Source organism: Acomys minous (assembly GCF_964271855.1).
Source record: "Acomys minous genome assembly, chromosome: 9".
Lineage (NCBI taxonomy): Eukaryota > Metazoa > Chordata > Mammalia > Rodentia > Muridae > Acomys > Acomys minous.
The window spans coordinates 50,522,279-50,583,226 of record NC_140490.1 but is presented as its reverse complement, the minus strand read 5'-3'; the positions used below and the strand labels follow the sequence as shown (position 1 = coordinate 50,583,226).

General features: G+C 46.0%; 1 protein-coding gene across 2 annotated transcripts; it reads left to right on the top strand.

Annotated features, from left to right (window-relative positions):
- The first annotated feature begins 203 nt into the window (after window positions 1–203).
- Window positions 204–21,797, top strand: CD83 (CD83 molecule). 2 transcript variants are annotated; one of them, XM_084795094.1, is made up of 5 exons: window positions 231–508; window positions 599–720; window positions 15,768–15,963; window positions 17,502–17,608; window positions 19,189–21,797. In XM_084795094.1, the coding sequence occupies exons 1-5, from the start codon at window positions 472–474 to the stop codon at window positions 19,315–19,317; spliced, it is 591 nt and encodes a 196-aa protein (XP_084651220.1). In that variant the 5' UTR covers window positions 231–471; the 3' UTR covers window positions 19,318–21,797. The 2 variants fall into 2 exon arrangements, with proteins under 2 accessions (XP_084651221.1, XP_084651220.1); XM_084795095.1 differs by lacking the exon at window positions 19,189–21,797 and having other exon boundaries at window positions 204–508; window positions 15,768–15,956; window positions 17,502–17,602.
- Window positions 21,798–60,948: the final 39,151 nt, after the last annotated feature.

The following is a 60,948-nucleotide window of genomic DNA, read 5'->3' as shown; positions in this document are numbered from 1 at the left end:
CAATGTAAACAACGCCGAAAGATACCCGAAAGAAGGCAGAGAGCCAAGGACTGCAGGCGTTTGCCACTTCTCTGGAAGTCTAGGATGTCTGTCTCTTATCACAAAATCTGGAGAGGAACAGCGTAGCTATAGCCCTGGGCTTCTTCAGAGGAAGCTGTCCACCCTCTCTGAATCTGCATGACGGGCTCCATGGCCTGGGTTAAACGGTCATCGAGCCGGTGTCGGGCGTGCCATCTCGGCTTCCGATGCCGCAGGTCGCGGGGGGCCGTTCCGCGGAGCTGCTTGTCGCCGCTGGCCAGCCGCAGCAGCGACGCGGACTTGGGGACGCACGCGCAGGGCGGGGACCAGGCCACCCGCCTCCTCCGGCTGGGGAGTCCCCGGGGCCGGCGCTCGGGGAAGTCCCAAGCGCGGGTACAAGAGCGCGGCGCGCGCCCAGGAGGGCGGCCAGTACAGTGGCGCAGCGCTCCAACCATGTCGCAAGGCCTCCAGCTCCTGCTCCTAGGCTGTGGTACGGCCCCGAGCCCATCGCCCCGCGCTGCCCGCGACCCCGCCTCGTTGGCCTTGATCACGACAGTCTGTCTCCCCCTCTTTCTTGCAGCCTGCAGCCTGGCACCCGCGATGGCGATGCGGGAGGTGACGGTGGCTTGCTCCGAGACGGCGGACCTGCCGTGCACAGCGCCGTGGGACCCGCAGCTCTCCTATGCGGTGTCCTGGGCCAAGGTAAGCGTGGCCGGTGTCTGCGCCGCCCCTTGTGGGGAGAGTGGAAGCAGACACCCGAGGGAGGGATGGGGTCTCTCGGGGCTCCGGATTGGGCAATCTAGCTATTCTGACACCCCACCTTCTCTCACCACCCTTCATCTGCATCCAGGGCCCAAGCCCCTTGAGTTCCCTGCAGATCATGATCAAAGGCGTCTTGGCGTGATTGAGCCCACCAGAGGATTTCAAGGGATTGGATCCAAGCATCAGGGCACCTGTGGGTGCAGTCAGGGTGCTGCAGAGAAAGCAACGTGGGCATAGATTTGGGCATGGGACAGGAAGCATGCCCCCAGACTCCTGATTTCTTGTACCTTGTAACCATGACACCCTCAAAACCCAGGAGATGGAAGGGCATCTGAGAGGGAGGTTTCAAAGAGGTCTCAAGTGCTTAAGGCTGCCCACCCGAGGTAGTTAGGAGAAGTCATGTCTTTTCAGTCAAGGCATGTCATTGGCTTGTTGCCGCCACCCTCTCCCCTAACCTTGCTTCTGCTTGGCAGCCTCTCAGGGGTCTGTCAGGCTACGAATGAGGGCCTCCACAGGAAGTCAGGTTGGAGCCTGAGGCCCAAACAGGACAGAACCCAACATCTCTGGCCCTGTGGTGGGAAATTGAGTTGCACAAGGCAAGGCATTTGAAAGGTTTCCTTTCAACTAGATTGTCTCAGACTCCAAAATTGTAATTCCTGTGGTATTTTATAGCCCAGCTGCCGTAATTTAATAGAGGCAACTTTTGCACCCCTTCTTTAAGTGAGGTTCTGAGACAGGCCACCTCCATTTTAAGGCAAATGAATTAAATCCCCAGGGTTGGCTTTCTGATTTCCTGACTTACCTCCAAGGAGGAAGCCTCTGTCGGTTCTCAGTTTTCACAAAACACAGGGCTGCCATCTTCCCACTAAGAAAGGTTTAAAGGAGAGCTTGTGTATGTGCGAGTGTCTAAACATGCAAGGCAACATAAGAGGTGTGTGCGTGCCTGGTGTGGTGAGTTTACCCACTTTAGCCAATTATCTGGGCTGTGGATGGGTGGGTGGCAGCTAAGTGGTACAGTGCTTGCCCAGCACACAAAAGTCCCAGGTTCAAAACCCCATGCATCAAAGCAAAAACCAAACAAGTCAAACAACTGGATTGTTCATTACCAAAAGATAACGATACACCAGCACTTTCTGCACTCTGCACAGCATCAGTGTCTACCCTGTACTAAATCTGAGCTGGCACCACAAGGGAAAAGGCACCATGAAGACCTGAGGACACTGCTGTGGAGAATGTTATAGGACAGTGTGTGTGTGTGTGTGTGTGTGTGTGTGTGTGTGTGTTCCTATTGTTTCTTTGTTTCTCCTTTCTTACTGTGAGCTCAGGGAACAGGAGTCCAAAAATTGTTCAAATAGTCAAAACAATAGCACTTTTAAAATAATTGTAAAAACAATATTTGAGTGCTTACCATATGCCAGACTGTGGGAATAAATATTTACATATATTATCTACCTCTGTCTTCCAGAACTGTGTGGGCTTAAGAGGCCAGAACTATGCTTGTTACTACTTTTCAGGTGAAGAGGCAGAGCCCAGAGGAGCAGAATAAGTGGGCTTTGAACCAAGCTGTCAGATTCCAGATATCTTGATTTTTCTATCTTAATTACTTTGGGTAAAGAAAAGTAAAGTGTCCCTGAGCCAGCCAGCCAGTAAACTAAACCATCTCAGGGAGGGAGCAAAACATAAAACCACCATCCCTCCCAGACTGTAATTAAAAAAAAAAAAAAAGGAAGCATCATTAATATCCTCAGGGGAGTAATTAAAAAGTACTCATGAAACAAGGAGATGAAATTTCAGACTGCGACGTTCAAACAGTTGTCAAGTTAAATCTTCTCGCACAGGGTCATTTAGAATGGTTCAGTAAATCATAGCAATTAGCCTTTGACCTTGCCTTGGATGTCGGCAGATGATGCAACTCTGTAATGTATGTGCTTGTTTATTGGACACAGTTCTTGCAAGGTCTGGCCTGACGGTCTCTTAAAAATTCTTCCTAGGGAAAAAAAAAGAGGGGTGTGATAGAGTTGCTTGCCTACTATGAATGAAGCTCTGATGATAAAAGGAAAAGGCATCTTGTGCCCTCTCCATGGGCTGGCTGCCTAGAGGAGATGTAGGGTGCCTACCGCTACCTGAATACCTTGAAATCCATAAGTATTATTTCTTCCAGGACTTTTGGACAAGTCCTATCATATTTTTTTTTCATGCCCGGTAATTCATACATTTGCATTGTTATTGCTTGGATAGCAAAAATGGGTAGAAACTTCTAGAAATAAGGCCAGAGGTGAGGTACTGAAAGGCCTCACTTTATGGATGAAGCGTCTTGGATTTGTTTTTTGTTTTTTATTTTGTTTGTTTTTATTTTGCATGGTTCTAGGGGAGCTGTGAGGACCAAAGGCCAGCCTAGCTCTTCTCACGTCCCTTTCTTGTCTCTGTCCAGGCATTGTAAAACTTGTTTCCTGTTGTGGGGTCAGTGCAGGCAGAGCAGAGCCCCTATGGAGTGAGGCTTCACTGTCTACCACACTGCATCGCATCCTTGCAGGCCGTCTGCCCATCACAACGATAGTTACGCTGCGTCCTTGGGGCCCATAGCACACCCTGTCACTAGCCAGCTGGCACTAATGGCTTGTGCAAGCCATACCTTAAAATTTTCATTGCCTTTTACCAACAACTCCATGCAGACGGAGTCCAGTTAGTGTCTATTCAAACACTGTGTCAGGGACAGTGACCACATATTTCTTTGTTTTTAAGCTGTGTGATGGGGAAACTAGAAGGATTCAGTAGAGACAAGCACAGGAAATCAAAGGCAAAGCCAAGCACAGCTGGCCTCAGCCCAGTTCCCGCCAGCACAGCTCTTCTTTCTGTGGTCCAGTGCCTTCCTAACTGGAATCCCCGAAGGTTCCCTCTCCCCCTACTTTTTAAAGCAGAATGGATGATGGTAAAGAAATAGACAAATCAATAAGTTATAATCCATTGGGGCTATAACTCAATTTGTTTGTAAAGTTATGATAGATTGCAGCTCGGGCGGGAGGAGGTAGTTTGAGAGCACAGGCAAATATGCTTTGATCCATCACTCTTTTGCTGTTGACTATGGCATTTGTTTACGTTGTGGTCTCAGAGGACAGAGCCTAGTAATGTATGTGCTGAATATAAGGCTGTGCAGGAGCAGCTGTGTCTGTCCATTACGGAGCATTGCTGTGTCTGTGTTTGCTTCCACAAAGCTGCAGTAGGTCAGAAGAGAGAGCAGGGCTCCTGAAGGACAGCGTTGGCCATGGTTGGTGTCCTCCGCTAACAAAGAGGAGTCACGTACTCATCAGATACAGTGCAGTCCTGGATCATGTTAGGAGCCCTGACAACCTACAGTGAGGCAAAGTGAAAGGGGATATCTGATGTGGCCTCTGGGTGATACCGCGTGGGATGGGGACAGGCATGCGTCACAAGACATGCTCTTTTTAGATGATTGTCAAGGAAGGGAGAAAGAGGAAGTAAGACGGTGATTTCAGAGAACCAGTCACATGACTTTAGCAGTTAGAAAATCCCTGGCTAGGGTAGATCATGGGTGGTCTGGTCTAGGGCAGTGTTTTACTTCTGATGCTCATGCTGAGGGTACCGGTGGTAAGGAGGGATGTTTGAAATCAGGTTAATGGTTTGCATGAGGCCATCTGATCACTCAAGGCTAGTCACCGCACCATCTTGCTTGGCCTTGACTGTCATCTCCCTAGATGCTAGTCACTTTTACTGAATAGAGCTATATTTCTTGTCACCACCAGTGTGTGAGGCTCAGCTCCAAGCGCAGGGTCTCTGGAAAAGAGCAGCATGCTTCATGAGGGGTTAAAGTTGATGACATCCCTCAGGGGCCTACCCATGAGCTAACAGGTATCACTTGTTGAGTTTCAGAGGCAATCTAAGAATATGTTTTGGGGAAAAAGGAAATATTTCCATATTAAAAAGAGCTGAAAATCTGAAATGTGAAAGCCAAATGTACATTAGGATTTTACACACACACACACACACACACACACACACACACACACACACACACACACACACATTCTACTGTCCCCATTGGCATGTGTCCTCTGTGCTTTGGAGAAATCAGTTTTAGCTCAAACTATAAGAGACATAAAGTTGGTTTCTGGATATCCTTCATATTTATACTGTGTTATGGTAAGTCACAAGTATGCCAAGTCCTGGGCCTTGTGATAGCTAGCTCAAAAATCAACATGGAGAAAATGGCTCAGTCAGTAAAGCTCCTGCTGTGTAAGCATGAGGGCCTGACACCAGTGTGTATGGCCGGAGATGGGCTGATCCCTGAAGCCCATTGGTCAGGCAACCTAGTCAAGTGCAGATGGCCAAAGATAAGTGGATCCTTGAAGCCTGTTAGCCAGGCAACCTAGTCAAGTGCAGATGGCCAAAGATGAGTGGATCCTTGAAGCCTGTTAACCAGGCAACCTAGTCAAGTGCAGATGGCCAGAGATAGGTGGCTCCCTGAAGCTCATTGGTCAAGCAACCTAGTTAAATCCACGAGCTCCAGGTTCTTTCAGAGACACTATCTTGACAGACAAGGTGGAGGCGATAGAGGAAGACATCTGATGTCTATACACATGAACACAGAGGTATATACACACACCCAGGTCCACACTCAGGGACCAAGCAAACATTTCCAGAGTGACACCTGTCCAAGGGCATAGACATGTACCACAGACACTTTTGGTACAAGTGAGGTGATTAGTGATGTAGAAAGAAAAATGATACCAAAGGCAAGCTTAAGGATGATGCTAGGACACAGAATAGAAAGGAGTTGAGTGTCAAATGCAAATGAGTCTAAGGCACACAATCTTCAGCAGTAGGAAACCACTGAAGGAGTTTCAGCCCAGAGAATGACATCATGCAAATCAAAGGATGAGCACATTTCTCACAGTGATGGGAAGACTGTAATTCATCCGAGAAGACAAACCTTTGGGAGCCTACGTTTTATGCATTGAGAGTTCCCTCAGGGTAGCTCGCCGAAGGCTACAGCTCGTCTCCACTTCCTTGGATTTTCTCCATCACTGTTTCTGTCTGCATGATCAAGGAAACATAAGTCTAACTCAGGGAGGAAGCCTCAACCTGACTAGAATGGTGGCTCATTGAGGCTTCGGACATGACTGAACAGTAGCTTTGCTTGTGTCTTTTGTAGGGTTGGAATAGGGTGGCTGAGAATTGAAGAGAAACATAAACAAACAAACAAACCACATGCTTTCCACAGATGCAAAGGGGAAGCTGAATCACATGAGGACTGGGTTCCTTTAATTTATTCTTGGTTATGTTGGAAAAAAGGAGAAGTTTGCAGGAAGTCTCAGTGACGTAGGCATTTTATGCCAAATAGGATTGAAGTCAAATTCATTACCCCAAAAATGGTTTCTCTGTCTAAAACGGCTTCCGTAACCTCTTTCTGGCCACTTCTGCAATAATTCTAAATGTGTGTGTGTGTGTGTGTGTGTGTGTGTGTGTGTGTGTGTGTGTGTGTTCACACACACATGCCTGCATCCATGTATGCTTGCATAAGAGCAGGGAGTTCTTTGTGCATCGATATGGAGACTAGAGACTTACCTTGGGCGTCTTCCTCAGTCTCCATCATATACTTTAGATAGGGTCCTTTACTGAGCTTGAAACCAGAAAGCCCCAGGGACCCTCCTGTACCACCTTCCCCAGGACTGAGATTACAGACATCCACCCTCTCCCCCAGCTTCTTTGTTTGTTTGTTTGTTTGTTTTTAGCATAGATGCTGGGGATGTAACATGGATGCTCAGGTTGGTACTTGAACTGACTGAGGTCTCCCTGGCTTTCCTAAATTTTGCACCATTATTCCTGGGCACAAATCAAAGCAGGACCAACATTCCGTACCTGATAACACTCCTCCACACTCTTCAGGATGCTTTTGGATTCTTGAGGGTTTTGCTCTTTATTTATTTTTTGTTGTTGTTGTTATTTTTTGCATGGAGACACACTGGGTAAAATTCCTGTGTGTGCCAAGTGAAACTAGTAGTGACTTGGAAGCCCAGGTTGTAGTAGCATCATGTGACAGTCTCTAGGAGTGCTCTTGAGTCTCCTATATTTTTTAATTTGAGTCCTCCAAAGAAGATAGATCCAAGAAATGCTGGTGGCTGGTGAGGGTCATAGGTTCAGATAGAGAAGAACCCTTGGAAAGGAGAGATATTAGTTGACCCACACTGTCTGCAGTCACCTTGGACCAGTCTTTCTGGGTCAGCTCTGGAGTGCCATTCTTTGAGGAGAGGAGAAAAGAAATAGGAATGATCCAGAAACTTGGGTCATATCACCTGAATTCCCTATATACCACTTTTATGTAGTGATCTGTGTATGTGTGTGCCCCTATCAGTTAAGACTTTCTGTTACAAGGAATTGTAGTTTTATCTTAAAGAAAAGGAACTATGTTTGCTTATTCATGCTGTATTATATTTCTCATTTCCTCCTACATTCCCATCATATGAAGCCTAGATAGTTCCCTTTCTTTAGGAAAAGCTGGCCTTAGAGCTTTGTGAATATCCCCCAGGCTTGGGCTTGGGCTTGGTGACATTCCATTTCTCCTCTCTCTCTCTCTCTCTCTCTCTCTCTCTCTCTCTCTCTCTCTCTCTGCTTTTATATTTTTTAGGTTTATTTATTTATTATGTATACAGTGTTCTGTCTGCACGTGCACCTGCACACTAGAAGAGGACTCATTATAGATGGTTGTGAGCCACCATGTGGTTGCTGGGAATTGAACTCCAGACCTTTGGAAGAGCAGCCAGTGCTCTTAACTTCTGAGACATCTCTCCAGGCCCCAACATTCCATTTTCCATCTTTCCCAACCTTTATATTGGTTTTGTTGCTAGCTTCTTTAGCTGGTAAACACATGTGCATATTTTCCCCCAAACATTATTTTTCTGATTAGGTTTTTCTTCTAATAGGACAAGTATCTGTTTCTTCTTCTTCTTCTTCTTCTTCTTCTTCTTCTTCTTCTTCTTCTTCTTCTTCTTCTTCTTCTTCTTCTTTTGTCTGGCTATTCTTAAGTGGCTATGATTGCATTGTATGCCCATCACAACTGGTCTCTGAGGCCCTGGGATGTCAGGCCAGAGACAAATGGGCCTCCTGTAAACTCAAGTGGTTCTGCATGGTTCCTTGAAGGGCATGAACTCAGGGTCCTGCAGGCACTGCAAGATAACAGCTTCAGTATGGTTGATGTGAGTAATGAAAGATCCAACAACGCCATCCATGCCTCAACTTCGAGAAAGTTTTCCATGTTATTATGATGGTACTTGAGAGAATCAGAATTCTATGCTGTTTTGGAGACAGTATGAGCAGCTAATACATTTTTTTGTGTAAGGCTGGAAAGATGCTGTAGTCAGTGAAGTGCTTGCTATGGGAGCATGAGGGAGTCTGATCTCCAGAACTAGTGAGAAAAAGAAGGCAAGATGTGCTGGTGTAGCTCCCTGGGGCTTACTAGCTAGCAAGCCTAGTCAATCAAAAGAGCCCTAGGTCGGTGAGAGACACTCTCAAAAGACAAACAGAAAATAGAGTGAATGATACCGAAAGAAGAAGGGCAACCAAGGCTGTTTTCTAGTCTTCACATGCATGTGTACCCACATAAACACACACACACACACACACACACACACACACACACACACACACACACACACAAAGACAGAGATAGACAGAGACAAAGACAGACAGACAGACACACATACACACAAGATTTCTCCCTACAGACAGACAGATACACACACACACACAAGATTTCGACAGACAGACAGACAGACAGACACACACACACAGAGACAGAGAGAGACAGAGAGACAGAGATAGAGACAGACAGACAGACAGACAGACACACACACACACACACACACAAGATTTCTCCCTACACACACACACACACACACACACACACACACACACACGAGATTTTCCCCTAGAGCAATGGATGGAGACTTCCAGGGTAAATTTACCAGAAGGAAGCCAAGAAGGATGCACCAGAATGAATGATAGATTATTTCTGAGTGAAAAACAAACAGCTACAGCAGCCGCCTCTAGCTCCATCTCTCTCAACTCGACAATGCCATGTGTGTTTCCCACTTGACTTTTATAATATATTCCTTCTAGACACAGAGATGAAGTGACTGACTGAAAACGATCCAGTTAGCTAATGCCGAAGCTTGAACTTGGTTGGCTTCAGGCTTTCTGATTTAGAAGCCAACATGCTTGTCACGTTCTCATTATTTCACAGATTCATTCATTTATTCAGAGTGTATATTCTGAATCCTTCCTGTTTGCAATGAACTGTTTAGTATGCTGAATGCAACCTTGGCTATGTATTTAAAAAATATTATCTTTAGGGCTTTGTGTTTGATGGCTTATATACTAGGGTGCGTATGCAATATGGTAAATGTCTTTTTTTTTTAAATTGTGAGCCTAACCTTTAATGGCTGAGCCATCTCTCCAGCCCAATATCTTAATGTGGTCACTCTAGGGTCCTAGGGGTACAAATTAACCCTGAGCTGCTCAGCCTGTTGGCCAAGCACAGAAGGGCCAGTGGCAGGGCTGGGGTATCTCCCTCTCCACCCAACTCCAAAGCCAGTGTTCTCAATTAGGCCGCCTCCGCCATACTTTATAACTCTTGTTAAGAGCCATAAATCTGACTTCGTCTACTAGACGCAGCACATTTCAAAGTAGAAAATAATTTTTCTAATAAAACTACACTCAGAAAAAAAACCTTGACATTAATGCTCATACATTTTATCCTCATTATGACATCAACCTTGGAGCCTAACTATTTTGCACATTATAAAGAGCTATTTTTATGATGAATGGGTATTATATTAGCACTTTAATTGAGTTAGAAACCAAAGTACATGAATGTTAGTGTACAAGGAGTGCAATTAACAGAAAGCTGCTCCAGTATGCTGGGGATGCATCGGATTACCGTAACGGCACCTTTGAACACTTGAAGTCTCCCTCTTTACATATGGTTTATCAAATTGGTAAGTGAAATGCTTAAATTCTGTGTTATTTTTTCCTCTCAAAAGAAGCATTTCTCCTTGCCAAGCTTTGATAGCATTGTTAGCAGATCTAACTAACATCTGATGAGCTCAGACTTCAAGTTCGTGGTCAAAACTCCTTGTTTGCTATAGGAGTAGAAATGTTGCCTTAACAATCAAATTTGGTCATTTCTAGGAAGTTTACATGGTGTGTTTGTGAGTGTGTGTGTGTATGTATGAGTGTGTGTGTGTGTGTGTGTGTGTGTGTGTGTGTGTGTGTGCACTCATGCATCTATGCCTGTGCTTGTGGACCTAGTGGCTGAGCTTAGGATGCCTTCCTCAGTTATTCTGGGCCTTATTTTCTTGTGACAGAGTTTCTTTTGTTTGTTTGTTTGTTTTTGTCTTTAAATTCAGGGTTTCTCTGTGTAGCCTTGGCTGTCCTGAACTCACTTTGTAGACCAGGCTGGCCTCCAACTCACAGAGATCTTCCTGCCTCTGCCTCCCGAGTGCTGGGATTAAAGGTGTACACCACCACGCCCAGCTGTGACAGGGTTTCTTTATTGAATTTGGAGCTCATCACTTCAGCTAGTTCTGTTGGCCAGTGAGTCCCTGGGTGTCATTTGCCTCTGCGGTCTCAGACCTGGAGTTACAGGCATGCCTGGCTTTTATATAAGGGTTGGGGATCTGAGCTTATCACCCCATGCTTACACACAAACACTTTGTCCATTGTGTCATTTCTCCATCCCCTCAGGGCCTTTTCCTACTTTTTATATTTTGAGACAGAGTCTCTCTAAGTGTCCTTGAACTTGAAATCCTTCTGTCTCAGCCTTCTAAGTAGCTGGGATCACAGGCTGTCCTACAAGACCTGATTGGCTGTCATATATTTGAATAAAATTACATAAATTTCTTTTTAAAAACATTTGACAAAATAATTCTTAGTTGAAATATGGGTTCCATTCCAGTATTATTTATTTAGTTTGTACTCATTTCAGATTTGTCCATCATTAAGAAATCTATTTAATTCACATGGCTTTAAAATTAGCACTTGTGTTTGCTTGATGTTGTGTTCAGTAAATTAAAGAGGAAGCTCAGTTTAATTTAGGTCTTGTAGTTTCCTTAAGGTCAAATCTCTGTCTCTGAGAAAGAATATGATATTTAAGTCATTTATTCAAATTGGAGGCCTTGAAACAAACCAAAGTCCCTAGGCTTTCAGAAAATGGGGTGCCTCATTTTTTTCTCCTAATTCAATAGAAAAAAGTTCAGTTGTCAGCATAAAAGTTAATCCACAGAATGTGAGTATTTAAGACAGCATTGGAATGAGCATTTTGAGAGATTAATTTGCCCAAATTATGTTGTGCTTTTTGCATGCTGTACAGCAGTATTAGCTCCACGGAGTGTGCATTAAACAGTTGCCGTCAATTACACTCGGCTGTGAATGAATCCGAGGGCTCCTTTTGTTATAAATTACTATTTCCTAAAATGCTTTTGCAGAGAAGCAATGAAACACTTTTAGACTTGGAATATTTAAAAAGCTGCTCTTGCCAGTGGCTGGTTTTGAGCCAGCTCCAAATGCTCATAAGAACTCAAAGCACAGCAAAGAGTGGGCGGGTCCACCTGCCGTTCTACCTGTTTCCTCTCTCTGGAAAATCTCCTTCAGTCCTCAGTGTTGCTTCAGCCAAAGCTGGTTCATTTGACATGGCAAGGTGACGCGCGCCTGGCCACTGGCCTTTTGAGAATCATTTGAAGTTTTGCATGAGGGGTTTCCTGGGTGCCCATAGTGTTACACTCTGGTTTTGAGCATGTGACACAAATGTAAAAATGGTTGCTACTCTTACATTAGTGGGGAGATCCTGTACTTCCAGGTGGAGCCACATCAAAACATCTATCTTTTTCCGCCTCTGGCTAGCTATGTCTTAAAATGACAACTGGACAGGCAGTGGACAGGACACTGACCATTCTCAAATATGGAACTAGGAGAAGGCACTGGGGTCTTTTCAGTCATACACTGCACGACTTTGTCCACTGTGTTCTTGGGTCATCCCTCTTATCCATGACGTCACCTTTCCCCATCTTAATGGCCTGTTGCTAGCCATAGTCTAAAAAAAATCTTAAATGAAAATTTCAGAAATAAACAATTCCCAAGTTTTACGTTGTTTGCTGTCCTGAGTGACATGATTGAAACCTCACACTTGTCTTGTCCACGCAGGATTCTTAGTAGCCTTTGTGGTTGTCACATACACTCAGGATCAGGCTGCTTGTATCCAAGTCTCCCGTATTTCACTTAATACTGGGCCCAATGCACAAGAAAAGTGATGCTAGCTGTTTGGTTATGCCAGAGAGAAACTATAAAGTGCTTTTACAAGGGGGATAGATGAGTTGCTGAGGGAAGAAAGGGTAAGAGGAATCCAAGGTCCTCATGCTGAGATGGCCAAGGACCGTGGTAAGAATGAATCTTTTATTCTGATATTTTGGAGAAGGGAAGAAATGCCTACTTGTCTGGTTGTCATGCCTCCATCTGTAAAAGCCAGGGTCACACACACAGTGCGTGGCAAACGCTTCGGTGAGATAGAAAGGCTGTTAATTTTATGTGAGCAGAAACCCTACTCCTGGCGTAGAAACTAAACTGTCCTCAGTGGGCACGCGCTGGAGAAAACCGCTGTGCCTCTCCACACAGACAGGCTCAGCTCTACCTGTGATTTCAGATACCCAATGAGCAACGTGAGCAGCTTGGCGTGGGCAAGACGGGTCGCCACTGTGGTTCACTATCAAGCTGAGTGCTGTCAGTCATTTGGCAAGAGCTCTTGAGTTACTCGAGCTTTCTGGCACTGGCTCTCTGCTGTGGCACTGGGAAGAAAGGGTCTTTGGAGGAGACCCCTGAGAGCTGAGGTACTTGGCTGGGATTCCACAGATGGCTGTGACGATTCACAGTGGCGGAGCTTGCCAGGCGATTGCGCCAACAACCTTGCTCTGTATCTCCCTGCATTTCTTCCTTCTGTCCTTACCACTGCACCTGGCTTGTGTGTTGCTACTCACAAACAACTGGGATGAAACAGCTAGACTTGTTCCAGAAGCCCATAGGGATCTGACCACAAAGTGAACTCCTTGCCATTCGAGCTGCCTCGTTTCAAAATGAACCCCTCTGCAGGCAGAGAGAAGGCCACTGCCAGTCAGCTCTGATCTCCAGCAGCAGCCTGCTTCTCACATCCTGGCTGCTAGCTTTATGAAAATGGCATCTTATACACCAGCTCCAGGGAGGACTATAGGTTTGACTTTCTCATGGGCTTTCTGATCTGGGCGCTGGAGGTTGGGGTCTTGGGGGGCCGGGGGGAGGAAAGCAGAGGCAGGCCATCTCTAAGTGCCAGTTGCAGCTGTATTTGCCATTGAGGACTGAGGGGGGTCGGGAGATGGAGCATTGGTCAGGGCTATGCAGAGACTGATGAGGGACACTCAGCTCAAACTCATCATATGTGGCGGTAGCTGACATAGGTTGGCTCTGCTGGACAGTCAGGGATGGGGAAAGTTACAAGCCACAAGGAGCCAGCTCTATCTGTTCTAGAATCACTTGGATGTTCTCTGTTTCTCTGAAGGATCTTCAGTCACCTCCTCTCATTACTTTCTGTGTAAGCATGCTCCTGTGTGTGTGTGTGTGTGTGTGTGTGTGTGTGTGTGTGTGCTCATGCACATGTGTGTGCAAACTCCTGTGCATGTGTGTACACGTGCGAATATGTATACATGAGTGTGGTGGCCAGAAGTCATTGTCAGGTGTCACTCAATCATTCCCTACCTTATTTTTTGAGACAGGCTCTTTCATTGAACCTGGAGCTTCCGGTTTGACTAAACTGACTGGCCTGCAAGCCCCAGGGATTCTCCTGTCTTTATGAGTGCAGCAAGGGGATGACAGGCCTGTGCCACCACACCAACCTATTTTCATGTCAGGGCTGAGGATTGAACGCAGCTCTTCACGCCTGTACAGCAAGCCTTTTGCTGACTGAAGTGAGCCTTCAGCAGAGTGTTGCTGTATCTCTGACCCTCCCCCACCCCCAGAAGCCACAGTCTTTTAGCTTCCTCTCAGAGATCCTTGATCATTTAGTAAGGAAGGTTTAAGAATGGGAAGGTATGGCAAGAAGCAGGATTTATGTTCCCAGGCAGCCTGAGAAGAGCTGTTCTTTTCAGCCTGGTTCTGGGAGTGAGCATAAATCTGCCAGCAGATGTCTCTGTAGCACAGCGATGCCAGCACACTGAAAGCTGGCCTCAAAACTGGGTGGCCTTGTTGTGCAATGCTTGGCTTCCTAAGTTAAACAAACTTGACCCAGAGTGTGTGTGTTTGTGTTTGTGCACACACACATAAGTGAGCTTGTGTACTTTTTTCACAGAGTGACCCCCAACCCCTGAGTTATTTAGTCTCCTGCCAGAGCCCCCTCCGAACGCTGAAGAATTGCAGCGCGCACCCCATTCACTATTCTCTATGGCACAGGGAAGTCTGGTGATCGATCTGTCCCTTTCCCTGCAGTGGCTTTTGGTGGTGAGGGATGCCATTTGTCCCAAGGCTTCCTACTGGTCCCAGCCAAGTCTAAGGGCAGTTCCAGGCTGTTGAGGAATGCTGACTACCTGCCAGTGCTGAAAGGCACATCCTGCTTTACTGTTCGTGAAAATCTATTTTAGAAGCTTTTAAATTAAAGTGTGCCCAACCTGTTGCCTGAAGGACACACGTGGCTCCATATAGTACTCAATGTGGCCCAACACAAAGTTGTACGTTTACTTAATATTGTGAGATATTTTGGGTGTTGCTTAAGTTGATTGGCTATGTCTTGAATGTGAATCTTGTCTAAGGTTGGATGTGCCCAAAGCCATTTAGGCGGAGGGATCAGCTGGGGAGTATAGATTAGAAACACGTTCAGGCTTTGCAAGCATGAGGAACTGAGTTTGATCCACAAGAACCCGCCAGAGGTGGCAGTGTGTGGGTGTACTCTCAACGCGACAGTCAGGTCTGGGGCTCACTGGACAGACAGCCAAGGATTCGTGGAAAGCTTCAGGCCGGTGGGAGACCAGGCCTCAAAAAACAAAGTGGGTCTCACCTGAGGAATGCAGCTGAGGTCGTCCCCAGGCGCACACTGACACACAGACCCACACATACACACACGCATATCCATGCATCTGCACACCCCCGTACACATACATGCATGCATGTACAAACACATACACACTAAGATAACGGTGGGAAAGAGAGTGGATGTTGAATGTGGAGTATGTCACGGCTTTGAGTAGGAGATGCTGAAACCAGCCCACAACTCAATCTCCAAGATAGCTCAGGGAAAGAACCAATTCGATTGCACGGGCACCTAGTCCGTGAGGATGGCCTGTCACTGTCCTTCCGTACGATTTGATACGACTCGTAAAACCTCTTCATGCTGTTCTCCTCAAACACTGAAGGTGCTCGCTAACAGGAGCCATTATTCATCTGTCTCTTGGGTTTAGTTGAGTTGTCTGGCAGTGGGTTGGTGGTACTTAAAAAAAAAACAACAAAAAACAACAACAACAAAACCAAAACAGATTTAGGAAGTTTTCCAAGGAAAAGGCTGGCATCCAAAATGAAGAATCAGCTAGTGGGTGAGTTAGCACCTGAAGAAAACAAAAAAAACATTTAAAGGAGAACAAAACCCAACCCAGAGTGATGCTCACTGTGCCCTTGTCCCCTGGCAGTGCCTCTCTCATCTCTGCAGGATGGAGGTTAAGTTACTGGTGTTCTGACCAGAGTGCGCCGTCTCTCTCATCTTGTTTCAAAGCAAGCATGGCCTTAGCGAGTTTTTGTAGATTCTCTTCTTCTCCCCTGGAATTCACACATACAGGGTGGGGAGGTGGGGGGGGGGAAGTACCCTATCTTGTTTTAAAAACATACATTTTTGATGGTTTTGTGAAAACAAGTTGTAAAACCTTCCCCCAGTCTGTCAGGAAGTGTGACTCATTGTTGCTTTTTCACAGCTCTCAGAGAATGGCGGCGAGAAGCTGGAGCTACCCCAGAGCAGGCAGAACGGCTCCACCGAGGCCCCCAGGAAGAGGTCTTACTCCTTGACAATCCAGAACACTACAGTCTGCAGCTCTGGCACCTATAGGTGTGCCCTGCAGGAGCTTGGAGGGCAGCGCAACTTCAGTGGCACAGTGGTTCTGAAAGTGACAGGTGAGCTCTCTTGCTCCTTTTTTTTTCCCCTCTCACAGACTGGGGTGCACTTTCTGCAGATCCCTGAAGCCTCTCCTCTTCCAGAATCTGACCCTGCAGCTTAGGAAAGCATCTGTGGCTGGAAGCAAATTCCTCTGAAGAACGTGATCATGTTTTCTTTACGTGGCTTAATCTATGTGCTGACTTTTGCCCAACATTTGCTAGGGACTAAGACCAGAAATGACAAACATATTGTCTATATGGCCCTGGCTTTGCACACACAGACAGCATTTGCACTTTTCTCACTGATGTGTGAACACACACACACACACACACACACTACCACCACCACCACCACCGAAGGGGAGAGAGGGGAAATGAACAGAGCACAGCTGACTGCCTTCCATCCTTTCTTCAACACAGTCATGATTCCAAGTTAATGGCCAGACTGGAATAAGTGCTTTAGCTCTGACTCAGATGTTAACACTGACACTCACGAATGTAGCTGGTTTTGTGTTATAGTTCCAATCGAAGCCTTGTCTCTCAAATGGGGGCAGTGACATCTGTATGCTGCCTGTTGTTAAATGTAATGAGCTATTACACTAGGATGCTAAGTACACTGCCTGAGGTACATGGAATCCTCAGTCATTGTTAGGGATCCCTAAAATAATGGAAGCCTTTCCCACCGAGCTATAGACCCTGGTGAGAATCTATTCTTGAACAGCCGCATTGCAATTTTGACTCCAATCTCAAATCCATAAGACTCAAGGGAACAGTTTCTTGGAATCATCTGCCTGCTGCCTGCCCCTGGCCAGGCTGTGAGCCAATTTCACAGCAGCACAAGCCAAGCACCAGCTAGTGTCTGAAGGGGGACAAGGCGCTTCCACCCATGTTGTTCCTGCCTGGGCCCTCCCTTCTGCCCTCCTCTAGGGCCACAGCCACAGCCTCAATCATCTCGATGGAGTTGGTCACCCCAGCCTATGCTTCTCTAATAACTGTAGTTGAGGGGCTGGCAATGGTTAGAATGCTCGCCTAGCATGCAAGAAAGACTCTGGGTTCAGTTTAATGTACCAGTAAAAATGAGGGATGGTAGCACATGCCTGCTAAGGTAGAAGCAGGAGGATCAAGAAGTTGGGACTCATTTCTGTTACATGGTGAGTTCAAGGCCAGCTTGCGTCACATGCTACTCTGTCTCAGGAAGACAAATAAAACAAAATTCCAGTTGCATATCTTGGACATGAACAGGCAGATCATCAGCCTCATTTTCTAGTCTGAGTGCCCTAGTTTGAGGCCACTCACCTAAGGGTTCACCTGGTCACAAGAATGTAAGGTAGTTAGTGGCCCTGGAAGCTCAGCAAACATCTCACCCATCCCGTGGCATAAAGCCAGAGCAATGCAACCAGAAGCTCTCAGGATTGCTGTCACTGCCAGCGTGACGGGTCTCTTCAGACTGACAGACTTGAGGGTAGGGATGGGCTCAGTGAGGCCAGAGGACTCGGGAAGGGCGCAAGGTAGAAAAGTCTTCGAATGTTTTCATGGGTTCCTCTCCTTTTTTAAAGGATGCTCTAAGGAAGCTACGGAGTCAACATTCAGGAAGTACAGGGCGGAAGCAGTGCTGCTCTTCTCCCTGGTCATTTTCTACCTGACACTCATCATTTTTACCTGCGTAAGTGTCTGCTCAGAACCCCTATTGCTGCGCCATGGTCCCCGGGGCCCCACTGGTTCCTGTCCAGTTTGTAGACAGAGTCATTGAGTAATGTGGACAAGGGTTATCCTCTGAAGACTGCCTTGGCTTTTGAGGCCTCCGCACTGAGAAGCGCACTGGGATTCCTCCAGCCTGCTTTTGATTTTGTGAGGTGTGTGTGTGTGTGTGTGTGTGTGTGTGTGTGTGTGTGTGTGTGTGTGTGTGTTAAGGCAGGTGACACTGTGTAAGATAGTCAGTGGAATCCCCAGTGTCTCCACCCCCCACCCTGAGGCTGAAGCCTTGCTGCAGTGTGGTGTTTGTCATTCCCTTCGGTCACACTGCCCTAGGCCTGGTTTCTCTTATTGGATCTACTCATATTTTTTATGCTTTCCATTCTTTTTAAGATTTGACCCTAAAAAGTCAGAGCACTGGGGCACCCAGAAATCCCCTGAATGGGAGGGTAACTGGCAGTGCTTGGGCATCCTTGCCTTGTGCTTTAGCTGTTGATCAGAGGCTCCAGCTGGAAGCCCCTAATCCCATTTTTACCTGGCTGTTCACCTGGACTGACCATGGCCCTCAGAGAGAAGAGCCATCTGAGACTCTGACTGACTGAGAAGCCATTATGCCCATATGTGTCAGGGCCACCAGAACAGCTGGCTTCTGTCACCTACCATATCCATGTATTCAGTTGTCTGTCTCTCTTACTGTGTAAATCCCACCTCTGGTTTCCATTTTAAAAATCAGCCAACCAACATCACATCATGTCCTATAACTATATAAAATTATTATATGTGAATAAATATTCAAGCCACTAGTTTATTTTAAATCAGAAAAATGAAACACTGGTGTTTCATAATCATGCAAAGGTGAACATGTGTATTTTTACAATACTTGCGACATTGAAATGAATCGCTGAATAATAATACTAAGATTTTTCTGGACGTTACCAGTTTCTAAGGTAATGATCACATAAATTAATCTGAAAAGGAATCTTAAGGTGAATGTATTTTTTGGTGGTGCTTTTTATTAAATATAGATCCTTTCAGAAATGTACCTTTCATAAAAGTAGAGGGTTTATTTAAAATAGTTTTTAAATAAAAAGCAACTATATACAAATAAAACAAAAGACTCCCATGAGCACGGGCTGTGTACAAAGCGTTCTGCCAACCTCTGCATGGGATAGAAACAGCTGTTATGTACCTGGCCTCCTAGAGCCTACAGTTTGGTTGGCAGGGTTGTTTGCTCATGAGAAGGTGACTAGGATGGTCAGACAGTACATTTAAGATGGTGGCCTTCCGTTTTTTGTGGGCAAGATGTCTGCTTCCACGGGCGCTGGCTTTCCACATTGTTCTGTGCCAGTATGGCCTAGAGAGCACTGGAACAGGGGTTTGAGTCTCCTGATGAAGCAGTATCTGTAGCTTGTAAAGAATAAGGAATGCTAAGTCTAGCAAGTGCTTCCAAGATGGGGTGTCCAGCCAGCTCCCAGGGGAGAGTGTGACTGACAACAGCCAGGTTTTCCCAATGACTCCTTTCTCAACGTCTTTTCGTTTTCCTTTTTACAGAAGTTTGCCCGACTACAGAGTATTTTCCCAGATATTTCTAAACCTGGTACAGAGCAAGCTTTTCTTCCGGTCACTTCCCCAAGCAAACATTTGGGGCCGGTGACCCTTCCCAAGACAGAAGCTGTATGATAGGGTCTCCACTGGTTCTTACGAAGCCGAGGGCACATCGGATGAGTGTGCCTGAATGCCGCCTGGACCGGAGAAGGACGAGCCCCACCCTCAGATGGCAACCTTTCTTTGGGGTCCTTCCCCTGACAGTGGGTTCCACACTACTCCCTGCCACAGGGTCTTGAGTACCACCATCACATGATCATGAAGCATGGGACCATCGCTGCTTCTCTGTGGCTGTCAGCTTAGCGTTTCGTGTGGCTACCTGGTCAACCCCGTGAATGCTTTTTTTTCAATCATATAAAAGCTATGGTGAGATGCAGGTGGAGCAGGGCCATGGGAAACTTGGACACTCCGAGCTGGCCCTGCGACAGACTCCTGAAGACAGCTGTCCTCTTCTACATCTGGGATACATCTCTTTGAAGTCGTCCTGTTTTGTTGCACCAGTCCAGATGTCTCACATCTGGCAGAAATTGACAGGCCAAGCTGTGAGCCGGTGGGAAATATTTAGCAAATAATTTCCCAGTGTGAAGGTCCTGCTATTAGCAAGGGTATTCTGTGTACATAGAAATGAGAGGCCAGTGAACTGTTCCTCAGGAGGGCCTATTTGTAAGATATCCATAGAGCGGCAACACAGAGGGATGCCACATTTATTTTTTTAATCTACATGTACTTGTCAAAGAAGACTTTCCATGTTTTTCAAAGAACTGTATTTGTTTTCTTTCTTTCTTTCTTTCTTTCTTTCTTTCTTTCTTTCTTTCTTTCTTTCTTTAAGTGAATGTCTAGTTAGATAGCATTGCTAGCTGACAAGCAGCCTGAGTGGATATAGAGAGTATGTCCCTCAGAATAGAGTCAACAAGCTAGAAGCAGTGTACAGTGTCCTGCTGGGAAGGGCAGACCATGAACTGTGTAACCAGAAGTCTGGCCACACTTGTCCAAGCCTGCCTGTATGGCCCTGGACAAGTCACTTGTGGGTTTTGTTTGTTTGTTTGTTTGTTTGTCTTTACTTTCTTGCTTGTAAACCAAGTCATTTTTGTCTGGGTTGACTAAAATGAATGTGAAAATGCTCCGGGAAAGCCAAAGGTACTGTGCACAGTGGCAGCCCCACTGGGTTATTATTCTTGTTGATATCCTAGAGTTCTGGAGCTCAGCAAATGCCTATCCTGTCCCATCTGCCCCATCAATCCAAACAAAGATGGCTGTAAGGAGGATGTTACCATGGTCTCCTTTGTGAGCTCCTCCTGAGGAATGTGAGGCTGGCTCAGTGTTTTGTTCTTGAAGGACCAATCCCAAGATCTTGAAGATATGGGACTATGGGAGTCCCTGGGCCATGGCAGGGGACGCTTCTCAGATCTTGCCCTGAGGGGATTATTGTTGTATTTCTCTGATGAACTTGGTCCCTTCCTCATTTGCTTCCCAAAGAGATTCCGTCCTGTTAACGGTGTGTGCATCACCACACTAATATGAGAGAGAAAGGGATGCTGAGCTGACCCAGTGTGTTTGCCTCTTAGTCATCACTTTCATGCTATTAAAAAAAAGTATGCATGTGAAAAGGAGTGTTCTTCATTTCTGTCTTTAAAATGACTCCGACTTTAGGATGAGTGCTCGGATGCTGACTGGAGAATAAGAAGGCATAAATGGTAAAGGACTGGCTGATTTCCTGGGCCTGGGTCGTGGGTTGGGGGCAGGGACACATGGCTGGCAGACCTCTGTGACGTGGCACTCTTTCTTCCAAAGTCTACCAGATTCAACCTGGAGCTTCATCCCGAAGCTAGTAATATTCAGCTTGCCCACCTGTGTGACCACCTGGGGAGGGACTGAAAGGGAGACCCTGATTCTGGGATTCCTGGGGTCTTGCTCGAGGTTTTCAAGTAGATCCCTAACCCCTAAGCTGTTAGGAAAGATCTGTAAAACTGTCTGTGGTGACTATAAAAAGCGTCATGGGTGAGGGGCTCTTTGTGAAGATGAAATGCACACTGAGTGTCCGTGAAAGCTGCACAATCACTTTGAATGGATTCAAGTCCATTGTCAAATGCTTTACAATGTACCAGGCAACTGTGCATCATTTTGAGGAGCTCAGACCTCTGATCCATCTGAAGTTGTGCCGCCTCAGTCAGGGGGTTTAGAGTAAAAGCAGTTGTTGGTTTAGTAGATATGTTCATAAGATTAAGTGAGAGAGAGTCTTTGGGAGGGGTGGGTGTCTAGTAGTGTTCGGATGACAGAAGAACAGGAAAGGAGGAAAAAAGAGTAGAAGAAATGCCAGTGCCCACAAGTTTTTGACAAGCTTGCTTTACTAAAAGGAATAAAATGACTCATTGGGTCCTGTATGTTGCCTTTGGAGACTACACAGTGAAATAAACACTCTGTAGGCATGAGAGCTATAGTGTGAGAGAGACTAGGGAGGAGGCTGCCCTTGTCACTTTAGATTTTTACTAGAAATATTGTTAAAATTTGATAGCAGATAAACTCCATGTTTCACGCCCAATATTTAGTGTTTAAAAATGTGTGTGTGTGTGTGTGTGTGTGTGTGTGTGTGTGTGTGTGAGAGAGAGAGAGAGAGAGAGAGAGAGAGAGACAGAGAGACAGAGAGAGACAGAGAGAGACAGAGAGAGACAGAGAGACAGAGACAGAGAGACAGAGACAGACAGCGATGAACAGAGAGACAGAAAGAAATATATAGAAAGACAGACAGACACAGTCAGAAGCAGAGGAGATGGGGAAAGAGGGATAGAGGTGAAGAGGGACGAGGGTAAAGCAACAAGAAAGTAGGAAGGGAGACGGGGAAGAGGCACAAAAGACACAGAGAGGGAGAGAGAGAAGGGAAAGGAAAGAGAGGAAGACGGAAAAGAGGGCAGACAGGCAGAGAGAAGATGAGGTAGGAGAAAAAGGAACAAGAAAGCAGAGAAGAAGAGGTAAGGGAAAATCTGGGCAGTGGTGGCGCATGCCTGTAATCCCAGCACTCGGGAGGCAGAGGCTGGTGGATAGCTGTGAGTTCGAGGCCAGCCTGGTCTACAAAATGAGTCCAGGAAAGGCAGGACTATAAGAGAAACTCTGTCTCAGAAAAAACAAAAACAAAAACAAACAAACAAACAAACAAACAAAGAGGTAAGGGGAAAGGAGAAGGAGAGAGAAGGATGGATAGAAGGAGAGAGACAGACAGACAGACAGACAGAGACAGAGAGAGATTAAGGAGACTTTATTGGTTTCTGCTGTCTCTGTTGCATCCTACCCACTATTTCAAATGACAGCAAACTGTATTTATTCTGTCCTCACTGCTGAGGAAAGCTTTGTTCTCACACTCTCCCTTGTCCATGGACTTAGATCTATAGTTACATGATTTTGCCTTGGCATGTCCAAGGCCATGAACACAGACACACAGCTGCCTGTTCTAAAAGACAGTCCGCAGGATTTTGTATTCCTAGCAATACTTAGCAGGTCACATCATGGCAGAGCCTGGCTCACACTCCTGGAGGCCAACTAGTGCCTGCTAATCTATCAGAGTTGTGGCCCCAGAGACACAGGGAGCAGAGTGAGACCATATTTACCCCACAGCACAGTCTGTGGACTCAGAACCCCGAGTTCTTCCCCTACATCCCATTGGCAGCTTTGTTAGGTTGTGTTGATTAGGTAATTGATAATACTTTGTGTCTCCTTTGTAAAAATAGCACACAAGAGGGATGGAAAATTGATTCCATGGGTGGGTAAGACCACTTGCTTTTACTGCAGAGGACCCAGGCTCTGCTCCCAGACCCCAGTCCTATTCCAGGTAACCAGTTGCCCTCTTCCGTCCTCCGTGAGCACCGCATGCATGTGATGCACATACGTACGCATGGACAAACACTTATCCAGATAAAAATAAACCTTTAAAAAACTATTCCAGAGGCCGGAACAGGAGCTATGTGCTCCGTACCTTCAGTTTCCTTGGTAGTTGTGTGACTAGCTGCAAAGCCAGTCTTGATTCTGATTGGTTGCTGAGAGGCGGCTGTCAGTTCTTTGTTCAGAGTCCGTCACTCACGCTTATTGTCCCTTTTCTAGACTCTTGGTTGTGAATGTTCACATTTGAACTGTATAAGAAATTAAAATTCCACTTCCGCCTTTCTGTGCTGGTATGTATATGTATATGTGTGCAAAGACGAAAAGCTAAATATAAACATATCGGCTGAGTGAGAGCCCTTGACAAAATACTATTGTAGACAGGCACTTTGAAAGAGTTAAAGAAGCCAGGCACAATTTTTTTTTAAGAGCATAAGTTCTGGTGGAAGGAGAAGACATGAGTTTGGTGCAGCCCATTGGTTACTGTTTCAGTTAACATCATGGAGCTCTATGAACCATAGCAGGAAATCATGGGGATGTCCAAGTTCTTCTGGAAAACACCTCTGATAGTGTACTCATCACTTTTCTCACCTCTGTGACCCAACAGACGTAACTTAAGGGAAAAAGGATTCATGTTGACTCATGGCTTAAGAAGTGACACAGCCCATCATGGGGTGGTGGCGGCGGCGGCAGGGAAAGCAGGCAGGGTGGCAGGAGCTGCTTGCTCACATCTGGCTGGATCTGGAAACGGCAGAGGAATGCTGGCTTTCCTTTTCCTTGTTTGTTCAGATGAGAGCCCCAGCCTTGGGATGGTGCAGGCCACCTTCGGGGACGGCCTTTCCTTCTCCTCAGTTAAACTTTCCTAGCAAAGCCAGACAGAGGAAGTAAGAAGCGCATGTTCTAAGCGATTCCAAATCTAGTCCCAGGAGCCACGAAGGTCAGCCATCTCAGAAGGCGATGCAGACCAACTCCATTTAAACTCGGACTTCAAAGCTGGGCATACTTTTGAATAATGATGGGAAATGATGCGAGGCGGGGGGGGGCAGGGGGTACATAAAGAAAGATGTCATTAAGAAACTAGGCTTGGGCTGAGGGTGGCTTCAGAATTATGAAGGCAACAGGTCTCCTCTCCCTAGATGGAGTGAGGAGAAAGCAGAGGTGAGTGACAAACGCCTTACCTCAGACAGCTAGAGCCACGGTGCAGTACTGATGGGCCCTGAGTTGTGGAGCCACACTGTCAGATCATTTGGGGATAACAGCCAGAAAAACAAGGTGAAGGACCAAACAAAGGAGCTGGAGGAATGGGGGGAGGAGGAGTGGGGAGAGAGAGAGAGAGAGAGAGAGAGAGAGAGAGAGAGAGAGAGAGAGAGATATGAACAGACAGACAGACAGATGGACAGACAGAGACAGAGAGGACAGATGGAGACCAGCTGGTTTGCATACCTTGAAACAGTCTTCAATTCTCAGTCTTCAGGGTTTGTTTGTTTGTTTGCATGTACATTTGCATGTGCATGCATTGGCATGCACATGGAGGTCAGAGGTCAATCGCAGGAGTTAGTTTTCTCCTTCCACCATACAGATCCTGGGGATTGAACTTATGTTGTAAGGCTTGGTGGCAAATGCCTTTATCCGCTGAGCCATCTCGCTGGCCTAGGTCTTAAATGTCCGTATGATATCTAGGTGTTGCACCTGTGTGTGTGTGTGTGTGTGTGTGTGTGTGTGTGTGTGTGTGTTTAAACTATAGCCTCCTTCATAACAGACTGAGAAAATAATCAATTCCTTTCCTCCTCGTACTGCTACACAGCAGGCAGAGCTTAATCATCTGAGGGCACAGAACACGTCTCCACGGTCCCCGGGTGTTCATGGAGCCGGTCAGCCTACCGCTGATGACAGACATGCTTCAAGCTAGCTTCAGTTCTCTTTACTCCCGCTTCAGCTTTGGTGACCTAGAAGAATAGCTTTGGTGTCCATTCTCCCTATATGTCATGGTATGGGTTGTACTTGCCGAGCTGCCTTACAGAACACAGCAGGTGTCACCTGAGTTCTTTTGGCTCATTTTTGTGCGGTTTCCAGCTATGTAACGGTCACCTTGCTTCTGAGCCTTTCCACCTCTGCCCCACTGATTTTGTGTTATGCGATTACTCCTTAATTTTTAAGAGTAGCTAAGTCTGAGTGACCACACCTCTGGGCTGGGTGATGGGCTGTACTGGGGAAAGAGTATTACTGTGTGACAGGGAAAGGCAAACACTGCTGGCCAGCATGGCTCACCGCTCCAGACCTTTGCAAATCCCATAGGCTTTTCTGTCCTTCAGAGCCAAGGCGTTTCACTTGCACATCTCTCTTCTCCTTTCTACTTCTTTGTTTAATTCTCCCCATGGGATTACAGGCAGCACACAGTTAGGTCACAAAGGACTATCAGGAAAACATCGGCTATGCCGGGTGTATCTGCTCCCATGGTTCCTGCGAAGCTGGAGTGAAGGAAGGAGTTGGAATTCTGTACTAAAGCAAATCTTCTTTCCTCCTTTCGATGTGTGAACACATACAGTGTCCCTCTGGGCAGAGGAACTGGACCTCACTTAGTGGTTCATTTATATTCTGCGTGCATAAGGGATATTGTTTTTGCTTCATTATAAGAGGAACTATTTCTTCCAATTGACCATTCCCCCCCGCCCCGCCCCCTTAAGCTTTGCCAAAGTAGCCTGTTTACAATCTACTCTCAACAGATTTACTGTACTTACCAGAGGCAAGTAGGGGGACATTCAGACACTGAAGAGCTTTGAGACGCCCCACAGAGATGGAATGCTTCTTTCAAAGGGGGAAAAACAATCTGTAAATGTGTATGTACTTGCCCGAGTCTCCCCCAAAGCCAGCTGGACGGGCCGTCAACCACTGCCATTCAGGAACAACAAAGGCCCATGTCAGAAGTCAAGGGGTGGGAGGCTGAGAACTAATAATAATTTTGCACTTACACAGCAGTTTTTATCTGAAGACCTCAGAGTTCTTTGTAAACATTAATTAAGTTGCCCAACAGTCCTGTGAGATGGCTGTGTGTGTCACTGCTTCCAATTGGCAGGGGGTGATGAGAGAAATGTAGGCATGGAGTGAAGTTGGAAATAGGCCACGTTACATGCCTGTGGATTGTGGACTCAGAAGAAGATGTGGGAACACTTCCCTGTGAGCCGAAGGCTGTGGTCAGGTGCACAATTCCCACCGGGCCAAGAAAATTGGTCCAGTGACTGGCCAGCAGGAGCCAGCTTGTGTGTAAATGAGTGGACTGCCTAAACCAGGGCGTGAAGGACGATGGTATGGCTTCCCTGGAGGCTCGTCACCACATACCAAGGTAACGGTCACTACAAACTGCTTTCTGTAATGGCATGATGGCAAACACAGTGACTGTCACGTGGCACTTTCTAGGAAGATGTGACTAGTTCTCTATTCATCCTAGTCAAGCTTTCACCACAGACCAAAGACTCGATCCCACACAAGTCTAGCCCAATGGGTCTGTTTCGGTTACTGACACCAGCATGGCTGACTCACAGGCAACTCCATTACAAAGAAGCCCACCACCTTGTGGAGGATGACTCACCATGTGCAGTCAGCGTCACTGGAGAGCCCTCTCTCCATAAAGCTGGTCCCTACTCCTATAATTTTGGGGAGGGGCTTGTGGATTTTGTAATTTTCAGGATCTTCTAGAATCTTGTCAATTCTCTCCCTGAGTCTTATGAGCCCCTCCCCCACCCCTACTCTCAATCCCAGGAGGGAATGTTCAAATTTAGAGGAAATACCTGTACAACAGTGGCTTTGACTGCTTCTCAATATGGCCAGAACTGCTACGTGGGACGTAAGAGTCAGCCTTATATGTTGGTCCATCAGATTATGTCCTCCAAAGAGATCTACCAAAGCCTTTAACCTCTGGCACCTGGGAATGCAGCCTACTCTGGAAATAAGGCCTTTGAAATTGTAGTTGGTGTGAGACACTGGGCAATGTCCACATAAGAAAAGGGGAATCTGGATACAGGCACAGATAGACACAAGGGTGAAAGGAAGCCTAGTGAAGCCATGGGTACCACTGGATATGATGTATCCACGAAGCCAGGGGATGTCAAGGCTTGCTGGCAGCACTAGAAGCAGGGAGGGAAGCCTAGAGGTGGTCCTTGCCAAGGCCTTCAGAGGGAGCACGGCTCTGCATCACCTTATCTCAAACTTCTGGCTCCTAGATCTCTGAGTAGCTGTTGTGGTTGTTGTTGTTGTTGTTGTTGTTGTAAGCTGGCCAGCATGCAGTCTTTTGTTATGGTAGCTCCAGAAAGGAGTGTAAAGAGGCTTTCAAATCTAGGGTGATTAAAACATCATGCATTTGAAAACACATGCCACTATCCAGTAACCAGGGGAAAAGTTTCCTGGAGGGACGGGGCTGGAATGTGTTTCTAAGTGGATGGTTGTTTCCGTCATGGGGAGCTCCAGCTGATGACTAGGGCCGATGGGTGGAACGCGCTGTAACGTGGTGAAGCGTCACAGTGGGCCTCTGGCATGGTAGGTAGTAGTTCTTGCAAAGGTGTTTTTATACATCTTTTTAAAAAAGATTTATTTATTTATTATTATATATACAGTGCTTTGCCTGCATGTACATCTGCAAGCCAGAGGAGGGCATCAGATCACATTATAGATGGTTGTGAGCCACCATGTAGTTGCTGGGAATTGAACTCATGACCTCTGGAAGAGCAGTCAGTGCTCTTAACCACTGAGCCATCTCTCCAGCCTTTTATACACTTTTTTTTAAGATTTATTTTTATTTATGTGTGTGTATGTGCACATAGGTGATTTTGGAGTCCAGAAGAAGGGTATTGGATCCCCTGAAGCTGGAATTACAGAAGACTGTGAGCCACTAGAAGTGGGTTTTAGAAACAGAGCTAATGTTCTCTAAAAGAGCAGCAAGCGTTCTCAGCCACTGAGCCATGTCTCCAGCCCTTGGTTTTTGTTTTTTGTTTTTTAAAATCTTATTTTAGTATGTTGACTTGCAGTTGCATCTGCAGTAGTATCTTCAATATATTACAATGCTTCATCCCTAAAACTGACATTAAAAAATAATCAAAATATGTACCCAGAAGCCATTGCTGCTGGATAAAGGGTAGCAAAAGGGGGAAAAAATATCTTGAAAGTAAACTCCAAACTCTGGAAATACCATTATTCTGTCTTGAGTGAGGTTGTAGACATTCGGGGCAGGAAGTCATCTGTTGTACATATCTTTCACCTTCCTGTCTTCAGACTTGTTCTTTAAAAAAAAAAAGACACACACAAGCAATCCCAGCAGGGGTACCACATAAATCAATACAACGTGGGCAGGATGCATTACCGTCTGAAGAAGAAATTGCATTGGAGTCAGACAGATGGGAGCTGGCTCCCAGGACCCGTCATTCACCAGTTCAATCATATTAAACAGATCACTTGGCCTCTCGGTGTCTCAATTTACTCATTTGTTAGGTGGGTGCTAGCAACATCGCTTGAATTTTAAGTAGAAGACCGATATGAAGAACACATTGTCTTCTGCATGGGATTTCCTTCTCTTAGGAGAAGGAAGATGCCTGACGTAGGACAAGCACTCTGGAGTGGCAGCAGAGGGCGATGCCCAGAGGCTGTCCTCGGAAGTGGTTCCAGGATGGATCTGCTATTGGCTACAGACTGAGGAGGGGGCTGCTTCCTTCTCCTCGTGCCTTCAGCAAGCCCCACTCTGGGGAGCTTCCTCCCTGTCCTCCCTGGATCCCCAGAGCTTGTAAGCACTCTACCGCCGAGCTACATCCCCAACCCTCTTTCTACATTTTATCTTGAGACAGGCTCTCATTAAATTGCTCAGGCTGGCCTTGAACTCACTTTGTAGGCCAGACTTACCTTCCTAAACCTATTGACTCAGCCTCCTGAGTCGTGGGACTCAGAAGCCTATGCCACCAGACTCTCAAGTCCAGGAAGGGCCCAACTCTAGATTCAGCCTCTCAATGCCTCCTAGAGAGTGTGAATGCTGAGCAGCAAGATGATATTATTCTTGCCAGGCCCAGTCAGGCAAATCCTGAAATGGGAGGGGCTCCTGCTTCTCTGTTTGAGTTGAGTACTTTCTCCTGGACTTTCTAAGGGCACACAGGACATTCCCTCCTCATTCTACAAACATCCTGTGTGTCACACTCCACGCATGTGCACCGAGCTTGGCGGCAGAGCTTATCTTTAGTGCTCATTAAGACAGTTCAGACAAGATGCTCCTGGCAGAACACATGCCCACGCAGGACACTGCCAGCAGGTGCCAACTCCTGCCTGTGGTCCTCACGGCTAGAGAACTTTGTAGCCAAGCAGCTTATAGAAATGTTTCCCCCTTTTATCTTTAAAATTTTTCCTTTCATGTCAATTAAAAAAAAATAAACAAACCTATGGTTTACCATGGGTTCTATATTCCCTTTGCAGTGTTCATCTCATCCCAAATCAATACCGTTGTTTTCTGAAGAATGTCTCCCTGATGATTATTTAGGATGGCAAAATGCTACTGAGATTGGCAGCCCTGTATCCCTCATTCCCTGCGCATCTTTCCTAGTGCCAGCAAATGAGTCCTGGGTCTTGCTCAAACAAAAAACCCAAAACCAACCAACTGTCCAACAGTAACAAACAAAATGCCACCATACACGGGGACGCCTGATGATCTCAGCTCAGAGCCCATATGTACATTCCCTTAGGTTCCCATCACCTTTCCTGAGAGGTCATGGGACCACTTTCACTGAGCTTCCTTCAGCCTCGGCACTCACTTCCTTTGTGTGGTTTAGGGTTGCAGGTGACTGACTAGGATATGGCTGTAAGGCCAGCTTTGGAGCTAGATGCAGGTCCAGGAGGACGGAGGAGAGGGAGAGGAGAAGCCCATTGGCCAGCTTCCTCTCACTGCCTGCCTCCTGAATGTCCTGCTGGCTGGGATACAGTGCTATCATCAGACTTCTTTATTTTCGTGGGAATCCTGTTGTCTCAGTCCCTGGGCCAGCCACGCGTGTGCTACAGACAACAAATGGCACGAGAAGCCTCTAATGTGATGACAGAAGCCAAAGCAACACGGAATTCTGGGGACAAAACCAAACGGATCGATTAAGAGAAGATGAGAGAAAAAGCCCTACTATGGGACAGGTCCCTGGTTGGGACCTGTGCAGGCTGTGTGCTCAGCGCTTTGCATTTGTTAACTTCCCCCTACTTTATAGCTTAGGCAACTGGACCTCAGAGCGGTTAAGGAGTGTGCAGAGTCTGTAACCAAAATGTAGAGCCAGGATCCAGACACTGGTGTGCAGCTCCACGTGACATCTGAATCCTGCACGTCCCTCCAGCCGCTGTTCCGTGAGTGTTCTGGGAAGGAGGAAGCTCACACATCTTCTATAGAAGAGGCCTGGCTGTCCTCCATGCCTCGTTTCTTGTTCCCACTCATGTGGTTTCCAGTCAAGTAGCGACACTAATCCCCAACGCAAGGAGCCAGAATGAGTCCACCTATGTCCAGAGGGGAGGCAGGGCTGCAGTACCTACTGGCCAGATCCCTAGGCTCAGTGTGTACCTGCTGTAGACCACAGATGGCCTGAATCAGATGCCCTTGGCAGAAAAGGACATAAGTAAAATGGCCGCCAGCCCCAGGAGCTTCCCTCGAGAGTGCCTGAATCATGTCTCAGTGGTAAATCATATCCATGCAGCAAGCCCTCTCTCTGGGGAGTACTAACCTGTTCTGACAAATGACCTTGAGAGAATTATAGTAGTAATATTGTCAGCTGGTTGGAGGCAGTCTTGGCCAATTTCTCCAGGGCATCGGGCGCAAACACAAGTCTGTGACTTCACAGTGCACATGTACGTGTTTGCCTTGGTCCCTGTGCTGTTTACTGTGATTGTCCGCTGGCTAGTACAAACCACATCTCTTTTCCTTCCCTGGTGGGAACTTGTCTCTGCCCCTCCCCCTCCCTTCTCTGGAAGCGCAGTGAAGCAATGCGGACAAGGATCTTGCTCAAAGCCCATTGAGCAAGTGCTCGCCTTCAGTGACCTTCTGCACCAGTGATTCTGTCCTCTGGGGATTGAAATTGATTTTCCCCCCTCTCTCTGTGAGCACAACTGGAGAGCACAGACCTGTTACAAATGCCTATCTCAGGTGTGTGTTTAAAGGTGAATAGTGTGACTCTTAAAAAGATGAGAAAAGTTGTCTTACGGTCGTCCTCAATAACCTCTACAAATGGGCGAGAAATGTGCTTTGGTCTCCAGAGTGGATTTTAATTTCTCCTTGCCATGTTTGTGTAAGGGTGTAAGTGTGAGTGCGTGCGTGTGTATGTGTGTGTGTGTGTGTGTGTGTGTGTGTGTGTGTGTGTGTGTGTGTGTGTTGGGATGGGGTGGGGCATCTGAAGTTTCTTCCAGTCTAGATATGCAAATCTGCTCAAGGTCTTCCCCATGAGCTTTGGGCAACCTAAGACGTAAAAAGGTGTCCAAAGAGTCACTATTTGGTAGGAAAAAGTTTTAATGTTATATATTTTCATTAAACTTACTGATTTGCATGTTTGTATATGTGTGGGTGCATGTGGCAAAGTGTGTGTCAGAAGAGAACCTGTGGGAGTCAGTTCTCTTCTTCCATCATGTGGGACCCGGGATTGAACTCAGTTCCTCAAGCTTGGCAGCAGATGCCGTTACCCGCTGAGCCGTCTCACTAGCTATACTGTCATATTTAAAAAAAAAAAAAACGAATTCCAAAAATTCCTAGTGAATAAGGCCAAGATTATAAACTAAGAAGCAGTTAGCATTATTATTTTTATTACTGTTTTGTTTGCTTATTTTGCTTCTAGTTCCAGTGTGATACATGACACTCACTTCTTTGTATGAAATATTAAGTTTTGTTCATGACAGATTTCTAACATGTTGTTTGGGATGGTGCAGAAGGGTAGCAGCGGTCATGACTGTTAGGTTTATGGGGCTTCCTACATTTTTTCCTCCCAGGCAGATACCCTTCTCGGAATCCCAGCCCTCCGAGGCATCACACGATTTGGCCACAGGGCTGTTGTTTGGATGGTCTGGAGCTAATATTTATTTCCAGTCACTAAACATTTAACTAGACCTGGTTAACTGTTTTTCTGGTTCATAGCCTCTAAAACCCCGAACAGTATTCATATGTGTTCATAAAGAAAGGATGTTTCATTAGTTCAGAGTCCCGAGGTCCAAGAACACAGCCACAGCCTCAGGTTCCAGTGAGGACTTACGGTGGATTGTACCACATGTCAGGAGTACATGTGACAGAGGTCACACTGTGAGGTGGGAAGTGAGAAATAGCCCAGAAAGTCAAACTCACTTTCCTGGTAACTAACCATATAATCAGTCATAAGACAAAATATCTGACGTAAGCACCTTTTGTTTTGCTGTTTTTCGAGACAGGGTTTCCCTGTGTAGCCTTAGCTGTCCTGGACTCACTTTGTAGACTTTGTAGGCCTTGAACTCACAGAGATCAGCCTGCCTCTGCCTCCCAGAGTGCAGGGATTACAGGCGTGCACCACCGTGCCCTTCTGATAAAATGACTTTTAAGGAGGAGAGGTTGACTTTGGCTCACAGTTTGGGAGAGTTCAGTCCGTGAGAGGGTGTTGCTTTTGGACTTTGTGTCGAGGCATGAGATGGTGGTGGAGCAAAGCTGCTCACCTCATGGTGGTGGGAAGCAGAGAGGAAGAGGCTGGAGTCCTAATGTTTCCCTCGGGCACCTACTGGCAACGACCTGGCTTCATTCTTCCAGGTCCCTACTCTTAACGGTCTTCTGCTTTCCACTAGCACTGCAGGCTGGTGACTGCACCTTTAATATTTGGGCTATCGGCTGACATTTGATGTCCAAACCCTAACACCAAGCCATTCCTATAAGATGCTCTCCTTTCTGGGAGAGGTACCCCAGTGACACCCCGTGGTCTTATCCCTTAAAGGTTTCTACTCTCCCTCCCTCGGTATCATTGCATCACACACCAAGCCAAGAGCCCATGAGCTTTTAGAAGACAAATCTTATTCAAGCTCTAGTAAGTAGCATGGAAAATGTTAGTGCCATTGTGTCCATGCCATAGATGGTTCAAGAACTGTCCATGTCACGAGAATATCCACTGAGGGTCATTGTCGATGCAGGGGTTTATTGCTGCCCAGTCTCTTATGTCAATGGGGTTGGTAGAAGACCCTGCCTTTCCTCTTCTGCTTGTCTAGGATTGTTTCACAGCTGATATCAGCTCCCCAAAGCACCCCCAATACACATCTCATAGTCACCCATGTTGCCCCTGGCGACAGGAGTGCAGGTATCATTTTAATTCCAGTTGTTCTCTGAGGCTATGGTTGGTGGCTTCTGGTTATTTCCAACACTATAGTTGTTTCATAGCTGTGACATTGACCTCTGGCTCATAGCTTCCTTCACTGCATTCTGGAGTGTTTCCTGGAAGCCCCATCTAATTCAAAGTGAAATGACATTTCCTGGTAAGAGATGGGCCAAGTGTTGAAAATATCATAGTCAGCACTTCGCTCTGCTTGTCCTGTCTTTGTAGCCAGCTATTTAGGTCTTTCTGGGTCTATTAAACGCGAAGTCACGGGGTATCCTTGGGAGCCTGGAGACTGATGTGGATAAGAAGTCAGTGAGAGGCTTGCTCAGCCGCGTATTCTGGCTTTAGCATTTCCTGCATATCATTTCCCATCCCACCCCTGTTCTTCCTCCTCCTGGATGCCGTCCTTCAGGAAGTGACCTCATGTCTGTACAGCCTTCCCGGGTCTACCTCCTTAATCATGCAGAACCTTTCCTGCCACCAAGGTGACTGTTTTCAAATGCTGATGTGATTCTGCCAATGCCCTTCTCTAGAGTCCCGTTTGGTTCCTAGCACAGAAGGCAGGGACGCCTGGAGTCTTCTTTTTACCTCTGTCCACCTGTGTGTGCTCTCACAGCTTGGTGATGTCTTGACTTGGCACCATCTCCAACTCTGGGCTTTGGCACACAGGTACACCTGTTTTGGTCCAATTTTCTGCCCTGCTGTTGGCCTTCTTGGAGCTGGGTGGGAATGAAGTCTTAGGGTCCAGCTCACATGAAGACTCTTTTTATTGCCTTGAGTGCCACATTCCACCCTCACATACATGTTGGGGCTCTATTCCTATTCACATTTCACTTCAGTAGGATCCCTGATTCTTTGGGTGATGTGGCATGGGGGGACCAGCTGCCTGCCTCTGTGGGAAAGATTAAGCTTTGTCACAGATGGAAGCAATCTTAGCGGGCTTTACCCTTGGGGCACCCCATGAATACCTTGTGACAGACTATTTGGAGCCTTCCTGGGCTTGGAATTCAGGAAGCTGACCTGGGAACCCCACCGTGGCTATTGTTTTCCTAATTGACCCTCGAAGGGAGAAGGAGACCGCCCTTTGCATGTGACTGGGAAGGTGGGGAGAAAAAAAAAACAACAACAACAAGTGGAGGTGAGGAGAGAACGCGGGGAGAGCAACCAGGCCCGACCAGCTCGCGGGACAGAGAGACACCTAAGGACCCGTCCCGTGGAACGGATACCAGAAGGTTCACTCTTCTGTCCCTTTAACCTTTTTTTTCCTTCTTGTGTATGCTAGTTGGGTTGTATAATAAAGTTTAATTGTTAAGAAACAGAGCCAACATGCCTCGACAAGCAGACTGGGAGAGCTTTGTGCCTTCCATGAAGTCTACTCAACCATCGTGTACTCAGTGTCTCAACACTGGAGGCCTCTAATTCTGGAGTCTCTACTGGGTTTCAGGGAGCAGGTGAGTTTGTTTCTCATTGGCATCCTCTTTTGAAGGCACTTGCTCTTGTTCTTTTCATTTTCCAATTCATTCAAGAAGTAGACTAAGCTAGCGGTCTCTTGGGTGACTTGTAGGCCCTGGAATACCTTATAATTAGCCAAGGAATTGGCGGGTGTCACCTGGACGACATACAGAGAAGCAATCTCCAAAGATTTTTTTGTTAACTCATTAGGAAATAGCGGAGCATTGCAGTGGGGGATGTGTGTGCCCTAGCAACCTATATGATCCTGGAGGTGGGTGCAATGGAAAGTTTTTATAAGCAAATGAAGAGGATGACAGGCGCTACTTTGATCAATAATTCTTGGCGACAGGATCAATAGCGAGAGTGACACTAGTGCAAGATTGAGCAGACAGTCATTGGACAGATGCCCTTGCAAGAGTATTTTTACATAAGGCTGCAATGGCTGCGGTACTAGGTTGTGGTTCTGCCAGACTCCTTTTTGAATAGTCCTTTCTGTCAGACACATCCTCACAACTTCCTGTCCACGGTAATCTCCTGAATTACCTTATCTATTGATCAATTGGTTCTTTCTTATTTTTAAAGTGTGTGTGTGTGTGTGTGTGTGTGTGTGTGTGTGTGTGTGTGTGATGTGTATATCGGTGCCCACAGAGGCCAAACTTGTTTGTTGGAGACCCTGGAGCTGTAGTTATAGGCGGTTGTGAGACATGTGACATGGGTACTGGAGTATGAACTCAGCTCTCCTAGAAGAGCACGTGGCAGTCTCAACCAGTCCCACTGTATGGGCTTCGGAGACAGGATTTCATTACGTAGCCCAGACTGGCCTCCAACTCAAGTCTTACTGCAGCCTCTCAAGCGCTGAGATTTCCAGCTAGCTTTTCCAGCGTCACTTTCTAGTGCTTCGTGTTAGGGCTGGACAGAGGTTGTCTCCGTTCTGATTCTGTTCACAGGGGAATGTTGTTCCACTTCTCTCTTCCCTACTCAGCTGCGAGCGGTGGGTGGGGGTGGGGGTGGGGGTGGGGGTGAGAGTGGGAGTCGGGGTCAGGATTGGTTGACCCATGACAATTGGCAAATTAATTCACATTTGCTTTTAGGATAAAGCCAAACGTGGAGGTTTTAAAAATTAGTCTCCATGTTCGTGGACATGTTGGTGGGTGGACCTGAGGATGGTGCTGAGGAAGAGGCTTTGTGCAGAGAATGGAGCTGGGACAGACACCTGCAGGACCTTCTAAGAGAGGTGGGAGTGATGTCACCTTCTGGCAGAGGCAGGAGCCACATAGCTTGCGGCCCCTCTGTGACTTGGTAGGTAATGGCTCAAGGTTGAGGACAGATGTTATTGGACTAATTAAACAGTTAAGAGTCCAAAAACAAACCCTACATATTTTTTATACCTTCCAAGAGTGGGGCTGTAATTTTTATTTAAGCACACACAAACCACAGAAGTCTGACTGGCTTTCCTGTCAATGCATGAAACTGTTCTTTGTGTCTGAGAGGACATCCTTAGTTGCTATTTGTGGGGCCATGTGTGGGTCGCTGCTGGCAATGACCAGTCACCAGGGCAGTGCTTTCTTGGCAAGCATGGTGGTGGTGGTGGTGGGGATCACAGCGCCCTGGTGGTTTAGAGAAGAAATCCAGCAGATGTGCCCCGTGCCTGACTCCTTGCTCTGATTTGGGGCTCATTTGCACATTCTACAGGGGCTCTGACACCCTAAGGCACACTGCTGTTATGATTGCATGTAAGAACTCCCCGGGTAAAGTGCCAAGACTTTTATGCAGCCCTGAAATTGGGGAAGAAAAACTTGGAAACAGAAGATGAAGTTTAGCTTGGCATCCTCTGGGTCATTAGCCTGAAAGTATACACTCGGCCTTGCTAGGGGGTTTCAAGAAAGGCGGCAGAGTTTTAGACAGCTTGTAAGCTCTGTCTATGAACAGCCTTCTGTCTCCCAAGTCTATTGTGCCCTGGGATGGCTGAGTCTCGGCTGGGGACCTGATACCCCTGCTGTGTGTCCGTGTCAGGGGATATACTAGGTCACTCCTGGGCATTGATTCACAAGAGTTTGGCTTTGCTGGACCTTGTCCTCTGCTCCTTTTGTACCTATACCAGCTCCTTTCTGCCCTCCTCAGCCCACCCCCTTTCCCTCCAGCCCCCCCCCCAAACCCCTCCAATTGCTACTCTTATTTCCCCTGCACCAACCACACCACAGACTAACAAACGGGCACAGCTGCTGTTTCCTCTTCCATCAGAGGCTCTTCTTGACAAGCTCGTATTTTCAGAGGGTTTCGGCTGGCCTGTGAGCATCTCTCACCTTCGCGGTCAGCACAGCTTCTGCTCTGGCTAACATTTCATCCCACGTGAAAAGCAGCATGCAGTTCTCTTGACATTCCCAGCCGGGCTTAGGGGCCCTTGAAGGTCACTAATGATGTGTGCGGTTGTCAGATTGTGAGCAGGCCTGCCTGGAAAGCCGTGCCACCTGGGTCACAGGCCCTGTGCTTTCCAAACAGTAACCTAAGCTGTCTGCACTTCTCTCAGAATGTTCTCTGAGTAGGGGTCATGAAGCCACAGGAGGGTTTGGTGTCAAAGTGCAAACAGAAAATGAGCTAGTCAGTCTGGAGTTGACGCTGAAGGGTAGAGGAGGGGTGTGGATGCCGAGCTCCTGGGGACAGGGGACATGAAGTTGGTAAGACAAAAAAGGGAGGATTTCAGGGCAACAAAACATTTTCTTTTTTCTCCTCTTTATACTTTGTTTCAGACCGTTGTTTGTTTGTTTTCTTTTCTATCAGTAGGAGATGGAGCTCTTTCATTTCTTTTTTAACAGCTGACTAATATTTCCTGTCTGTGTCTTCACTTCAGGGCCATGGTGATAGTCTCCAATTTTTCACTCTTAAATTGTTGCAATAAGCAATTTGTGCATACATCATTTTGCAAACGTTTTATGGGGGCATCCATAAGACACAGACCAAGAAAGGCCACTGCAGGGTGGAAGGGCAGACACATTTATAACATTAACAGATGCAGTTGTATTGACCTTTGAAGGCTTCCAATTTGTTTCTCCCTAGTGACGAACCGTTTGTATTACTCCACACTTCCCTGGGCTGCTGAATCCTTGCTGAGCTGAAAGCAAAAGAGCAACTGGATCAGCGCAGTTTTAACTTGTGTCTTGTTAATGAACAATGCAGTTTTTCTCAACTCAAAGAAAAAATTATATTTACTTTTTAATGAACTGTTTATACCCTTTGCCCATTTTTTTGAAGTGGATTGATGCTCCTTTAAAATTAATTTGAGGGGCCTGGGGCGATGGCTCAGCAGTTAAGAGCACTGTCTGCTCTTCCAGAGGTTCTGAGTTCAATTCCCAGCAACCACATGGTGGCTCACAACTATCTATATTCTCTAATCCCCTCTTCTGGCATGCAGGTATACATGTAGATAGAGCAGTCATATACGTAAAATAAATAAAATATTAAAAAAATTAAATTAAATTAATTTGAAAGAAAATATGTGTATTAGAGAAATTAGATTGTGTGTGTGTGTGTGATAGGAGAAGTGTTTGTCTTTCTGATAGTCACTGCGCCCAGAATTTTCTTTTCCTGTTTGTCTGCTTCCATGGCTTCTCAATCTTATGACACAGTTGGAAGTCTTTCCCACAGTCATTTTACTGTACAAATGACTCTCTGATGCTCCAGTCTCCCATCACCAAACCCAAGTAGAGCCAGGTTACAGGCTAGTGTTGGGGAGAGCTTGGAAACCTGCTTTGTGTGGCAGGGAAATGAGGGAAGAAAGTACAGAGAGGCTGTAAGGAGAGAAAAGTTGCACTCAGATGCAGTGCAACACCCCAGGACCCCAGCAAATCACAACAGCAAAGGGGAGGAGCTAGTCTTAAGGGGAGGAGTCTGAGGGCAGCAGCCTCAGGCTGAAACATCCCTGAGGAGGAAGCGGCAGCTGCTGCTTTCCATAGACACATTTGCACATGCCTCCAACATTCATACTCAGACCACAGGAAGGTTTTACCATCCCTCAGAGCCTCTCACAGGGTGAAAGCTTTGCCACTGCCTATGAGTCTCAGGCACTGGGTCTTTGACGTGGCTGTGTCCAGTTCCTGGCAACTCAGCACTGTGCTCCTCAGCTTTGGGCAGCAGCCCTCTGGCTCCCTCTTGGGAACTAGACATCACCTGTGACAGAAGGGAGCCCAGTGCTCAAATTTCCCTTTGCCTTCTGCAATTACACAACGGGTACATTTGATTACGTCAGGAGAGCCCAGGATTCTAGGGTGTGTGTGTGTGTGTGTGTGTGTGTGTGTAAAATGGAGCAAAAGAGCTTTTTAGATTAGGATTACCAGGCTGAAAGAAGATGGTAAAGTGTACATTTTAATGTCTCTGTGAGTCTTAATCAAGTTCTACCAACTGATCCTGCCAAGCATCCGAAAGTATGATGTCTTAAGTAGGCTTGCTATTGCTGTGATGAAACACCATGACCAAAGCAACTTGGAAAGGGTTTATTTGCCTTACACTTCCACACCACTGTTCACCACCGCAGGAGGACAGGTCCTCAACAGGGCAAGAACCTCAAGGCAGGAGCTGATGTAGAGGCCATGGAGGGGTGCTGCTTACTGGCTTGCCCCCACCAGGCCAGAGATGGCACCCCCCCACAATGGGCTGGGCCCGCCCCCATCAATCACTAATTAAGGAAATGCTCTACGGGTTGCCTACAACCTGATTTTACGGAGGCGTTTTCTCAATTGAAGTCTCATCCTCTCAGGTGACTTTAGCTTGTGTCAAGTTGACATAAAACTAACAAGCACAGAGAGTTTTTCAAGTGTGTTGCTGTTGTTGTTGTTGTTGTTGTTATTGTGGCAGTGTTGGAAGTTGAACTGAGAGCCTCTCACAGGCTGATGAAGTACTCTGCCACCACGTTACACCCATATGCCTCTCTTCACCTTTTATTTTGATACAGAGTCAGGCTTTAAACGCACTCTGTAAGCCCAGGCTGGACTTGAATTACCTATTCTCTTGCCTCAGCCTCTTGCAACGACCTAAGGCACCAGGCCCAGCTAAACCATTTCTTGCAGTGAAGACAATACAGAAGAAAGGAAGACCAGGAAATCTCACTTATAACTTCCTAGGGTCACTTGCATTTCTTGATCGCCCCTACTTAAGAAGTAAATCTCAGACACTGCAGATTCACGAGCCACCGACTTGAAGTTAAAGCTGGAAGATGACATTTACAGCCCGTGTTCTTCACTGGGCATTGAGTCACACTCAGGGAGTTGGCATGGTAGACGGCGAGGCCATCACCGCTGGCATTGTGGACCTGGTCTTGTATGTCATCTCAATTTCAGCTCTATCTCTGAGGCCAAGGCAAGATTGGATCAGTACCCCTTGAAAGGATGCTTCCCAGGCAAGGGTGCTCCGAGGGCAAAAGGGCCATTAAAAAGCAATTTGAGTTCCCATGCTGAAGGGGCAGCGCAAACATCAGTGCCCAGGAAACGAAGACGCAGTGAGAGGGAGAAATGAGCGGATTGGTAAGTGAAGGTGGAAGAACAAGCCAGAGGGAAACGCTGAGCAGGCAAGGGTGAAAGGGGGCTCTTTCCGTTCCGGAGTAGAGGCAAGCAAGAGAAACAAAGTGGCTGGACTCTAATCATCCAGTGGCTGTGTCTGGTGCGGAGCAAATGTTTGACGGGAGAAGGCAAGCTGTCTAATGCCACATCGCATGCTCTTTCTCTATTCTACCTCTATTCTTGAACCTGTTATCAAGGCTCGCCAAACATGACAATCTAACGAGACAAACTCCATCTTTTCCCATGGACCATTCATTTCAGAACTGGATACAATATAGTCCAGAAGATTGAATTCGGCTCCTTGGAAGCATTTGTATTCAGTCCTGTTTGACCATACAGTACTCCCAGGAAGACCACTGGAACTGTGTTGGGGCATCTCTCTGTTGTCACAATGATGAGATGGAGGTGGCCACTGGCATTAGGTGGGTTGGTGGGCAGGCCTGCACTTCTGGTCTATACAAAGATCCTCCGCAAATGAAAATAGTTCCCTCCCCAGATGAAAAACTCTGGGTGTACTGCAGAGAGTTAGCTTGTCCCATCTACTTCTCTTTTCTGTGTATGAGCCAGCATGAGTGTGCTGGACAGTTTTATGTCAACTTGACACAAGCTAAAGTCATCTGAGAGGAGGGAATTTCAGCTAAGAAAATGCCTTCAGCTCTTGTTCCCACCTTCCTCTCTCTTACTCTGTCTCTCTGTTCCCCTTGGGGCACCCCTTCCTTCTCTCCCCATACTGCTACAGTAAATTTTATACTATGCTAAAAAAAGAAAAAAGAAAAGAAAAAGAAAAAAAGAAAGAAAATACCTTCATACGATTGGACTACACACAAACTCATAGGGTAGTGTGTGTGTGTGTGTGTGAGAGAGAGAGAGAGAGAGAGAGAGAGAGAGAGAGAGAGAGAGAGAGAGATATTGATGGGTGACGGCCCAGCCCACTGTGAGTGATGCCATCCCTGGGCTGGTGGTCCTGGGTTCTATAAGAAAGCAGGCTGAGCAAACCATGAGGAGCAAGCCAGTAAGCAGTATTCCTCCATGGCCTCTGCGTCAGCTCTTACCCTCAGGTTCCGGCCTAGTTTAAGTTTCTGTCTTGATTTCCATCAATGATGAACAGTGATGTGGAAGTGTAAACCAAATCACCCCTTCTTTCCTCCCCAGGTTGCTTTGGTCATGGTGTCTCACCACAGCAATCGTGACCCCAACTAAGACAATGAGCGCATGTGTACCATGTGCATGCGTTGCCTGCAGAGACCACGGAAGGGCATCATAGTCCCTGAAACCAGAGTTACAGATGATTGTGAGTTTCCATGTGGGCGCTAGGAATAGAACCTTAGTCCTCTGACGTATCAGTAAGCTGTCTTAACCACTGAGCCGTCACCTGTCTAGCCTTCCTCCCTGCACCCTAGTCTGCCCCTCACAGGCTTCTTCACTCCCCAGGTCATGACTTTTGGTGGAAGAAGAGATGAAAACACTACTGTACCTCAGACTTCAGTTTACTTCTTCTGTGGATATTACTTATTTCATCTTGAATCAGGTAAGCTTGGTGGCTATCATTAAGTCTAGAGAATCTTGTTGTGGTTTTTTTTTCCCCACCTTCTAATCACAGCGAGTCTCATCTTCCCAGGAACAGAATGAAGCTTTGTTGCCCATAGATTAAATAGTATATATTGATATCCTGGCTCCCACCCCCAAAGCTCCAGATTCACATACACACATGCACACACAAATGCACTCGTGTAAGAAAAAAATTACTTCTGAAATATGACAGTTTTTCTATTTACACATGTAGGTTGTCATTCATTTCCTTCTTCAGGGACAAGCATGACGAAGGGGAGAGTGTGAGCCTACAGGGGCTGGGGGAGGGGAGGCGGAGTGCACTTCTACTTGTTCTTTGTGCTTTCTGTTCACTGGCATCTCAACAGTCCTTGAAATCCTATCTTCTTAGTGTTGATTTAATCCTGGTGCTTTCTGTAATCATTTTAAAAACACTTATTTATTTGTGTGTGTGTGTGTGTGTTGTGTTGTGGTTTTCCAAGAAGAGTCTACTACATGTTATTACGCACACACACACACACACACACACACACACACACACACACACACAGTGATACTCACTCCAGAAAAGAAGGGGACCCACAACAAACCAAAGTAATGATTGTACCAAAGTCCACCTTGCTGGGACAATAAGCTCTGCTCTCACTAGGTCTAGCCCTGGATGCTGTGTGGTCCTTGCCCTGCCTCTTGGGAGGTAGGCTAGGCATGAGCTTTTGCTTTTTGTGGATTTTTTGCCTGGACCTTTTGCCTTACAAAATCCTGGGATACTTGAACTATCTGTAGTGTTTTGTATGGTAAATGTCCCTCATAATAGGCTCCAGTGTTTGAACACTTGGTCCCCAGGTGGAGGTGATGTTCCCAGGCAGCTCATTTCCTACTCCACGGTAGGAGAGGCTTCTGCCATTGGAGATACCTTCCTTGTGCCACCAGCTCTCTCAGCTTGCACTATAATCACTGGCTGAAGAAGCTGTGGCTCACACCTTTTACGGTCTTCTTCAGATGCCCTTTGCATTAGATGGCTTCTCTATAGAAACATCACAAGCTAGGGACATTGTCACTCCTGGCCTAATAGGTCTTGAACATTCTAGAACACTGTAAGACTTCTATGACTTGACACAGATAAAAATATCCTACTTCAGCAATATGAGGCAAAATAAAAAGACTTATTTTCCTAGGAGGTGTATGTGTCAGAAATAAAGGCCAGTTTCGCCCAGAATGGAGAAAGCAGACTTCCAGAAGGGGTTTTTGCGAATGATAGGATTTTCTGCACATCTGAAATAACTTGAAAAAAAGAAAAAAATTCCACATTAGAGGGAAATTGTATGTACCTATAAGTTTTAAAATGTGCATTTGTTCCCACACGAGTACGAGGCCTCGTGGGTTATTTCCCCAATTGCTTTCTAGTTTACTCCAACTCAACAGCTGTAAACGGTTTCGGTAAATCGCGCTGGTACATTTCCGTTAACATTAGCAGAATTTATGTCAACTGCACAGACAACAACTGTCAGCCTTGAAAGCCTCTAATCTCCTGCTCGGAGAACGCACATCTGTGTCACACCTACACTTTCCGATACGTCATGGCACCATTTGTTTGTTTTGTTTTAAATTTGGTCTCCTCTGGACTCACAAGGCTCCTTGCTCATGCATCGGCTTTAGTGTCGCTGAGCTGCACTCTGACAGTGCAGCTTCTCCAGCCCCTCTGCCTGCACCGCTGGCTTGCCACACTAGTGGGTGGGGTTTGCCTTGCAGAACAGGTATGGTGTGTCCCGAGAAGCTGGATGATGGATTGATTTTGAAGCCGCACCACTCTGCAGAACTTCAGGATGACGCCCATTACCCTGTGAGCTGAATGTTCTTTGAGGCTTAAGATCTCTGCCCATCAGGAATCATTACCCCAAGTTTGCAGGTTTGTTTCTCTTTTCTGAAAGTCATGTGACACAGTCCTTAAGCCCAGAACCCGTTTGACAGACTCACTGGTCCACCCCTGCATTTGACCCAGCCAGAAACTGAACAAATGCTTCTCACACTATCTGTGACGTCTAGTGATTGTTAGGTCCATCATGCCATGAGCAGGTACTTTTGGGAAATGACCAAAGAGCACACAGAGGTTTTTAATGCTTTCTCACACGCTCTGTCTTCATTTGGATGCATTACACTGTCAGCTCACGGAGCAGCCCAGGTCTGGACCACACACATATACATGGGCACCATACAGCCCTACTTCCTTGGAACCATCCCTGTGAAACTCACCCTGCGAAAACTAGCACGTGACCCTAGATGTTCTCAGCCCAGATTCCTACAAGACAGTGAGGGGCACGCCTGCAAGCAAAGAAATGTGCTAAAGTTGTTACTAAAAAGTCGAGGACCAAGAGTATCTGTCTGTGTGGGACCCAAGTTACTGTGGTTCAGGTACAATACCATACACTGCTCACATGGGAAGTGAATGCAAAAGAGACCACAAGAGAGACTAAATCCATTAAGTAGCCACTCAGATTTGGGGATCTTTGACCAAAGATATGATCGTTAGGAAAAATAGAAAGAATTTATTTGACAAAGTTCATCCATTCACTCATCAACAAATATTTGGGCATCTACTCTGAGCTTGTCTGGGTATTAGATGGGTGATAGCAAATTGAATAACAAGGGTGCTGCCGTCAAAGGACCCATGGAAGAGGCCTGAGAGGGATTGACTAGGAGTTCAGACAAGGTAGAGAGTTGAGGATTTTAAATGTAAGGTTTTCTCCAGAGACACCTCCTATATCACTGCATGATAGAAGGAAAGAACTCATTCCCACGGAAGTCATTCCAACGCAAGATGGAAAATAGTGTTTGAAGGGTGAAACCAAGATGGAAGCGGGCACGGGATGTGCTCTTGAGCCTGCGCATTGGGTGCTTCTCTGTTGCCGTGATAAAGCACCATGGCCAAGCAGCTTATAAAGGGAAGTGTTTAATTGGGCTTACAGTCCAGAGGGCCCAAGTGCATGGTGCTGGAATAAAGACATGACAGCAGAAACCAGCTGAGTGCTCACATCTTAAACTGCAGGTAGAAGGAAGAGAGAGCACACTATGGATGATTGAGTCTCTTGAAAACCTAAAACCTGTCTTTGGTGGCATCGCCTCCACCAAGGTCACACCTCCTAATCCTTTCCAAACAGTTCCACCAATAGGAAACTCATGAACCTACCGGGGGGGGGGGGGGGAGTTAATCGCATTCAAACCACCATAGCCATTTAAATAAAAAGACAAACAACAACAACAACAACAACAACAAAACCAAGATCCTTTTTCAAATGAGGTAGAAGGCACGGACCTATCCACAAAGTTGTCTTCTGATCTTCCAGGTTTATCCTCTGATCTTCATGATGTGTTGTGGTCATGCATGTGATGCATGCATACATACACACAAATAAAGAAGGAAAGAAACAATTTATATAGTCAATGAAATTCTTGGAACATGGAAGAAGCGGCCAGAGAGATAGTTCAAGGGTTAAGAGCATATACCACTCTCTTAGAGGAACTGGGTTCCATTTCCAGCACCCATACCAGGTAGCTCACAGCCACCTGTCACTCCAGATCTTCAAGGATCTGTGCAGATACCTACACAGAGATAAGATGTACACATACACAGAAATTAAAGTGACAAAACTCAATCTTAAAAAAACCACATGGGATGAATGGAACTAGTCCTACATACATTTTGATATAACTTATCACTATAGACACACCCTATAAGAAATGATAAAAAGACATCTCAGTCTAAAGTAAAAAGCAATTGGCTCATTAGTGAAATCTACATAAAAGACCTAAGACTATCAGATTGCCACATAAGAGATTGCAATATAGAGTTGATGTATAATTTGGCTATAACTCTTGTTCCCTACCTGAAATATGATAATTTTATGAAGCACATATAAATTTATACTGAAAATGTAAAAATATCACCGTGGTGATAGTAACATAGGGTAGGGTAGAGATGTATTAGTGCAGGATTTCACAATGTACGTTTTTGAAATACACAGCCAGACAAACTGATCAAGGAAGAAGTAGAAAGCCTAGACAGCTTCAAACCAAAAAGAGGAGATAAAAGATCGCACTGTTGGAATTCTTCCAAAGACTTAAAGAACTAACACTACTTATCCTAAATCTTTCCAAAATAAACTATGTAAGAAATATTCCCTAGTTTATTGTGAGGCTAGCATTATCACCACACAAAGCCAAAGACATCACAAGAGCAGTGCAGACGAGTTGTCTCTTACAAATATACGTGGAAAAATCCTCTTCAAAAAATACTAGCAAATTGACTTCAGCAGAAAATGAAAAGGATAGTACAAGTGATAATTATCAGTAGAACAGCAGAGCACACATTAATACAATAAACCAAGGGAACCCAATCGAGTCAGAAGGGGCATCTGAAAACTTCTAGCCTTCTCTCCACAGAAACAAAAACATAGCTGAAAAGGTTTAGAAAGCGGGAGCAGAAGAGCAGTCCCTTAATGGATGGAAGGCTTCCGGGGAATGCCTCCATATAGTCCCTTGATGCCAACATTCAGTGAGGACACCTGGACAATAGTTATCAGAGGAAGCCTTCCCTAAGTCAGGAGCAAAATATAGTTTGTCCTTCAAAATTCGGACAAAAACTCCAGCTGCTATTTTGTTGCTGTCTTCAGGAACCAACACGCAGATACTGAACTCTTTGTGGAAATGCAGTGGACTCAGAACAGCAACAAGACTGAAAAAGAATAAAATTGGAGTACTTCATGATTTGAAAACCGCAGTAATCAAGATGACAACGTGGTTCTGAGATGGCTAAATCTTTATATTATGGGAGTTGTGGAATAGAATAATAATAAATTATTACACTTGTGGTCAACTGACTACTAATAAGAACTCAACAGAGACGGAACAGACTCTTCCACCAGGCATCCAGGGGACACTAGATATCCATGTATTAGTCTTTTTTTTCTACTGCTGTGATAAAACAACACGAGCAAGGCACCTTACAGAAGGAAGGGTTTATTGGGGCTTATGGGTCCAGAGGGGTGAGAGTCCATCCTCACCACAGCAGGGAAGTGTGGCAGTAGGCAGACATGGCGGTTGGAGCCACAAGCTGCGATCCCGCATCTTCAACTCTAAGCACGATGCAGAACGCAAGTATCCTGAAAGACAGAATGAGAAGTCATGAAGCATAATTTTAAGTGTTTTATTTTAATGGTGGAAGAGATCCAGGAAGACAAAAGTGCCTGGGGACCACAGAAGTCAGCACGTGGCTCTGGCCGCACAGGCAGAGTTAAAGAGACACAGATGGGTTCAAGAGCTTGTTAGAAGATAAAGATGGATGGGGTTGGCTGCTGGATGTGGGGTCACACAGCTGGGTGGATGGTGGTGCCGACCATTGAGGTGGGAACCCATGGTAGAAAGGCTGGGGGAAGACTGAGCGATGAGCTCATGTCTGGCTGTGGAGCTATCCGAGACACTGGAGAAGAGGCTGTATAAATAAACAGCCCCGTGGTCCAACCATCAGTTCCCTACCTCAGCTCCTCACAGCTGGTCATGCCAATGGCCGCTCTCCATAGACACTCCCTCGGATGCATTCTTCCTGCTGGTGTTTCCCTTATCTTATATTTACTACCAGAGACTGGAGGCATTGGAGGAAGTCTCGTTCTTTTGCCGAAATGTGCAAAGGCTAAAACCGTGTCAATGTTTAAAAACTTTAAAGAAAAAGGCAAGCACATATAGATAATGACCTAGCTTCCCTTTGCACAGCAAGGCAAATCAGGCCACGAGAACTAATACAGGGGCAGCAGGTTATATTCAACAAGCCATGCTGCCTAGATCCACACAGGGAACGCATGGGGAGGCGAAACACAACAGCTGCCAACTAAACTAGAAGACCACGATGAAATAAGGGTCTTTGAAGTGTTTTATTGGAGTTTGGGTTTTTTGTTTGTTTGTTTGTTTGTCTGTTTTTTCTGCTGTTGTTTGTTGTTGGTTTTTTTGTTGTTGTTGTTCTTTTTTTGAGACAGGGTTTCTCTGTGTAGCCTCGGCTGTCCTAGATTCACTCTGTAGACCAGGGTGGCCTTGAACTCACAGAAATTTGCCTGCCTCTGCCTCTCTGAGGGCTGGGATTAAAGGCATTTTACAACCAAAGCTTTTTTTTTTTTAAATTTTTTAATGTAAAGAATCAGAGAGGTGGGCTGGAGAGATGGCTCAGCAGATAAGAGCACTGACTGCTCTTCTGAGGGTCCTGAGTTCAATTCCCAGCAACCACATGGTGGCTCACAACCATCTATAATGTGGTCTGATGCCCTCTTCTGGCCTGCAGGGGTACAAGCAGACAGAGAACTGTATACATAATAAATAAATAAATAAATCTTACCCCTCCCCCCCCAAAAAAAAGATTCAGAGAGGTAGCTGGGTGAGGCGGCACATGCCTGTAATCCCAGAATTTAGGGAGGCAGAGGCAGGTGGATCGATATGAGTTCAAAACCAGCCTGTCCTACAAAGCCCAAGACAGCCAAGGCTACATACAGAAACCCTGTCTCAAAAACCAAAAACCAAACCAAACCAAAACAATAAATCAGAGAGGTAATATGAATTTGATGATGACATCAGCAACACCCTGAATAACTTAGGATGACGTCTTTAGTTCATGCTTTCAAAAGAACAAACCCTTTTGTTTCTTACTTTATGCCTTAGGTAAGATGACAAAGTGACATATTTTGTAATTTGGAGAAAAGCCTATGTCATGTGAAAACCACATGTATGCATGCAGGCAGGCACACGTGGTAACTTCTAAGTAGACCCTCTTTGTAATAAAATACAACCCAGTCCAACATATATTAAAGAGCAACTGTCAATGTGAGAGGCTCTGGTCCTGAGAAACCTCACATCGTTGCTTTGACAATTTCTTTTTCTTGGAAGATCAGTGGAAATGTGTCCTCTGTAGAAATTAATTCTATGCTAAGACTCTTTCATCTGTAAATTTCTTCCTGACAGTTATTAATTTTGTGGTCCAGCCAGGACCACAGAGTCTCACCACATTAAGATCTAGCCAACTTTTTCTTCCTTTTGGCTCTGATGCCTGGGGTCACGGTCAGGCCAGAAAGAATTAGGCAGAATGTAGGTCAGTTCACTGGGTGATAAATTTGCCCATTCCATTGGAGCCTCTGAAGTTTCTGAGACTAATGGGACGGCAGGTGTTATTTTGAGAGAAGATGAAAGACGAGAATCTTCAAAGTCCGCAGCCGCGTGGCGCTCAAGGGTTAGCGAGCACCAGATGGAAAGGCCGGCAGCACAGGTTCTCTGCTTCAAGAGAAGGAAACCTGCTGTTCTAGAAGCAGCCAGAAATGAAGAGGCCACCTCTGGCTGCATAGTTCTTTTCCAAAGCAGGAGGAGAAGGTGGGGAGTAGAGACACTGACTCAGAGGGGTTGGTTGTCCTGTGAAGGACACTGAACATGGAGTAAAGCACTGGATTCCAGCCGCTGCAGGCCACTAAGTCAACGTGCATGGTCTGAGAATTTTGTCTCTTTGGGCCTCAGTTTCCTGATTTGCAAATGAGGGCTTCAGTGTAGCTTTTAAGTGCCCATCATATGTGTCCTCGCGTCTTGTCAGTTGCTTCAAGTTGTCAGTTGAACTGGGTGGTTTATAAAGGAAAAAAAAGTTTATTTGGCTTGTAGTTCTGGGCACTGGAGTCTCAGAGCATGGCACAGGCATTGGGTGAGGGACCTGCCTGCTGTGTCACCACATGGTGAGGGACATCACATGGTGACATGGAGTGAGCGCCTGACTGCTTAGAGCTCCCTGGCTTTTCTTATGATGCCTCCAATCCCACCGTGGGCTCAGAGTCTGTTGACCTCATCTGATCCTAGGTACCTCCCCAAGGTCCACTTGTAAACACTACCATGTAAACGGAAGATTCCATTTCTGACACTTAAAGATGGACGACCCATTAGGCCAGAGCACAGGGCTTATGGAAGATTCTTGAGAGTGACTACCAATCCCTTTCTATTGAGTGCTTGTTCTTTCTTTCTTTCTTCCATCTAGGTTGGTCTTCTTGTGTCAGGCAAAATAATGATGCTCCAACAACGTCTACATTTTAGGAGTGTGCTTCCTAACTTAGCAAGAAGACTTGAGGTCTAATTAAGACAAGAATCTTCAGATGAGGAGACTAACCTGGAATGACTTGGCAGGCCTGTTGTAGTTATGAGCTTTCTTCTAAGAGGAAGGTATGAGTAACAGGAGATGGTGGGAGGGGGTGGCAGAGAGAGACAGACAGAGACAGAGTTTCATGGCTGCTGGCTTTGAAGATGGCGGAGGAGGGGGCCCAATCCAAGGAATGCAGGTGGCCTCTGGAAGCTAGAATGGGGGGAAGGAAATGGATTTAAGATTAGAGTTTCTCAAAGAAAGAAGAGCTCCATCAGACAATCCGAGCCTTCTGACATCTATAGTTGTTGCATAAGCGTCTGTGAGGTTTCAAAACACTGTGTGAAGATGCTTACAGCAGCAATACAAAATAAGCCCGGTCCATTGTGGTTGTGTGTTGAGTACTACACTAGCAACATGGTTAGCTGGATCTCCTGACTCCAGTCTTGTGGCACTCAGGACTTCTCCTTGGCTTGCAGAGATCAGTGCTAATTTCCTTCATGGTAGCAGTGGCTCCAGGAATGCCTCTTCTGGGGTCCTGTCCACTACCACTCATTGCTGGGTGGTATTGGCCAATGAGAAGATGTCAAAAAAGGCCAGCTGTGCTTTCTGGAGACATTTAGAGTTTTCCTCAGCTCCAGCTTTTCTGACAGAAGATACAGACCAACCCTCAGAAGGCAGCATCTGAGTCCAGCAGCAGCGGTGGTTCAGTTTTAGCTTGCTCCAGAGGGGCATGGGCTGGAAGTGTGGTCCTCTGCATGGTTATGTTAGGTACTAAAAGGTAGGGTCTTAAAGAGGTGGGTCCAGTGGAAGAACGATATTGTGCCCACCCTTGACTTCCTGCCTCTCCTTATAACTGGTCTGTCTTCCACCTCCTTCCACCATTGTGATGCCATCCACTAGAGCTGAGCTGATGCTGACGTCATGCTCTCCACTACTGTCTACTAAACAAACCTCTTTATTTTATTAGTTAATCCATCTCTTGTAGTTCATTACAAAAACTATGGAAAAGTGTTTTATTTCTTAATTGCTGTGAAGAGAAGATACTTGATGGGACAGTCAGGTGCAGTGCAGAACAGCAGGAGCCCGCTGGACTCAGGCATGGCATCTCCTCCCCATCTCCATCACTGTCGAACCACGCCTTGCATTTCAATGACTCCTCAGAACTCATCGAATGAATGATTAATTCTTGCCTTATTTAGTTTACAAGAAAGTTTTGTGGACATAGAAAAAGGAAGTTACCAGGTACTGATCACCTGTTCCATCCCACCCCTGAGTTTGTACACCTAAGAACAAAACTGGTGGATACTGAGTGCTCATCACTGTGTGCCAAGTGCCATTTTAAGGCCTGTGTGCATTTTCAATCTCTCATTGCCTTCTAACAAAGTACAGAAGTCATCATCGCCCTTTCTATGGGTGAAAATCTACCTCTGAGCCAGTTATCCAGGCTGTACACAAAGCCAGCTGTGTAACAGCGAGGTTGTGCTCCTTGCCTTTTCACTCCCGCTAATCTATCTCTCTGGCTTCAAACGACACTTGTGAAGACTGACTGGGACTTTGCACTCATGCTTTTCAGAGGAGGGTCTAAGTTCCATTTAGTCAAAATCTAGGTCCACGGCTGTCTTCTAGGACTGGTCCACATACGTCTTCATCTGCTTTCTTTCTCTACCCAAGAAAAGACATCTATAATCATATGTTCTTAATTTTGTGCCTTTAATGGTTATGCAAAAATTTATCTTGACTAGATACATTTCTAAAGAGTGTATTTTTTAAATTTGCCTTAACTTGAAAGGTACAAAACTATATAAAAAGAAAAAAGTGTGTGTGGTGTGTGTGTGTATGTATGTGTGTGTGTGTGTGTGTGTGTGTGTGTGTGTGTTGCTTTCCCAGAAACCATTCATTTAGAACCTGAACTAAGTGAAAGCCAGAGAGAATCTGTTTTGTGGCTACAGGTCTATAGAATTGTTTCCATTGAGAAATTGTTTTCCAAATATTTTAGGAGCTGCCAAGGGAGGCTTTCAAATAAGAAAGAAGAAAAGGAACTCATTGAAATTCTTATTAATTGAGAATCACTGTTGACAATTGGGAAGAATTAACATAAGATTTAGAATGAAGAGAAATTCGGAGATGTTCACAAGAGGAGGGCTCCAGTGGAAAACTTGAAAAGACTTGTTAGAAATAATGAGGAGGAGAGAGAAGAGAAAGGGGGAGGGAAGGGAAAGGAGGGAGGGAGGGAGGGAGGGAGGGAGGGAGAATTGCCAGCACCACAATCTTCCTTACAAGGCCTGGGTGATAAAAAACAGGTTGGTTATTAACCTGGCAGGTGGAAAGAAAACCCAGGGCTGGTAATTGGGGAAATTAGCACCCAGGATTGCAATTCTTCCCCATTTGATGTTCTTCAGAGGAGATAAAAGCTTTGTGGAAGTGTCTCTATGAGAGCCTTTACAATTTCACGGAAGCATCGGTGACTCAAGAGGCTTTTGTGACTATAAAACAGTTATTTAAATCATTTCCTGAGCAAGAAGTTTGGAAGAAGATAAAATGCCGAATGCCATTCCGGCTATTAGCACGTGGCATCAGGAGGATGGCCGAGGAGTGGAAGAGCTTGCTGTGGCTCCTAAGGCGACACAGCCACAGCTCCTCAGAGGGGAGCCCATCTCACAGTGCCCTCCATCTCCCTTCCCAGTCCACTTCCGTGAGGTAAAGCTAGGAAAGCTGCAAAGCTGTGAAAGTGTGTGTTGGAGCTCATGGTAGGACCAATATGAACGATAAAAGAAACACAAAGTGTGCGCTCCCCTAAGGGGTCTGTACTAAAGGGACTAAGGTGTGTGGCTCATAAGGGCTTTGAGTGTAAAGCCGTGTGCATCAGCATCCTTTGCTGGAGGTAAACAGAAAGTAATTTTACTGCGGAGTGGTGGCTACGCGATACGTACAGGGCACGCTCAGTTCCTAGAAATAGGAACATTAGCCATGGCCAGACTAGATTCGTGTTGTTCCTTATGAATCAGGAAGCACGATTCTGTAAAGCCCCTGGGTTGGCTCATTCCTCTCTTGATACAGAACAACTTTTATCATGAGTATTTTTTGGTTGAGGTGGTTGTTGCCTGATATATAAACATTTGGGATTGTGTTAACTCTTACAAATCCTGCTGTTAATTTCTGTTTTCTTTTTAAAGCTACATGAAGACTTAGTTTCACCACCACCACCACCACCACCACCACCACCACCCATTACCTGTATACTGGCAGGCCGTTCTGTAGTAAGCACTGGGGTACAGGTGTTTCTCTTCTGTATTGATTGTTTTTTTCTTTTTCTTTTTCTTTCTTATCAGCCTGCAATCCATTCATTCTAACACTGATGGGTTTCATAAAGACAGTTTCTTTCAAGTGTACCACAAACTTAGTTCACAAGCACACCCATGCTTCCTCCCTCTCCCTTCCCTTCCCTTCCTGCTCACAGGCTTCCTCCCTCCCCTCTGCTCCCTCCCCCTTCCCTTCCCTCCTTACTCACTTTCTTTTTTGTCAGTCTTCCTTGTCTAGTGCTTCCTGGGTGTCTCCTTTCTCCTGTGTTGGTGTGTGATCCTGCCCACTTATACGGTGATAAATTGGGTGTCAGTTGAAGCAGTCACAATGTATCATGTTCGGAGTTTGTATTAAGTTGCAAGTTAATTAAATAACCTCTGTTTTTTTATTGCCAAAAAAAAAAAAAATCTCGAGCTTTATTAAGTTAGGAAATTTACAACCAATCGCATAATCAATAAAACATTAACAAACATGTCACCCCTGGCAAACCTTTCATATTGATTTTCACATTCTTACAAAGCCTGCCTGTGACCTGGGTGAGGGTGGGGAGGATCCAACACTCCCAGTAAAATGGATGTAACACCATTAACCAAGTCCACAGGATACAGGGATGACAGTGTTGTCCTGCTGGTGGTCCTGATTCCCTGTCTTCATGTTTATGTAAATTCATCTCCACCATATTCATTTCTAAAGAGTGCATTTTAAATCTTACTTCCCCGCTTAACCTAAAAGGTAGAAAGCTGCATAAAAAGAAGAGAGAGAGAGAGAGAGAGAGAGAGAGAGAGAGAGAGAGAGAAAGCCAAGAGGATTTTGCTGATTGAACTGATTCCTGACCTCAGTTTATTTAAAGTTTCATCACAAGAGGGTTTCCTGCTAGGATTTGCTCCTAATTTCAGTGGTAGCTGCAGGGCACAGAGCAGAGCCTGGGAGCTCAGGGTAGAGTGCTTGCCTCATGTGTGCAGAGCCCAAAGTTTGATCTCAGTGTTGGAGAAAAAAAAATGCTGAGATCCTTAGTAAGGAGGGCTCTTGGGATGGAGACTTTAGAATCATTAATAATTCACCTGGATTAGAAATCAGAACACAAAGGCTTCCACTTGTGCACAGGCCTTTCAATAGGAACCTCGGAGCAGAAGCTTCTCAGTGATTCAATGGGTGGAGGGGGGAACTATAGTTGCTGTGTTGAATTCTGTATCCCATAGAGTAGACTAGCGGCCACAAAGTCTTGACCCTCAGTACAGGCTGGGTATCCCTCATCCAAAATGCTTGGTACTGGATTTTTTTTTCGGATTTTTTTTTAGAATTGAGAATATTTGCACTTAATCAGATACCATGAGGATAAGAACAAAGTCTGAATTTAAAATTCCATTTATAGGGGGGCTGGAGAGATGGCACAGTGGTTAAGAGCACTTGCTGCTTTTGCAGAGGACTCAGGCTCAGTTTCCAGCACCCACATGTTTCACAGCCATCCATAACTCCAGTCCCAAATATTCAACACCCTCTCTGACTTCCTAGAGCATCAGGCACACATGGTTTACACACATGCAAGCAAACACTCGTATAAAATAAGGTGATTAATTTAAGAAATCCAATTATATTTGATTATATATATGCCCTACAGAAAATTTTATACAACGATTTTTTTTTTTTTTTTTGTTTTTCGAGACAGGGTCTCTCTGTGTAGCCTTGGCTGTCCTGGACTCACTTTGTAGACCAGGCTGGCCTCGAACTCACAGTGATCCACCTGCCTCTGCCTCCCGAGTGCTGGGACTAAAGGCGTGCGCCACCACGCCCGGCTTTATACAACGATTTTAATGTACCTACAGGTTTTGACTGGATCTGCCATGTGAGGTTTAATGTAGACATTTCTTGTTTGCTTATTTTGTTTTGGGGGTCTCACTATACAGTCCTGCCTGGCCTAAAAGTTGCTATGTAGACCAGTCTGGCTTCAAACTCACAGAAATCTCCTTGCTTCTGCCTCCTGAGTGTTGGTATTAAAGGTGTGAAGCCACCACACTCAGTCAGGTATGGAATTTCTACCTCAGATTTTGGAATTAGGGGTTCGGGGCATACAACCTATCCTCTGGGAATTACACCTCACCTAGCAAGGTGATGTGGCCGGCTGTGGTACTGAGTCTGAATGAAGTTTCCATGAAGATGGAGACAGGAACTAGAGTGACGAAGCCACAGGCCAAGGGACCCCAGAGTCCCCCAGGAGCTGCAGAGCAAGGCTGAGCTCTCCTCTAGAGCCTTTGGGGGGGCACGGCCTGTTAAGATACTTCCAGCAGATTATCAGTTGTTTGGAACAGTTTGCTTTCTAAGACCTGGTATAATAAAGGCTATGCTAGTTCACAAACAGCTGAGGACCATCCTGAGAGTCAGGTGTTGCTGTTTCCAGGACTGATCTTATGAATAAAGAGCCTCAGACACAAGGATGGAGGAAGTGACCTTCCAAGGTGTGTCACTACTGCATCTTGAGTCTCCAAACAGACATTGAAATCAAACTCCTTCAACTCCTCTTGACCTACAGATAAAAAAGAGGAAAAAGAACAAACACACACACAAACAAATAAATGTGGGAAACTTCAACAGCTCAATAGAGAAGGAATGGGATTGCTAAAAGCACCGAGAGTCTCTTGGTTGTCTCCTGACTGTCTTAGTTAGGGTTACTATAGCTGTGATGAAACACCATGATCAAAGCAGGCTGGATTTCACTCACAGCTCCATATATCAGTTCATCACCAAAAGCAATGAGGGCAGGAACTCAAGCAAGCCAGGAACCTGGAGGCAGGAGCTGATGCAGAGGTCATGGAGGGGTGCTGCTTACTGGCTTGCTCCTCATGGCTTGCTCAGTCTGCTTTCTTACAGAACACAGGACCACCTGCCCAGGGATGGCCCCATCCACAATGGGCTGGACCCTCCCCCATCAATCACCAATCAAGAACTTTCCCTCCAGGCTGACCTTACTGAGGCATTTTCTTAATTGAGGTTCTTTCCTCTCTGATGACTTCTGTTTGTGTTGTTGTCCTAAAACTAGCCAGCATACTGACACTCTCAAACTGCATGCCTGCATATATTTAACTTGGAAAAGGTATGTGTATAGCATTCTTTGGGGTTCCCATATTTCCTAGACAGTCTCCAACACAGTACATAGGATTTCCATATCAGCTGTTTATTTTGGTGAGGGAGGCAAGACAACAAACTATCCCATCATCCAAAAAAAGTTGCCACATTTGTATAAAAACAAAAAACAAAAAAAGTCCAAGTTTAACTCTGCAAATGCCAGGCTGTGCTCTAAGGATAAGCAGTGTGTTGCCTTTATTCTTCTTGTGGGGTCACAGAACTGCAGACTTCCCAGCAGAATCTTCAGGCTGCCCACAAAATAGTAGAGTCTTGTCCAGGACTTCCAAAAAATGCAGATTTGGCCTCCAGCTGGTCTAAGAGTTGACATTCAAACAAGCTTTCAAATGGTGGGGCTACAGCTGACCAGTGGTTCCTCCCCTGCCCCCATGGATCCGGGTGCTAGATAGCGCTCCAAGCTTTGATATTCTTAGGGGGACTTTTATTGTGACCATCAAGAGACAGAGTGTGACATGACATTTGAAACTCATGGAAGTCTGTGCAATTGATTTTTAAAGGGTTTTTACATTTTACAAGGAAAAAAAAAGCCCTCATGTTTTCAGTAGCATATGATTTTATTGGACCACTTTTATAGATATGCTTGGCCCCATGTGGCCCATGGGCCATGGGCTAGGCACACCTGGTCTACAGGATGATTGGTTGTTTTTTTTGGGGGGGGGAAGGGTTTCATGTAACCCCAGCTGGCCTATGTAGTCAAGGATAACTTTAAGCTTCTGATCCCTTGCCCCTTATAACTCTCAAGTATTGGGAAGGCAGGTATAGGCTACCACGTAGTACTGGGACTCGAACCCAGGGCTTTTGTTGATGCTAGGCAAACACTCTCCTAATTGACTACACCCTCAGCTCCTACAAAATGGCTTTCAATGGCTTCATGAACAACTGCTTCAATGGATGCATCTTGCTTTAGATTTACTGTTGATTTTTATCTCTTTCTTCCTCTTCCGTGTACAAACAGCCCGTGAGCATCCTCATTCCGGTGTCTACATATTTGTACTCTGGCTTGATTAGTTCTTCAGGAATCATTCTAGAAACTGAGTTGTTGTCGTGTTAAGAGAAAAGCACATGTGACAAGTACACTCGAAGGCCGTCGATGTGTTTCCCCTCCCCTGTAGCTGAGCCCTGAAGTCAGTGGTTCCTCAAGTCTCTGATATCCACCTTACTAGCCAGCATCCTGTCAGGTTCCTCCTCTCTCTCTGTGAACTCCTGGAACTAGCAGGAAGTGCAGAAGCTCTGGAGGCTCCAGTGTGTCTGTTCACACCTGGGCCCCCAAAATGGATGTTAAACGCACGTGCGAATAATAATTCTCAGTAGACTTTACAGGTAAGTCAAGTTGCTGCTTGATTAAATAATATCTACCAGAGCGTTTTAAATATAAGACATAGAAACGTGTCCTCAAAACAAAGGGGCGTAAAGCAGAAATAATTTCTAATTGTTTATTAATCCTGTTTATATTTACAGCTCAGTTTTTAAAACAGAGCCTTTCTACATAGCCCTGGAAGAGCTGGAACTTGCTGTGTAGACCAGGCTATCCTGGAACTCTCAGCAATACATCTGCCTCTGCTTCCCAAGTACTAGGTTCACAAAGGCATGCCCTACTGTACCCAGGTTGTATCTCAACTTTAAGTATTGGGGGAAAGCATAGAAGATGAGTACGCTCAGCCGTTGATGGGCATAGTTATGGGACACTGTCATCAAGTTTGGCTTGTGCCTTCTGTGGCTCTCATAAGCGCGATCCCTGATTGACCCCCAACACCAGCCTATGGAAGATGGGGGAGGAGAAGGGAAGGTTGCAACACGCATGGACTTCCCTCTGTCACATCCCAGCAACTGCCTCTGGGGGAGCTTCCCAGTTGCTGCAGGGAGGAGCGCGTCCTGGAACTTGAGGCTGTCTCTGTGGCTCTTGCTTAGCCCAGTTCCTCTTCCTATAATGATATGCCACAGACTAGATAATTAAGAGTCAACTGTTTAGTTGGCTCAAAGTTCTAGAAGCTGGGGACCCAGGGAACATGGTGCTGGCATCTGGAGAGGGTCTTCTTGTCATGTTATAATATGGCAGAAAACACGTGGAGAGGCAGGAGAGACAGTGTGCTGGCTTTCACCCTCTTTTTACACAGTCACTAATGCTCTTAATACACGCTAACAGTATCTTTCAAAACACCCTTCCTTCAAACATCACGTTACTTGCTTTTTATACTTGCTGGGACCAAACACCTGACAAGAGTCAACTTAAAGAAAGATTTCTTCTGATTTGAAGGCACAATCAATCATAGTGGAAAAGGCATAGTAGCAGGAGTGTGAGGCTGTTTGCTGACATCTAAGTGGACCACAAAGTACAGACTGGACAGGAAGCCTGGATGGGCTTAAACACACCCCCTAGAAGAGCCATTTTCCAATTCCCAAAGGTCCTACTGCTCCCCAAAACAATGTCATCATCTGGGGACCAAATATTAAAACACATGGGACTGTAAAGCTTGTTTTCCATCCAAACTTAATAACCATAGCTGTTTAATAATAATAATTACATAATAAACATATGTATTTATAAATTAAGTTTCTAAGGCCTGAACTTTAGAGGTTTTATTCAAACTCTAGCAGACTTCTTAAAAACTGGCTTAGGAACCTACAAGAAGAAAATTATGATAGGCAGATTTGGGCCCAGGGGTCCTGCTCAAACTATGGCACCAGCCGAGGACAACACAGGCCGTAAACTTTAAACCCCTACCCAGATCTAGCCAATGGACAGGACATTCTTCATAGTTGAGTGGAGAGTGGGGCATGACTTTCACACGTACTCTGGTGCCCCATATTTGACCATGTCCCCTGGATAGGGAGACCTGGTGGCACTCAGAGGAAGGATAGCAGGCTACCAAGAAGAGACTTGATATCCTATAAGCGTATACAGGGGGAGGAAGTCCCCCTCAGTCACAGTCTTAGAGGAGGGGAGCAAGGGGAAAATGGGAGGGAGGGAGTAATGGGAGGATACAAGGGAGGGGATAACCATTGTGATGTAATATGAATAAATTAATAAAATAAAATAAAACTGGCTTAGGAACAGTCATTCCCTCTGAGATGTGATCCTGCTAAGAGCAGCAAGATGTGTCAAAGAAGCTTCCTCAAGTTTCCTTCTTCCCTCAAAAAATGAAAAAAAAAAAGTATGATGATGAATCATGATGATAATGCTGTGTCTGCTTGTGTCTCTGTGTGTACACTGTGTCAGCGTGTGTCTCTCTGTGTGTATGTACATGCATGCCAGGGCACATATGCAGAAGTCAGAGGACAACTTTCAGGACTTGGTTCTCACATTCTACCACACGGGTCCCGGGGGTCAAACCCCAATATCAAGGCTTGTAGAGCAAGTGATTTTTACCTGCTCGGCCCTCTCACTAGTCCCGGTAAAGTAGGGCTGCTTCTGATGGCTGTTCCCTGGGGACAACCAACATAGCACATACATGTGGTCATGTAACTCAACCATGCTTTTCCTGATGTTTCACTGGTGACATTGGCAGATAATGCTTGTGTGTCACTAGATCTTTCCCTAAATCTGCGCAGGTTCCCAAGAGCTTTATAGACAAGGCGGCTGAGTTGATCTAATCCTGGAGACACCAGCTGCCTCAGACTCCGTGGGGCTGAAATTCTGAGGACATGGCATGTAGCATCCCTGCCATTGTACGTGGAACACCACACAGTCCAAAAGAAAAATTGTCAAATGCACCAACAAGTGAGTTGAGCAGGTAAAGGCCCTGGCCAATATGGCTGAGGACCTGGGTCTGATCAGTGGAACCCACTAGAAGAAGAAGAAGAACCAACTCCCACATGACTCCCACATGTGTGCCATGGCATGTGCATGTCAACACACACAAATATATGTAACTACAATGTTTAACAATGTTAACAGCTGAACTCAACAGTGCACACCAGGACTCCCAGCTACTCAGGGAGGTAAAGGCTGAGGCTGAGGCTGAGGAATTGCTTAAGTCCTAGAGGTCTGCACTGCAGTCTTCTATGCTGTGGGGCATCTACACTAAGTTTGGCATCAATGTTATGGTCTCCCTGAAGTAGGGGGGGAGGGGCGAACCACCAGTCTGTCTAAGGGGGAAGTAAACCAGCAGGTAAGAAAAACCTCTTAAGTGAACCCAGATATAACCTCTGGATTCTTTCCAGCATAATGCTTCTAAGAGCTCCCACACACTGATTGGGTTTGGCAGCTTGAGGAAGCCGTTTGCTGTTACTGCTTTAAGGAACACAGTTAGCATCTGCCAGCACCGAACACATTTGCTCATCTCTGCACAAGTGTGTGTTGAGTACACGCATAATGTGTATGCAAATACAGTTTGCTTAGAACATGTGATTCTCTCTCCTCCCTCCCCCCCTACTCCATCTCTAAATATACAGTTTC

Excerpts from the sequence above, each read along its gene's own strand:
- CD83 (XM_084795094.1), top strand. The coding sequence starts at position 472 with ATGTCGCAAGGCCTCCAGCTCCTGCTCCTAGGCTGTG. Across the intron at positions 15,964-17,501 it reads AGTGGTTCTGAAAGTGACAG|GATGCTCTAAGGAAGCTACG; the intron begins GTGAGCTCTCTT and ends CCTTTTTTAAAG. Across the intron at positions 17,609-19,188 it reads CACTCATCATTTTTACCTGC|AAGTTTGCCCGACTACAGAG; the intron begins GTAAGTGTCTGC and ends TCCTTTTTACAG.